Source organism: Anopheles stephensi, chromosome X (genome assembly GCF_013141755.1).
Source record: "Anopheles stephensi strain Indian chromosome X, UCI_ANSTEP_V1.0, whole genome shotgun sequence".
NCBI lineage: Eukaryota > Metazoa > Arthropoda > Insecta > Diptera > Culicidae > Anopheles > Anopheles stephensi.
In genome coordinates this window covers 20132805-20203379 of record NC_050201.1, presented here as the reverse complement: position 1 = coordinate 20203379, position 70575 = coordinate 20132805, and the positions used below count along the sequence as shown (strand labels likewise).

Below are 70575 nucleotides of genomic sequence, written 5' to 3'. Positions count from 1 at the left end.
CAGATTATGCCTCAAGAATATAACTGTGCTTTTTGGATTCTGCATCATTACACTTTTTACTCCAGTACCACACTGGATGAAGATTTCCGTCGAACCACTGCATTAAAACGGCCCCAAATCCGTCTTTCGATGCGTCCGTATGAAGTTCCGTTCGAGCACCTTGTTCATATAATCGCAATACTGGTTCTTTAATAAGCTCTTCTTTCAATCGTTGAAAAGCAGCTAGCTCACGATCATGCATTTGGAACGGTGTGTCTTTTTTCAGTAAGTAAGTCAGCGGTCGAGCTATATGTGAATAGTCCTGGATAAACTTCTGAAAATAGTCGGTTAAACCCAAAAACGCCTGTACGGCTTTAATATTTGTTTTTTTTTACGGGTTTACGAAAGTTTTTAACAGCACAGATTTTTTCGACTCCCGGCGATATCGTCCCATTTTTCACTTGATGGCCGAGGAAGTTAATTGATCGCTGTAAAAAATGACATTTTTTCCACTTCACACACAATCCATTCTCTGCCGCCGTTTTCAACACTAAATCTGTTTTCTCAAAACACTCACTATCCGTTTGATAACGATGTCATCCATGTACAAGTCAAGAATATTAGCGGCTATCAACTCACGGAACACATAACTCACGAAACGGATGAAAACAGTCGGTGAGTTACAAAACCCAAAGGGGGCTCTATTGAACTCGAACAGTCCTCGTTGAGTGACAAAAGCTGTGTATTTTTTCGATTCTTCCTTTATGGGAATATGGAAAAATCCATTCTCTAAATCCATTATTGTAAACCACTTGGCTGTTTGCAACTTCTCAAGCACGAACAATACCTTTTTGAAGCCACTCCTCTACTTGCTCGTTTACTGCTTTTTCTTCGGAATAAGCTAAACGACACGGAGAGTCCCGGAACGGGCGGAGTTGCGCATCGGTTACAACTTCCATTTCTACTGGGCATGGTCGAAGCTGGTCGTCGTCGCGTCGCTGGCATTGTTTCACCAATCTTGTTATTCTATCCTGAAATTTCTCCGGAACCGCCAATTCTGTCGGGTCGATCGATATCTGTCGCATCGATCGATATCTGTCGCACCCAGTGATCTTCGTTTTGCTGCACTGCGCTCTCATCAACGCGTTCCGTCAACTGCACACGACCGTTAGAGATAACATAATTCGCCGTATTCAATACGTCCATACCAATAACAAGCTTCGCATTGATTGCGTATTCCGGCACCACACAGAAATTGCACACTTTTTCTATTTCACCTAATTTTTTCAGCTACTTGTACCTCACCACGTATTGTGTTGCGATGCCCTCCGTATCCTCCCACTACCATTACATTACTATTTATTCTAAATCATTCGCATGTTTCGTGACATTTCATTGTTACGTTGGTACTGGTATTCGTACATAGGAAACCTTAACACAATATTACATAAGCTTAATTGCACGATGGCATTTTGGGAGAGCATTTCATTTACAATGATTGATAATTTCACCGTTGGGAAAATTGAGAAAAAACCCTGGTACTGTTTATACTTAAATTTTACCTTATATAACTATTCTTATCCTACGTAAAAAAAAACAAAAAAGAAAAAAAGTGAAAAAAGAAAACGTAAGCATACAAAGCTTCCTGGAAGTTGTGGAAGTCTATCTATTGCTTAGGATATTGAATTTCGCTATGTATTTAATATTTAAACTTTTAATATATGCCGAAAGGTATGGTATATTAGCTTTCGTATGGATATCTATTGTATTGTGCCACGGTGGGAGATTCAATATTCTTTTTAAGCACTTGTTTTGTAAAACTTGCATTTTTTGTATGTGCGTTTTAGCACATTTGGCCCAGATTGGGCAGGCATAAAGCATAATTGGTCGTATTATAGCTTTAAATAGAAGCAACTGATTTTTTAAGTTTAATTTGCTCTTTCTGTTAATGAAACAGTATAGTGACTTAACGGCTCTTTCACCACTGATTATTTTTCTCTCTATATGTTCTTTAAAAGTTAATCTTTTATCTAAGGTGATGCCTAAATAAGTTACGTTGTTTTTCCATGCAATATTCGAGTTATTTATTTTCACATTGCGGCTGGGTTTTCTTTTGGAACTGGTGCAGCGAGTAAAGTACATAGCCTCAGTTTTATCATCATTAATTTTCAGCTTCCATTTTTTACAATAAGATACATATTTTTTAATACCTTCATTCAATTTATTTATAATAGGCCCCGGGAGTCTAGCGGAGGAGCTTATGGCAAAGTCGTCGGCAAAGGCAAAGTACTTAGTTGACTTTGATTTAGGAATATCTGATGTAAAAATATTAAATAATACTGGAGATAATACGCTCCCCTGGGGTAAGCCAGCTGAGGGAACGTAGGGGTCAGATTTGGCTGTTTTCATGTAAACTTGGCAACTACGGTTTGAAAGAAAAGAATGAATGAGTAATATGTCTTTCGGGTGAAAGTTGAAGCAAATGAGTTTAAATATCAATCCATGATGCCAGACTGTGTCGAAGGCTTTCTCCAGATCCAGCAAAACGAGTCCAGATGATTTTTTCAATCCACGTTGTTCTTTTATGGTATTGGACAGCCTACTAAGTTGATCAGTCGTAGATATTCCTTTTCGAAATCCGAATTGAAATGATGGAATGATTTCATGATTCAAAAGATGTTTGGATAATTGTTTTTCTATCAGCTTTTCAAATATTATTCCCAGACAGCTGAGCAAACTAATTGGCCTGTAATTGGATGGATTTTGTGGGTCTTTGTTTGGTTTTGCAATTGATATTATTTTTGCCTGTTTCCATGACGTTGGAAAATAATGTAACTTGTAACAGCAGTTAACGATGAAAGAGAGGTAAACAATGGCCTTTTTAGATAAGTGTTTTAATGAGCAGTTGTTTATAAGATCGGATCCGGTGGATGTTTTTATCTTTAGTTTTGAAATTATCAACTGGATTTGTTTAGGTTTAGTGAAAAGTAGTCCTTGGGAATTGATATGACCGTTGTGATAATTTAAGAAATTTTGTACTGTTTGACGTACATGATTTTCGATAGAACTGGTATAATTAAGAGTTATTCTGTTTGCTTTCTCAAAGTTATCTTTTAGTGCCTCACATTTGTCTTTGTCAGTTAATAATGGATTATTGTTAACTACAAGAGGAGGACTTGATGTAGCATTTGGTTTCATTATTTTGATAAACTTCCAGATCCTTTTGTTGCTGGAATCGTTGTTCATCTTTTCTAAGTTCTTTGACCAGGCCTGATTTCGAAACCTTTTTATTTCGTTTTTAATTTCATTTAAGCTGAATATTCCTTCTGTCTCTTTGCCAACGCCTTCGGATAACATTCCTGAACTTGATCTTTGTTAGGGTTTCCTGAGGTAGGATAATTTTATAGTTATCAGATGTAGTAAGGGGGATGGATAGGTTATGGGCTTCAATGATTGTTTGGGTGAAATGGTTTATCATTGAGTCAATTTGAGTTACATCATTTATGTTCATCAAATTTAAATTTAGCAATACGGCCAGGCCGTTCTTTATGAATAAAAAAAAAAAAAAAAAAATTAAATTTGTTACATTGATATTGTTATCCATTAAGTTTTTAAATAGAGTCCAGTTTGCTTCTGAGTAATTAGGTACTCCTTGTTTTTGTCGTTTTTGAACATTAGTTGTACATACTTCAAAACATACTGGAACGTGGTCAGAATCAAAGTTTGTGACAGTATTTATACTCGTAATGTCGTGGAGGTTGTTTGATAAAACCAAGTCAAGAGTGGAAGGGGACCGATTTGAGTCGCTTGGATAGTATGTATGGTTATCCGGATGAAATATTGAAAAATTGCCTCTTTGAACAATGTCAAAAAGGGTTTTACCCATCCAATTTGGTCTTGCACAGTTCCATAACTGGTGACGGGAATTAAAGTCACCGCTAATAATAAAACTATCTCGAATATTGCATAGAGCCATAACGTCTTGTTTAAAACTGTTGCAGTCTGTGTTTGTGGCAGGATGGTAAATAGATATGATTTTTAAAGTACCAGTAGATGTTGTTATGGATATTCCTATTGCTTCTATTATTTTCAATTTGGGAAGTGGAATTAACGTATGACATATGTCTTTAGAAATAGCAATTGCTACGCCACCTTTGTTACCGTTTAATCTATCTAGTCTGTATATAGAGAAATCGGGGTGTGAAAAACGGATATGTGGTTTGAGAAATGTTTCGCAAATTGCAGCTACTTTGATATTTTTCGATAACAAATAGTTAAAAAACTCTACGCTTTTCAATGTGATGCCATTGGCATTCCAATATAAAATTTTTAATTTATCCGTGGAGGACATTTTTGAAACAGTATTTTGCTGTGATACGGACAATCACGGATATGAGATCTTTTTTAGACTTACACTTGGACAGGTGATTGAACACATCTTCGATGATTTGTTCTATATCGCTCAGGTCAAAGTCGTTAACGTTCGATTCGCGGTGATGTGATTTCAGCTGACTTGCGTAGGTGTTGGTGTTGGTTGCATCGATGCGTGAGCGGCTTGTTGTAGATAACGCAGGGAAGCTGTCGGGCGTCAATTGGAACTGAGGTGGTAGTGGTGGTGTCTCCTTTTTCGGAGAAGCGAACGATTTACGAACTGGGCAGCCTCGGTAGTTAGCGGTGTGGTGGTCACCGCAATTCGCACAGCGCAGCTTTACCTGCGAGATTTTACCTTCAGGATCTGTAGTGCTCTTACTTAAGGGGCACATGTTAGACGAGTGTGCGTCGGCGCATTTAACGCATACTGGCGTGCGGAAGCAGTTTGCTTCACCGTGTCCGTAGTGTTGGCAGTTTCTGCATTGAATTGGACCAATCTTGTGCGAGTAGTATTCAAATTGTACTCGGTGGTGGTTTACCGCTCGAACTTGTTTAAGTTCACCAATTGTTATCGATCCTTTTGCGAAATGTAATAAATACATTGCTTGGTCGACGTATCTTTTTTTCCGTATCAGTAATTTTTTCACCGATGACGGGTGAATTTTGCAGTATTATTTGCCTCTGCATACTTCGCGGTATCACTATTAAGTCCTGTCCGTTCTTTGAATAATAAAGCGCTCCACCTTTCATAAGATATGTCCCATAAGGCTTATTCACCAATATTTCACTAATAGCTCTTATCATCTCACCATTCTGTTATCTCTTATGCGGTTCTCGTCTGGTTATTTCTTATGCGAGCTGTTATTTCCGACGCGACTACCATCACTTGTAACGGAGACCGACTAAGACAATCCACGTGTCCAAGCCTTATACCCGGTCGATGTTCAACTTAGAAAGTGAAGTCTTGAAGGTACATGACCCAAGATAGTACTTCTTTGGGCACGTCGGTCTTGTTTAACGTTTGTTTGAACGCGATGCAGTCCGTAACTAACTTGTATGAAACACTCAGCAGACATCGGCGGAACTTTTTGGTAGCCAAACACACAGATTATGCCTCAAGAATATAACTGTGCTTTTTGGATTCTGCATCATTACACTTTTCACTCCAGTACCACACTGGATGAAGATTTCCGTCGAACCACTGCATTAAAACGGCCCCAAATCCGTCTTTCGATGCGTCCGTATGAAGTTCCGTTCGAGCACCTTGTTCATATAATCGCAATACTGGTTCTTTAATAAGCTCTTCTTTCAATCGTTGAAAAGCAGCTAGCTCACGATCATGCATTTGGAACGGTGTGTCTTTTTTCAGTAAGTAAGTCAGCGGTCGAGCTATATGTGAATAGTCCTGGATAAACTTCTGAAAATAGTCGGTTAAACCCAAAAACGCCTGTACGGCTTTAATATTTGTTTTTTTTTACGGGTTTACGAAAGTTTTTAACAGCACAGATTTTTTCGACTCCCGGCGATATCGTCCCATTTTTCACTTGATGGCCGAGGAAGTTAATTGATCGCTGTAAAAAATGACATTTTTTCCACTTCACACACAATCCATTCTCTGCCGCCGTTTTCAACACTAAATCTGTTTTCTCAAAACACTCACTATCCGTTTGATAACGATGTCATCCATGTACAAGTCAAGAATATTAGCGGCTATCAACTCACGGAACACATAACTCACGAAACGGATGAAAACAGTCGGTGAGTTACAAAACCCAAAGGGGGCTCTATTGAACTCGAACAGTCCTCGTTGAGTGACAAAAGCTGTGTATTTTTTCGATTCTTCCTTTATGGGAATATGGAAAAATCCATTCTTTAAATCCATTATTGTAAACCACTTGGCTGTTTGCAACTTCTCAAGCACGAACAATACCTTTTTGAAGCCACTCCTCTACTTGCTCGTTTACTGCTTTTTCTTCGGAATAAGCTAAACGACACGGAGAGTCCCGGAACGGGCGGAGTTGCGCATCGGTTACAACTTCCATTTCTACTGGGCATGGTCGAAGCTGGTCGTCGTCGCGTCGCTGGCATTGTTTCACCAATCTTGTTATTCTATCCTGAAATTTCTCCGGAACCGCCAATTCTGTCGGGTCGATCGATATCTGTCGCATCGATCGATATCTGTCGCACCCAGTGATCTTCGTTTTGCTGCACTGCGCTCTCATCAACGCGTTCCGTCAACTGCACACGACCGTTAGAGATAACATAATTCGCCGTATTCAATACGTCCATACCAATAACAAGCTTCGCATTGATTGCGTATTCCGGCACCACACAGAAATTGCACACTTTTTCTATTTCACCTAATTTTTTCAGCTACTTGTACCTCACCACGTATTGTGTTGCGATGCCCTCCGTATCCTCCCACTACCATTACATTACTATTTATTCTAAATCATTCGCATGTTTCGTGACATTTCATTGTTACATTGGTACTGGTATTCGTACATAGGAAACCTTAACACAATATTACATAAGCTTAATTGCACGATGGCATTTTGGGAGAGCATTTCATTTACAATGATTGATAATTTCACCGTTGGGAAAATTGAGAAAAAACCCTGGTACTGTTTATACTTAAATTTTACCTTATATAACTATTCTTATCCTACGTAAAAAAAAACAAAAAAGAAAAAAAGTGAAAAAAGAAAACGTAAGCATACAAAGCTTCCTGGAAGTTGTACTAAGTCTATCTATTGCTTAGGATATTGAATTTCGCTATGTATTTAATATTTAAACTTTTAATATATGCCGAAAGGTATGGTATATTAGCTTTCGTATGGATATCTATTGTATTGTGCCACGGTGGGAGATTCAATATTCTTTTTAAGCACTTGTTTTGTAAAACTTGCATTTTTTGTATGTGCGTTTTAGCACATTTGGCCCAGATTGGGCAGGCATAAAGCATAATTGGTCGTATTATAGCTTTAAATAGAAGCAACTGATTTTTTAAGTTTAATTTGCTCTTTCTGTTAATGAAACAGTATAGTGACTTAACGGCTCTTTCACCACTGATTATTTTTCTCTCTATATGTTCTTTAAAAGTTAATCTTTTATCTAAGGTGATGCCTAAATAAGTTACGTTGTTTTTCCATGCAATATTCGAGTTATTTATTTTCACATTGCGGCTGGGTTTTCTTTTGGAACTGGTGCAGCGAGTAAAGTACATAGCCTCAGTTTTATCATCATTAATTTTCAGCTTCCATTTTTTACAATAAGATACATATTTTTTAATGCCTTCATTCAATTTATTTATAATAGGCCCCGGGAGTCTAGCGGAGGAGCTTATGGCAAAGTCGTCGGCAAAGGCAAAGTACTTAGTTGACTTTGATTTAGGAATATCTGATGTAAAAATATTAAATAATACTGGAGATAATACGCTCCCCTGGGGTAAGCCAGCTGAGGGAACGTAGGGGTCAGATTTGGCTGTTTTCATGTAAACTTGGCAACTACGGTTTGAAAGAAAAGAATGAATGAGTAATATGTCTTTCGGGTGAAAGTTGAAGCAAATGAGTTTAAATATCAATCCATGATGCCAGACTGTGTCGAAGGCTTTCTCCAGATCCAGCAAAACGAGTCCAGATGATTTTTTCAATCCACGTTGTTCTTTTATGGTATTGGACAGCCTACTAAGTTGATCAGTCGTAGATATTCCTTTTCGAAATCCGAATTGAAATGATGGAATGATTTCATGATTCAAAAGATGTTTGGATAATTGTTTTTCTATCAGCTTTTCAAATATTATTCCCAGACAGCTGAGCAAACTAATTGGCCTGTAATTGGATGGATTTTGTGGGTCTTTGTTTGGTTTTGCAATTGATATTATTTTTGCCTGTTTCCATGACGTTGGAAAATAATGTAACTTGTAACAGCAGTTAACGATGAAAGAGAGGTAAACAATGGCCTTTTTAGATAAGTGTTTTAATGAGCAGTTGTTTATAAGATCGGATCCGGTGGATGTTTTTATCTTTAGTTTTGAAATTATCAACTGGATTTGTTTAGGTTTAGTGAAAAGTAGTCCTTGGGAATTGATATGACCGTTGTGATAATTTAAGAAATTTTGTACTGTTTGACGTACATGATTTTCGATAGAACTGGTATAATTAAGAGTTATTCTGTTTGCTTTCTCAAAGTTATCTTTTAGTGCCTCACATTTGTCTTTGTCAGTTAATAATGGATTATTGTTAACTACAAGAGGAGGACTTGATGTAGCATTTGGTTTCATTATTTTGATAAACTTCCAGATCCTTTTGTTGCTGGAATCGTTGTTCATCTTTTCTAAGTTCTTTGACCAGGCCTGATTTCGAAACCTTTTTATTTCGTTTTTAATTTCATTTGCTAATGTAATATAGGTGTACTTGAGCTGAATATTCCTTCTGTCTCTTTGCCAACGCCTTCGGATAACATTCCTGAACTTGATCTTTGTTAGGGTTTCCTGAGGTAGGATAATTTTATAGTTATCAGATGTAGTAAGGGGGATGGATAGGTTATGGGCTTCAATGATTGTTTGGGTGAAATGGTTTATCATTGAGTCAATTTGAGTTACATCATTTATGTTCATCAAATTTAAATTTGTTACATTGATATTGTTATCCATTAAGTTTTTAAATAGAGTCCAGTTTGCTTCTGAGTAATTAGGTACTCCTTGTTTTTGTCGTTTTTGAACATTAGTTGTACATACTTCAAAACATACTGGAACGTGGTCAGAATCAAAGTTTGTGACAGTATTTATACTCGTAATGTCGTGGAGGTTGTTTGATAAAACCAAGTCAAGAGTGGAAGGGGACCGATTTGAGTCGCTTGGATAGTATGTATGGTTATCCGGATGAAATATTGAAAAATTGCCTCTTTGAACAATGTCAAAAAGGGTTTTACCCATCCAATTTGGTCTTGCACAGTTCCATAACTGGTGACGGGAATTAAAGTCACCGCTAATAATAAAACTATCTCGAATATTGCATAGAGCCATAACGTCTTGTTTAAAACTGTTGCAGTCTGTGTTTGTGGCAGGATGGTAAATAGATATGATTTTTAAAGTACCAGTAGATGTTGTTATGGATATTCCTATTGCTTCTATTATTTTCAATTTGGGAAGTGGAATTAACGTATGACATATGTCTTTAGAAATAGCAATTGCTACGCCACCTTTGTTACCGTTTAATCTATCTAGTCTGTATATAGAGAAATCGGGGGCTCTATCGGGGTGATAGAGAAAAACGGATATGTGGTTTGAGAAATGTTTCGCAAATTGCAGCTACTTTGATATTTTTCGATAACAAATAGTTAAAAAACTCTACGCTTTTCAATGTGATGCCATTGGCATTCCAATATAAAATTTTTAATTTATCCGTGGAGGACATTTTTGAAACAGTATTTTGCTGTGATACGGACAATCACGGATATGAGATCTTTTTTAGACTTACACTTGGACAGGTGATTGAACACATCTTCGATGATTTGTTCTATATCGCTCAGGTCAAAGTCGTTAACGTTCGATTCGCGGTGATGTGATTTCAGCTGACTTGCGTAGGTGTTGGTGTTGGTTGCATCGATGCGTGAGCGGCTTGTTGTAGATAACGCAGGGAAGCTGTCGGGCGTCAATTGGAACTGAGGTGGTAGTGGTGGTGTCTCCTTTTTCGGAGAAGCGAACGATTTACGAACTGGGCAGCCTCGGTAGTTAGCGGTGTGGTGGTCACCGCAATTCGCACAGCGCAGCTTTACCTGCGAGATTTTACCTTCAGGATCTGTAGTGCTCTTACTTAAGGGGCACATGTTAGACGAGTGTGCGTCGGCGCATTTAACGCATACTGGCGTGCGGAAGCAGTTTGCTTCACCGTGTCCGTAGTGTTGGCAGTTTCTGCATTGAATTGGACCAATCTTGTGCGAGTAGTATTCAAATTGTACTCGGTGGTGGTTTACCGCTCGAACTTGTTTAAGTTCACCAATTGTTATCGATCCTTTTGCGAAAAGTAATAAATACATTGCTTGGTCGACGTATCTTTTTTTCCGTATCAGTAATTTTTTCACCGATGACGGGTGAATTTTGCAGTATTATTTGCCTCTGCATACTTCGCGGTATCACTATTAAGTCCTGTCCGTTCTTTGAATAATAAAGCGCTCCACCTTTCATAAGATATGTCCCATAAGGCTTATTCACCAATATTTCACTAATAGCTCTTATCATCTCATCATTCTGTTATTTCTTATGCGGTTCTCGTCTGGTTATTTCTTATGCGAGCTGTTATTTCCGACGCGACTACCATCACTTGCAACGGAGACCGACTAAGACAATCCACGTGTCCAAGCCTTATACCCGGTCGATGTTCAACTTAGAAAGTGAAATCTTGAAGGTACATGACCCAAGATAGTACTTCTTTGGGCACGTCGGTCTTGTTTAACGTTTGTTTGAACGCGATGCAGTCCGTAACTAACTTGTATGAAACACTCAGCAGATATCGGCGGAACTTTTTGGTAGCCAAACACACAGATTATGCCTCAAGAATATAACTGTGCTTTTTGGATTCTGCATCATTACACTTTTCACTCCAGTACCACACTGGATGAAGATTTCCGTCGAACCACTGCATTAAAACGGCCCCAAATCCGTCTTTCGATGCGTCCGTATGAAGTTCCGTTCGAGCACCTTGTTCATATAATCGCAATACTGGTTCTTTAATAAGCTCTTCTTTCAATCGTTGAAAAGCAGCTAGCTCACGATCATGCATTTGGAACGGTGTGTCTTTTTTCAGTAAGTAAGTCAGCGGTCGAGCTATATGTGAATAGTCCTGGATAAACTTCTGAAAATAGTCGGTTAAACCCAAAAACGCCTGTACGGCTTTAATATTTGTTTTTTTTACGGGTTTACGAAAGTTTTTAACAGCACAGATTTTTTCGACTCCCGGCGATATCGTCCCATTTTTCACTTGATGGCCGAGGAAGTTAATTGATCGCTGTAAAAAATGACATTTTTTCCACTTCACACACAATCCATTCTCTGCCGCCGTTTTCAACACTAAATCTGTTTTCTCAAAACACTCACTATCCGTTTGATAACGATGTCATCCATGTACAAGTCAAGAATATTAGCGGCTATCAACTCACGGAACACATAACTCACGAAACGGATGAAAACAGTCGGTGAGTTACAAAACCCAAAGGGGGCTCTATTGAACTCGAACAGTCCTCGTTGAGTGACAAAAGCTGTGTATTTTTTCGATTCTTCCTTTATGGGAATATGGAAAAATCCATTCTCTAAATCCATTATAGTAAACCACTTGGCTGTTTGCAACTTCTCAAGAACGAACAATACCTTTTTGAAGCCACTCCTCTACTTGCTCGTTTACTGCTTTTTCTTCGGAAAAAGCTAAACTACACGGAGGGTCCCGGAACGGGCGGAGTTGCGCATCGGTTACAACTTCCATTTCTACTGGGCATGGTCGAAGCTGGTCGTCGTCGCGTCGCTGGCATTGTTTCACCAATCTTGTTATTCTATCCTGAAATTTCTCCGGAACCGCCAATTCTGTCGGGTCGATCGATATCTGTCGCATCGATCGATATCTGTCGCACCCAGTGATCTTCGTTTTGCTGCACTGCGCTCTCATCAACGCGTTCCGTCAACTGCACACGACCGTTAGAGATAACATAATTCGCCGTATTCAATACGTCCATACCAATAACAAGCTTCGCATTGATTGCGTATTCCGGCACCACACAGAAATTGCACACTTTTTCTATTTCACCTAATTTTTTCAGCTACTTGTACCTCACCACGTATTGTGTTGCGATGCCCTCCGTATCCTCCCACTACCATTACATTACTATTTATTCTAAATCATTCGCATGTTTCGTGACATATCATTGTTACGTTGGTACTGGTATTCGTACATAGGAAACCTTAACACAATATTACATAAGCTTAATTGCACGATGGCATTTTGGGAGAGCATTTCATTTACAATGATTGATAATTTCACCGTTGGGAAAATTGAGAAAAACCCTGGTACTGTTTATACTTAAATTTTACCTTATATAATTATTCTTATCCTACGTAAAAAAAAAACAAAAAAGAAAAAAAAGTGAAAAAAGAAAACGTAAGCATACAAAGCTTCCTGGAAGTTGTACTAAGTCTATCTATTGCTTAGGATATTGAATTTCGCTATGTATTTAATATTTAAACTTTTAATATATGCCGAAAGGTATGGTATATTAGCTTTCGTATGGATATCTATTGTATTGTGCCACGGTGGGAGATTCAATATTCTTTTTAAGCACTTGTTTTGTAAAACTTGCATTTTTTGTATGTGCGTTTTAGCACATTTGGCCCAGATTGGGCAGGCATAAAGCATAATTGGTCGTATTATAGCTTTAAATAGAAGCAACTGATTTTTTAAGTTTAATTTGCTCTTTCTGTTAATGAAACAGTATAGTGACTTAACGGCTCTTTCACCACTGATTATTTTTCTCTCTATATGTTCTTTAAAAGTTAATCTTTTATCTAAGGTGATGCCTAAATAAGTTACGTTGTTTTTCCATGCAATATTCGAGTTATTTATTTTCACATTGCGGCTGGGTTTTCTTTTGGAACTGGTGCAGCGAGTAAAGTACATAGCCTCAGTTTTATCATCATTAATTTTCAGCTTCCATTTTTTACAATAAGATACATATTTTTTAATGCCTTCATTCAATTTATTTATAATAGGCCCCGGGAGTCTAGCGGAGGAGCTTATGGCAAAGTCGTCGGCAAAGGCAAAGTACTTAGTTGACTTTGATTTAGGAATATCTGATGTAAAAATATTAAATAATACTGGAGATAATACGCTCCCCTGGGGTAAGCCAGCTGAGGGAACGTAGGGGTCAGATTTGGCTGTTTTCATGTAAACTTGGCAACTACGGTTTGAAAGAAAAGAATGAATGAGTAATATGTCTTTCGGGTGAAAGTTGAAGCAAATGAGTTTAAATATCAATCCATGATGCCAGACTGTGTCGAAGGCTTTCTCCAGATCCAGCAAAACGAGTCCAGATGATTTTTTCAATCCACGTTGTTCTTTTATGGTATTGGACAGCCTACTAAGTTGATCAGTCGTAGATATTCCTTTTCGAAATCCGAATTGAAATGATGGAATGATTTCATGATTCAAAAGATGTTTGGATAATTGTTTTTCTATCAGCTTTTCAAATATTATTCCCAGACAGCTGAGCAAACTAATTGGCCTGTAATTGGATGGATTTTGTGGGTCTTTGTTTGGTTTTGCAATTGATATTATTTTTGCCTGTTTCCATGACGTTGGAAAATAATGTAACTTGTAACAGCAGTTAACGATGAAAGAGAGGTAAACAATGGCCTTTTTAGATAAGTGTTTTAATGAGCAGTTGTTTATAAGATCGGATCCGGTGGATGTTTTTATCTTTAGTTTTGAAATTATCAACTGGATTTGTTTAGGTTTAGTGAAAAGTAGTCCTTGGGAATTGATATGACCGTTGTGATAATTTAAGAAATTTTGTACTGTTTGACGTACATGATTTTCGATAGAACTGGTATAATTAAGAGTTATTCTGTTTGCTTTCTCAAAGTTATCTTTTAGTGCCTCACATTTGTCTTTGTCAGTTAATAATGGATTATTGTTAACTACAAGAGGAGGACTTGATGTAGCATTTGGTTTCATTATTTTGATAAACTTCCAGATCCTTTTGTTGCTGGAATCGTCGTTCTTCTTTTCTAAGTTCTTTGACCAGGCCTGATTTCGAAACCTTTTTATTTCGTTTTTAATTTCATTTGCTAATGTAATATAGGTGTACTTGAGCTGAATATTCCTTCTGTCTCTTTGCCAACGCCTTCGGATAACATTCCTGAACTTGATCTTTGTTAGGGTTTCCTGAGGTAGGATAATTTTATAGTTATCAGATGTAGTAAGGGGGATGGATAGGTTATGGGCTTCAATGATTGTTTGGGTGAAATGGTTTATCATTGAGTCAATTTGAGTGACATCATTTATGTTCATCAAATTTAAATTTAATTTGTTACATTGATATTGTTATCCATTAAGTTTTTAAATAGAGTCCAGTTTGCTTCTGAGTAATTAGGTACTCCTTGTTTTTGTCGTTTTTGAACATTAGTTGTACATACTTCAAAACATACTGGAACGTGGTCAGAATCAAAGTTTGTGACAGTATTTATACTCGTAATGTCGTGGAGGTTGTTTGATAAAACCAAGTCAAGAGTGGAAGGGGACCGATTTGAGTCGCTTGGATAGTATGTATGGTTATCCGGATGAAATATTGAAAAATTGCCTCTTTGAACAATGTCAAAAAGAGTTTTACCCATCCAATTTGGTCTTGCACAGTTCCATAACTGGTGACGGGAATTAAAGTCACCGCTAATAATAAAACTATCTCGAATATTGCATAGAGCCATAACGTCTTGTTTAAAACTGTTGCAGTCTGTGTTTGTGGCAGGATGGTAAATAGATATGATTTTTAAAGTACCAGTAGATGTTGTTATGGATATTCCTATTGCTTCTATTATTTTCAATTTGGGAAGTGGAATTAACGTATGACATATGTCTTTAGAAATAGCAATTGCTACGCCACCTTTGTTACCGTTTAATCTATCTAGTCTGTATATAGAGAAATCGGGGTGTGAAAAACGGATATGTGGTTTGAGAAATGTTTCGCAAATTGCAGCTACTTTGATATTTTTCGATAACAAATAGTTAAAAAACTCTACGCTTTTCAATGTGATGCCATTGGCATTCCAATATAAAATTTTTAATTTATCCGTGGAGGACATTTTTGAAACAGTATTTTGCTGTGATACGGACAATCACGGATATGAGATCTTTTTTAGACTTACACTTGGACAGGTGATTGAACACATCTTCGATGATTTGTTCTATATCGCTCAGGTCAAAGTCGTTAACGTTCGATTCGCGGTGATGTGATTTCAGCTGACTTGCGTAGGTGTTGGTGTTGGTTGCATCGATGCGTGAGCGGCTTGTTGTAGATAACGCAGGGAAGCTGTCGGGCGTCAATTGGAACTGAGGTGGTAGTGGTGGTGTCTCCTTTTTCGGAGAAGCGAACGATTTACGAACTGGGCAGCCTCGGTAGTTAGCGGTGTGGTGGTCACCGCAATTCGCACAGCGCAGCTTTACCTGCGAGATTTTACCTTCAGGATCTGTAGTGCTCTTACTTAAGGGGCACATGTTAGACGAGTGTGCGTCGGCGCATTTAACGCATACTGGCGTGCGGAAGCAGTTTGCTTCACCGTGTCCGTAGTGTTGGCAGTTTCTGCATTGAATTGGACCAATCTTGTGCGAGTAGTATTCAAATTGTACTCGGTGGTGGTTTACCGCTCGAACTTGTTTAAGTTCACCAATTGTTATCGATCCTTTTGCGAAATGTAATAAATACATTGCTTGGTCGACGTATCTTTTTTTCCGTATCAGTAATTTTTTCACCGATGACGGGTGAATTTTGCAGTATTATTTGCCTCTGCATACTTCGCGGTATCACTATTAAGTCCTGTCCGTTCTTTGAATAATAAAGCGCTCCACCTTTCATAAGATATGTCCCATAAGGCTTATTCACCAATATTTCACTAATAGCTCTTATCATCTCACCATTCTGTTATTTCTTATGCGGTTCTCGTCTGGTTATTTCGTATGCGAGCTGTTATTTCCGACGCGACTACCATCACTTGTAACGGAGACCGACTAAGACAATCCACGTGTCCAAGCCTTATACCCGGTCGATGTTCAACTTAGAAAGTGAAATCTTGAAGGTACATGACCCAAGATAGTACTTCTTTGGGCACGTCGGTCTTGTTTAACGTTTGTTTGAACGCGATGCAGTCCGTAACTAACTTGTATGAAACACTCAGCAGATATCGGCGGAACTTTTTGGTAGCCAAACACACAGATTATGCCTCAAGAATATAACTGTGCTTTTTGGATTCTGCATCATTACACTTTTCACTCCAGTACCACACTGGATGAAGATTTCCGTCGAACCACTGCATTAAAACGGCCCCAAATCCGTCTTTCGATGCGTCCGTATGAAGTTCCGTTCGAGCACCTTGTTCATATAATCGCAATACTGGTTCTTTAATAAGCTCTTCTTTCAATCGTTGAAAAGCAGCTAGCTCACGATCATGCATTTGGAACGGTGTGTCTTTTTTCAGTAAGTAAGTCAGCGGTCGAGCTATATGTGAATAGTCCTGGATAAACTTCTGAAAATAGTCGGTTAAACCCAAAAACGCCTGTACGGCTTTAATATTTGTTTTTTTTTTTACGGGATTACGAAAGTTTTTAACAGCACAGATTTTTTCGACTCCCGGCGATATCGTCCCATTTTTCACTTGATGGCCGAGGAAGTTGATTGATCGCTGTAAAAAATGACATTTTTTCCACTTCACACACAATCCATTCTCTGCCGCCGTTTTCAACACTAAATCTGTTTTCTCAAAACACTCACTATCCGTTTGATAACGATGTCATCCATGTACAAGTCAAGAATATTAGCGGCTATCAACTCACGGAACACATAACTCACGAAACGGATGAAAACAGTCGGTGAGTTACAAAACCCAAAGGGGGCTCTATTGAACTCGAACAGTCCTCGTTGAGTGACAAAAGCTGTGTATTTTTTCGATTCTTCCTTTATGGGAATATGGAAAAATCCATTCTCTAAATCCATTATTGTAAACCACTTGGCTGTTTGCAACTTCTCAAGCACGAACAATACCTTTTTGAAGCCACTCCTCTACTTGCTCGTTTACTGCTTTTTCTTCGGAATAAGCTAAACGACACGGAGGGTCCCGGAACGGGCGGAGTTGCGCATCGGTTACAACTTCCATTTCTACTGGGCATGGTCGAAGCTGGTCGTCGTCGCGTCGCTGGCATTGTTTCACCAATCTTGTTATTCTATCCTGAAATTTCTCCGGAACCGCCAATTCTGTCGGGTCGATCGATATCTGTCGCATCGATCGATATCTGTCGCACCCAGTGATCTTCGTTTTGCTGCACTGCGCTCTCATCAACGCGTTCCGTCAACTGCACACGACCGTTAGAGATAACATAATTCGCCGTATTCAATACGTCCATACCAATAACAAGCTTCGCATTGATTGCGTATTCCGGCACCACACAGAAATTGCACACTTTTTCTATTTCACCTAATTTTTTCAGCTACTTGTACCTCACCACGTATTGTGTTGCGATGCCCTCCGTATACTCCCACTACCATTACATTACTATTTATTCTAAATCATTCGCATGTTTCGTGACATTTCATTGTTACATTGGTACTGGTATTCGTACATAAGAAACCTTAACACAATATTACATAAGCTTAATTGCACGATGGCATTTTGGGAGAGCATTTCATTTACAATGATTGATAATTTCACCGTTGGGAAAATTGAGAAAAAACCCTGAAAACTGTTTATACTTAAATTTTACCTTATATAACTATTCTTATCCTACGTAAAAAAAACAAAAAAGAAAAAAAGTGAAAAAAGAAAACGTAAGCATACAAAGCTTCCTGGAAGTTGTGGAAGTCTATCTATTGCTTAGGATATTGAATTTCGCTATGTATTTAATATTTAAACTTTTAATATATGCCGAAAGGTATGGTATATTAGCTTTCGTATGGATATCTATTGTATTGTGCCACGGTGGGAGATTCAATATTCTTTTTAAGCACTTGTTTTGTAAAACTTGCATTTTTTGTATGTGCGTTTTAGCACATTTGGCCCAGATTGGGCAGGCATAAAGCATAATTGGTCGTATTATAGCTTTAAATAGAAGCAACTGATTTTTTAAGTTTAATTTGCTCTTTCTGTTAATGAAACAGTATAGTGACTTAACGGCTCTTTCACCACTGATTATTTTTCTCTCTATATGTTCTTTAAAAGTTAATCTTTTATCTAAGGTGATGCCTAAATAAGTTACGTTGTTTTTCCATGCAATATTCGAGTTATTTATTTTCACATTGCGGCTGGGTTTTCTTTTGGAACTGGTGCAGCGAGTAAAGTACATAGCCTCAGTTTTATCATCATTAATTTTCAGCTTCCATTTTTTACAATAAAATACATATTTTTTAATGCCTTCATTCAATTTATTTATAATAGGCCCCGGGAGTCTAGCGGAGGAGCTTATGGCAAAGTCGTCGGCAAAGGCAAAGTACTTAGTTGACTTTGATTTAGGAATATCTGATGTAAAAATATTAAATAATACTGGAGATAATACGCTCCCCTGGGGTAAGCCAGCTGAGGGAACGTAGGGGTCAGATTTGGCTGTTTTCATGTAAACTTGGCAACTACGGTTTGAAAGAAAAGAATGAATGAGTAATATGTCTTTCGGGTGAAAGTTGAAGCAAATGAGTTTAAATATCAATCCATGATGCCAGACTGTGTCGAAGGCTTTCTCCAGATCCAGCAAAACGAGTCCAGATGATTTTTTCAATCCACGTTGTTCTTTTATGGTATTGGACAGCCTACTAAGTTGATCAGTCGTAGATATTCCTTTTCGAAATCCGAATTGAAATGATGGAATGATTTCATGATTCAAAAGATGTTTGGATAATTGTTTTTCTATCAGCTTTTCAAATATTATTCCCAGACAGCTGAGCAAACTAATTGGCCTGTAATTGGATGGATTTTGTGGGTCTTTGTTTGGTTTTGCAATTGATATTATTTTTGCCTGTTTCCATGACGTTGGAAAATAATGTAACTTGTAACAGCAGTTAAAGATGAAAGAGAGGTAAACAATGGCCTTTTTAGATAAGTGTTTTAATGAGCAGTTGTTAATAAGATCGGATCCGGTGGATGTTTTTATCTTTAGTTTTGAAATTGTCAACTGGATTTGTTTAGGTTTAGTGAAAAGTAGTCCTTGGGAATTGATATGACCGTTGTGATAATTTAAGAAATTTTGTACTGTTTGACGTACATGATTTTCGATAGAACTGGTATAATTAAGAGTTATTCTGTTTGCTTTCTCAAAGTTATCTTTTAGTGCCTCACATTTGTCTTTGTCAGTTAATAATGGATTATTGTTAACTACAAGAGGAGGACTTGATGTAGCATTTGGTTTCATTATTTTGATAAACTTCCAGATCCTTTTGTTGCTGGAATCGTTGTTCTTCTTTTCTAAGTTCTTTGACCAGGCCTGATTTCGAAACCTTTTTATTTCGTTTTTAATTTCATTTGCTAATGTAATATAGGTGTACTTGAGCTGAATATTCCTTCTGTCTCTTTGCCAACGCCTTCGGATAACATTCCTGAACTTGATCTTTGTTAGGGTTTCCTGAGGTAGGATAATTTTATAGTTATCAGATGTAGTAAGGGGGATGGATAGGTTATGGGCTTCAATGATTGTTTGGGTGAAATGGTTTATCATTGAGTCAATTTGAGTTACATCATTTATGTTCATCAAATTTAAATTTGTTACATTGATATTGTTATCCATTAAGTTTTTAAATAGAGTCCAGTTTGCTTCTGAGTAATTAGGTACTCCTTGTTTTTGTCGTTTTTGAACATTAGTTGTACATACTTCAAAACATACTGGAACGTGGTCAGAATCAAAGTTTGTGACAGTATTTATACTCGTAATGTCGTGGAGGTTGTTTGATAAAACCAAGTCAAGAGTGGAAGGGGACCGATTTGAGTCGCTTGGATAGTATGTATGGTTATCCGGATGAAATATTGAAAAATTGCCTCTTTGAACAATGTCAAAAAGAGTTTTACCCATCCAATTTGGTCTTGCACAGTTCCATAACTGGTGACGGGAATTAAAGTCACCGCTAATAATAAAACTATCTCGAATATTGCATAGAGCCATAACGTCTTGTTTAAAACTGTTGCAGTCTGTGTTTGTGGCAGGATGGTAAATAGATATGATTTTTAAAGTACCAGTAGATGTTGTTATGGATATTCCTATTGCTTCTATTATTTTCAATTTGGGAAGTGGAATTAACGTATGACATATGTCTTTAGAAATAGCAATTGCTACGCCACCTTTGTTACCGTTTAATCTATCTAGTCTGTATATAGAGAAATCGGGGTGTGAAAAACGGATATGTGGTTTGAGAAATGTTTCGCAAATTGCAGCTACTTTGATATTTTTCGATAACAAATAGTTAAAAAACTCTACGCTTTTCAATGTGATGCCATTGGCATTCCAATATAAAATTTTTAATTTATCCGTGGAGGACATTTTTGAAACAGTATTTTGCTGTGATACGGACAATCACGGATATGAGATCTTTTTTAGACTTACACTTGGACAGGTGATTGAACACATCTTCGATGATTTGTTCTATATCGCTCAGGTCAAAGTCGTTAACGTTCGATTCGCGGTGATGTGATTTCAGCTGACTTGCGTAGGTGTTGGTGTTGGTTGCATCGATGCGTGAGCGGCTTGTTGTAGATAACGCAGGGAAGCTGTCGGGCGTCAATTGGAACTGAGGTGGTAGTGGTGGTGTCTCCTTTTTCGGAGAAGCGAACGATTTACGAACTGGGCAGCCTCGGTAGTTAGCGGTGTGGTGGTCACCGCAATTCGCACAGCGCAGCTTTACCTGCGAGATTTTACTTTCAGGATCTGTAGTGCTCTTACTTAAGGGGCACATGTTAGACGAGTGTGCGTCGGCGCATTTAACGCATACTGGCGTGCGGAAGCAGTTTGCTTCACCGTGTCCGTAGTGTTGGCAGTTTCTGCATTGAATTGGACCAATCTTGTGCGAGTAGTATTCAAATTGTACTCGGTGGTGGTTTACCGCTCGAACTTGTTTAAGTTCACCAATTGTTATCGATCCTTTTGCGAAAAGTAATAAATACATTGCTTGGTCGACGTATCTTTTTTTCCGTATCAGTAATTTTTTCACCGATGACGGGTGAATTTTGCAGTATTATTTGCCTCTGCATACTTCGCGGTATCACTATTAAGTCCTGTCCGTTCTTTGAATAATAAAGCGCTCCACCTTTCATAAGATATGTCCCATAAGGCTTATTCACCAATATTTCACTTATAGCTCTTATCATCTCATCATTCTGTTATTTCTTATGCGGTTCTCGTCTGGTTATTTCTTATGCGAGCTGTTATTTCCGACGCGACTACCATCACTTGCAACGGAGACCGACTAAGACAATCCACGTGTCCAAGCCTTATACCCGGTCGATGTTCAACTTAGAAAGTGAAATCTTGAAGGTACATGACCCAAGATAGTACTTCTTTGGGCACGTCGGTCTTGTTTAACGTTTGTTTGAACGCGATGCAGTCCGTAACTAACTTGTATGAAACACTCAGCAGACATCGGCGGAACTTTTTGGTAGCCAAACACACAGATTATGCCTCAAGAATATAACTGTGCTTTTTGGATTCTGCATCACTACACTTTTTACTCCAGTACCACACTGGATGAAGATTTCCGTCGAACCACTGCATTAAAACGGCCCCAAATCCGTCTTTCGATGCGTCCGTATGAAGTTCCGTTCGAGCACCTTGTTCATATAATCGCAATACTGGTTCTTTAATAAGCTCTTCTTTCAATCGTTGAAAAGCAGCTAGCTCACGATCATGCATTTGGAACGGTGTGTCTTTTTTCAGTAAGTAAGTCAGCGGTCGAGCTATATGTGAATAGTCCTGGATAAACTTCCGAAAATAGCCGGTTAAACCCAAAAACGCCTGTACGGCTTTAATATTTGCTTTTTTTTTTACGGGATTACGAAAGTTTTTAACAGCACAGATTTTTTCGACTCCCGGCGATATCGTCCCATTTTTCACTTGATGGCCGAGGAAATTAATTGATCGCTGTAAAGAATGACATTTTTTCCACTTCACACACAATCCATTCTCTGCCGCCGTTTTCAACACTAAATCTGTTTTCTCAAAACACTCACTATCCGTTTGATAACGATGTCATCCATGTACAAGTCAAGAATATTAGCGGCTATCAACTCACGGAACACATAACTCACGAAACGGATGAAAACAGTCGGTGAGTTACAAAACCCAAAGGGGGCTCTATTGAACTCGAACAGTCCTCGTTGAGTGACAAAAGCTGTGTATTTTTTCGATTCTTCCTTTATGGGAATATGGAAAAATCCATTCTCTAAATCCATTATAGTAAACCACTTGGCTGTTTGCAACTTCTCAAGAACGAACAATACCTTTTTGAAGCCACTCCTCTACTTGCTCGTTTACTGATTTTTCTTCGGAAAAAGCTAAACTACACGGAGGGTCCCGGAACGGGCGGAGTTGCGCATCGGTTACAACTTCCATTTCTACTGGGCATGGTCGAAGCTGGTCGTCGTCGCGTCGCTGGCATTGTTTCACCAATCTTGTTATTCTATCCTGAAATTTCTCCGGAACCGCCAATTCTGTCGGGTCGATCGATATCTGTCGCATCGATCGATATCTGTCGCACCCAGTGATCTTCGTTTTGCTGCACTGCGCTCTCATCAACGCGTTCCGTCAACTGCACACGACCGTTAGAGATAACATAATTCGCCGTATTCAATACGTCCATACCAATAACAAGCTTCGCATTGATTGCGTATTCCGGCACCACACAGAAATTGCACACTTTTTCTATTTCACCTAATTTTTTCAGCTACTTGTACCTCACCACGTATTGTGTTGCGATGCCCTCCGTATACTCCCACTACCATTACATTACTATTTATTCTAAATCATTCGCATGTTTCGTGACATTTCATTGTTACATTGGTACTGGTATTCGTACATAGGAAACCTTAACACAATATTACATAAGCTTAATTGCACGATGGCATTTTGGGAGAGCATTTCATTTACAATGATTGATAATTTCACCGTTGGGAAAATTGAGAAAAAACCCTGGTACTGTTTATACTTAAATTTTACTTTATATAACTATTCTTATCCTACGTAAAAAAAAACAAAAAAGAAAAAAAGTGAAAAAAGAAAACGTAAGCATACAAAGCTTCCTGGAAGTTGTACTAAGTCTATCTATTGCTTAGGATATTGAATTTCGCTATGTATTTAATATTTAAAGTGTTAATATATTCCGAAAGGTATGGTATATTAGCTTTCGTATGGATATCTATTGTATTGTGCCACGGTGGGAGATTCAATATTCTTTTTAAGCACTTGTTTTGTAAAACTTGCATTTTTTGTATGTGCGTTTTAGCACATTTGGCCCAGATTGGGCAGGCATAAAGCATAATTGGTCGTATTATAGCTTTAAATAGAAGCAACTGATTTTTTAAGTTTAATTTGCTCTTTCTGTTAATGAAACAGTATAGTGACTTAACGGCTCTTTCACCACTGATTATTTTTCTCTCTATATGTTCTTTAAAAGTTAATCTTTTATCTAAGGTGATGCCTAAATAAGTTACGTTGTTTTTCCATGCAATATTCGAGTTATTTATTTTCACATTGCGGCTGGGTTTTCTTTTGGAACTGGTGCAGCGAGTAAAGTACATAGCCTCAGTTTTATCATCATTAATTTTCAGCTTCCATTTTTTACAATAAAATACATATTTTTTAATGCCTTCATTCAATTTATTTATAATAGGCCCCGGGAGTCTAGCGGAGGAGCTTATGGCAAAGTCGTCGGCAAAGGCAAAGTACTTAGTTGACTTTGATTTAGGAATATCTGATGTAAAAATATTAAATAATACTGGAGATAATACGCTCCCCTGGGGTAAGCCAGCTGAGAGAACGTAGGGGTCAGATTTGGCTGTTTTCATGTAAACTTGGCAACTACGGTTTGAAAGAAAAGAATGAATGAGTAATATGTCTTTCGGGTGAAAGTTGAAGCAAATGAGTTTAAATATCAATCCATGATGCCAGACTGTGTCGAAGGCTTTCTCCAGATCCAGCAAAACGAGTCCAGATGATTTTTTCAATCCACGTTGTTCTTTTATGGTATTGGACAGCCTACTAAGTTGATCAGTCGTAGATATTCCTTTTCGAAATCCGAATTGAAATGATGGAATGATTTCATGATTCAAAAGATGTTTGGATAATTGTTTTTCTATCAGCTTTTCAAATATTATTCCCAGACAGCTGAGCAAACTAATTGGCCTGTAATTGGATGGATTTTGTGGGTCTTTGTTTGGTTTTGCAATTGATATTATTTTTGCCTGTTTCCATGACGTTGGAAAATAATGTAACTTGTAACAGCAGTTAACGATGAAAGAGAGGTAAACAATGGCCTTTTTAGATAAGTGTTTTAATGAGCAGTTGTTTATAAGATCGGATCCGGTGGATGTTTTTATCTTTAGTTTTGAAATTATCAACTGGATTTGTTTAGGTTTAGTGAAAAGTAGTCCTTGGGAATTGATATGACCGTTGTGATAATTTAAGAAATTTTGTACTGTTTGACGTACATGATTTTCGATAGAACTGGTATAATTAAGAGTTATTCTGTTTGCTTTCTCAAAGTTATCTTTTAGTGCCTCACATTTGTCTTTGTCAGTTAATAATGGATTATTGTTAACTACAAGAGGAGGACTTGATGTAGCATTTGGTTTCATTATTTTGATAAACTTCCAGATCCTTTTGTTGCTGGAATCGTTGTTCATCTTTTCTAAGTTCTTTGACCAGGCCTGATTTCGAAACCTTTTTATTTCGTTTTTAATTTCATTTAAGCTGAATATTCCTTCTGTCTCTTTGCCAACGCCTTCGGATAACATTCCTGAACTTGATCTTTGTTAGGGTTTCCTGAGGTAGGATAATTTTATAGTTATCAGATGTAGTAAGGGGGATGGATAGGTTATGGGCTTCAATGATTGTTTGGGTGAAATGGTTTATCATTGAGTCAATTTGAGTTACATCATTTATGTTCATCAAATTTAAATTTGTTACATTGATATTGTTATCCATTAAGTTTTTAAATAGAGTCCAGTTTGCTTCTGAGTAATTAGGTACTCCTTGTTTTTGTCGTTTTTGAACATTAGTTGTACATACTTCAAAACATACTGGAACATGGTCAGAATCAAAGTTTGTGACAGTATTTATACTCGTAATGTCGTGGAGGTTGTTTTATAAAACCAAGTCAAGAGTGGAAGGGGACCGATTTGAGTCGCTTGGATAGTATGTATGGTTATCCGGATGAAATATTGAAAAATTGCCTCTTTGAACAATGTCAAAAAGAGTTTTACCCATCCAATTTGGTCTTGCACAGTTCCATAACTGGTGACGGGAATTAAAGTCACCGCTAATAATAAAACTATCTCGAATATTGCATAGAGCCATAACGTCTTGTTTAAAACTGTTGCAGTCTGTGTTTGTGGCAGGATGGTAAATAGATATGATTTTTAAAGTACCAGTAGATGTTGTTATGGGTATTCCTATTGCTTCTATTATTTTCAATTTGGGAAGTGGAATTAACGTATGACATATGTCTTTAGAAATAGCAATTGCTACGCCACCTTTGTTACCGTTTAATCTATCTAGTCTGTATATAGAGAAATCGGGGTATGAAAAACGGATATGTGGTTTGAGAAATGTTTCGCAAATTGCAGCTACTTTGATATTTTTCGATAACAAATAGTTAAAAAACTCTACGCTTTTCAATGTGATGCCATTGGCATTCCAATATAAAATTTTTAATTTATCCGTGGAGGACATTTTTGAAACAGTATTTTGCTGTGATACGGACAATCACGGATATGAGATCTTTTTTAGACTTACACTTGGACAGGTGATTGAACACATCTTCGATGATTTGTTCTATATCGCTCAGGTCAAAGTCGTTAACGTTCGATTCGCGGTGATGTGATTTCAGCTGACTTGCGTAGGTGTTGGTGTTGGTTGCATCGATGCGTGAGCGGCTTGTTGTAGATAACGCAGGGAAGCTGTCGGGCGTCAATTGGAACTGAGGTGGTGGTGGTGGTGTCTTCTTTTTCGGAGAAGCGAACGATTTACGAACTGGGCAGCCTCGGTAGTTAGCGGTGTGGTGGTCACCGCAATTCGCACAGCGCAGCTTTGCCTGCGAGATTTTACCTTCAGGATCTGTAGTGCTCTTACTTAAGGGGCACATGTTAGACGAGTGTGCGTCGGCGCATTTAACGCATACTGGCGTGCGGAAGCAGTTTGCTTCACCGTGTCCGTAGTGTTGGCAGTTTCTGCATTGAATTGGACCAATCTTGTGCGAGTAGTATTCAAATTGTACTCGGTGGTGGTTTACCGCTCGAACTTGTTTAAGTTCACCAATTGTTATCGATCCTTTTGCGAAATGTAATAAATACATTGCTTGGTCGACGTATCTTTTTTTCCGTATCAGTAATTTTTTCACCGATGACGGGTGAATTTTGCACTCAGCTAATGCTGCAGTAACCTCTTCCACTGGTATTTCGGGTAAACCGAAAAGCACCACTTTGGTAGTACGTTCTTCAGGCAGTTGGTGGGTGAAGAAGTTTGCTTTAGAGGTTATAAGTGAGTTGATCACCGCTTTGAAGTCAACAGTATCCTTTACCTTTATAGTTATTCCCCTTGCCGATGTATTGGTGGAATACCGCACAACGCCTGCAGATACGATTTTTTTTGTGAACATCGCCAACTGACGTTCCTGTTACGACTATTGGTGGTATTCGGACCGGTTTTTTCTGCACTTGTGCGTTGTTTACAACAGGTGCTGACGGAGCTTCAACGTCGTCGACGAGAATATCGAAATTATTGCACGTTGGCACTGGTGAACTATTTGTAGGGACTCCGTCATGGCTAATGCGGTGAAAATGGGCCAGAGACACTGTGGAATTGCCTCGCTTAGGTACAATTCTTTTGCTGCGCCCCATATCGATGGGACGAGCACTTAATCTTTTGCGGCCTACTGAAATTTTGTTTTTTTTTTCTTCTCTCTGTATATTACGGATGCCAAAAAAATAACACACGTCGGTACTGCTCGGAGGCTGGGAGAGAACTGATCCTCGCACTACCTGGGTACTTGGTTTAAGTAGATTTTGCAGCCCTTTTATTTCTTGATACAAGTCCTCGATACAAGTGTGAGGTCGCTACCGGTGTCAACCATTGCGTTGATTTGATGTTCACAAATTACCACCGTGATTGTCGCATACAATTTACAAATATTATTCACTTTTTGTTCATTTTGTGGGAAATCTTTGGCACGATGCCCGTAATATTGACAATTATAACACCGGTATCTATTCCGTTGGACTGGATGTACTTTATGTTGTACAGCTTCGAATTCTTTGCGTTGCGGATGAGGCTGTCTGTACTGCGCGTCCAATTGTGTTTTCGTACTTCTTTAGTTGGATTTTCAGTTCGTGCTCACACGTAACATGCACACTTTGTTACGCGGATCATCTTCGATACCTAGAACAATATATTCGCAGGTAGACTTCTCGTCCACACTTCCTTTGCAAGCAATTGCTTGCATTGAATAAATGAATTCGAGGAATGTTTCGGTGGGCCGTTTCTTTCTTGTGCGCATTGCCTCATGCACTTCTACACTACTGATCGCCTGTGTGAATTCAGCTAGCAACGCGGATTTCAATAACTTCCAACAGTTCATGTTCCCGGAGTTATTCACAAACATCTTTGCTGGCCCACGCAAAAGGCGCTTAGCGAACACCAGTTGCTGTACATCATTCCATCCAAACAGAACACTATTTTCCTCGAACTCTGCTACAAAACGTTGTACATCCAAACCCGCTCCGTCTCCGGTGAATGTTGGCAAGGCATCTTTTATGTCGTTGAAGCTCATAACTGAAGGGGCTACGGAGTCACTAGCCTGTGCATCAACATAAACGTCCGTGGTATCCAAAGGGTTTATACTAGCCAAAGCTTCTCTTGACAGCCGGTTGGCAACAATTCGGGCGGCCATTTCTTCTTTAGTACCAGTTACAGGTAGCTCTTTTTCTTGGCACAATTTCGCTAGCCCTAATCTAGTGTAGGATTCCACCAATTCCGTATTTTTTTCTGCGTCTTCCATTTTCACTGTTTTTTTTTTGGGCACAACCACACTTTGCTTAAAAGCCTTTTTTATGGAAAAAAAACTTCACTTCAATCCTAGCACAAACGCGCTAGCCAAAAGAACGCGCAACACAGCTCACGCTCTTCTGCAACAATACCAATAAAGAAAACGCGCCTCGCTTCTTTCTCTTCACACGCTGTTCGAATTATCGCTGACCACAAAATTCACGGTAACCCAACCATTGCGTTGATAGTTACCGACCTATCTCCTTAGTATGCTGTATTAGTAAGGTTCTGGAACGATTAGTAAACCGACGTTTAGTTCAAGAGCTGGAGGAGAGAAATCTTCTTAGTACCCAACAACACGCATACAGAGGGGGTCGTGATACGGAATCATATTTTGCCTGTTTTGAGAATGTTTTGACAGAGGCCAGAAAAAAGAAACATCATACTGATTGTGCAGTTGTTGATCTATCTAAAGCCTTTGTTCGTACCTGGCGCCCGGGCTTACTTGAGCCACTGAATAAATGGGGTATAGGAGGACGTCTGATCAAATTCATTCAAGATTTTCTCACTGATCGTACGTTTCAAGTTCAAATAGATGCTAGTACATCACAACAACAAAATCTAGAAAACGGGGTCCCACAAGGAGCAATCCTATCACCTATCCTCTTTCTTATTAGCTTGGAATCCTTACTTTCATATATTCCTACTAACATTCAATCCTTTATCTACGCGGATCATATAACCCTAGTTTCATCGGACATTTCGGAAAAAAAGAACAGAATTAAATTAGAATTTGCCTTAAAAAAATTTATAACTGGTGTTGCAAAAATGGTCATAATCTATCCACTGCAAAAAGTAGAATTTTACACATTTGTAATAACTCACACAACAGAACACTTAAACCTATAAAAATTAATTCAAACATTATTCCCAATGTAAGATCAACCAAAATTCTTGGAATCGTAATAGACTCTCGTTTAAACTTTCGCCAGCACTACCTGCACATAAAAAAAAGTATCAAAGGAAGGCTACTCCTTTTGCAGCTATTGGGTTGCGGAAGAATGCGATCGTCTAGAAAAACTCTTATCTATATCTTCAACAGTTGGTTCGTACCTAAGTTACTATATGGTATTGAATTTATCACCATGGGCAACAATAACTTTGGTTGCAAACTGACTCCTTTTCACCAATCCGCTTTAAAAAAAAGTAACAGGGGCTTATATAACCAGGCCAAATAATGCTGTTTTATGTGAGAGTGGTCAACTACCTTTGGAATGCGTTATAGCATTGAAAATGACCAATGCAGCTGGCAGACTTCTTGAAAAAGGACTGCAAGCAGAGTCTTTTCTTGAAAGATCCAACGATATGTTTAAACAGCTGACAAGTCAAAACATAACAAAAATCGCCCAGCTCATCAAAAACTCCGAAAGATCTTGGTTTAGTAACAGTCCGCATGTCGACTGGACTTTACACAGACTGCTTGGAGCGGGAGGTAACAGACAAAAAGCAATGCAACACTTCCGAAAGCTCATAACTGAGGAATATAAGATCTTTCACAAGATTTATACAGATGGTTCAGTCGACGACAGCTCTGCAGGCTGTGGAATATTCTCCGCAAATACCAGCAACAGCACAAAGCTCCGTGAAAATACATCTATATTCTCAGCGGAAGCTATAGCCATCACCATTGCATCAGAGGAAGGCACAGTCACCGACAGACCTAACGTTATTTTCACAGATAGCGCTAGCGTTCTGAAGGCTTTGGAGAAAGGCAGTATACGGAACCCTCACTTGCAGGCGATTGATTCGGTTTCGGAAAACCTATCGATCGTCTATTGTTGGATACCGGGACACTGTGGAATAAAAGGTAACGAGACAGCAGGCCAACTTGCTAATGAAGGTAGACGTATTAAGGAACTTGTCGAAGTACCCATCTCCAGAGCCGATGCATAGGTTTGGTGGTCAAGGTTATTGGAAAAACTTTGGAAAAACAAGTGGAACACCTCACCACTCACGAACCTCAAAATCGTCAAACAATCTACAGCACCGTGGACCGATCCATCGGAACCAAAATGATCAAAGGGTGATCACGAGACTACGAATTGGCCACACGAGTTTGACTCACACGCACAGACTGAAAAAAGAGTCTCCTTTAATCTGCTCGTTTTGTGGAGCGGAATTAACAGAACATCTTCTTATCGACTGTTACGGATAACATGACATGATAACATGAATAAACATGACATTGGACATCATATCGAGGTGGTACTGTCAAATAATCAGAATGACATAGAACAGCTGCTGAGGTTTCCAAAAGAAACTGAACTTTACAGTGAATTATAAATTGTAACATACCATGGTTTATTTTTTTCCTATGATTATTATTATTATTAATTTTTTTTCATCTAACTTTTGAAAATATACTTTTATTATACTTTTTTCTTCATCCTTTCTAGGTGCTCGTAATTGTTTGTAGTATTAAAAAATATTATAATATTAAGAGAGGCGAATGAAAAAAGCCTTGTAAATAAAACATACAACAACAACACAGTTCACGGTAATTTCTGAACACACCGAGTCACACAAGCACCGTTTTCGAAGCTAGCGATCCCACTTCTGACACCAACTGTAAGATTATTGCAACTGACTTCATTTCTTTCATCGTACTTATAGCCCCACTCGGGCACACATCATGACCCACGCAGGGGTGAACAATTTATTTCATCTTACATTGTATAAATAATTAATACATAAATAATTATAGTAAAAAGCCAGAAAAAGATACACTTTTGCGTAACTCACTTCTAAAAATGAGTGCCCATGAGTGGGGGGGGCATCTATTCAGACTTTCGCCGAAAAATTCCCCTTGGAGAGTCTGAATAATTTCGTTGACTTCTCAATCGTACTCGAGAACAATTATTTCTATCTGCCTTTTGCAATAATCCGTCAGGACGCTTTCCGAGCGAAACACATCCTCTCACTACGGAAGCAGGAGGCAGGCTGAGATATAAATGTTATCAAAGGAAAAAATGAAATAGATTTTAATTGTTATTAAAAATATTCTTTTTCAACGAAAAGGCGGACAACATAATTATTTTGACATTCTATGAATTCTAAGTGTGTAAGACTTCCCTATTAAAAATATTAACAAATAAAAATGCAAAACTTACCCAGCTGGGCGGTCATTGACGTTTAAACTTGCCGGTTGCTGTGGCCATGCCCCAAAAACACTTTGCTGACAGTATTGAAGGACGGCAACAACTAAGGCACGTTCCAGGAGACGGAGTTTCGGGACACTAACATTAACACAACACACAGTGTCACAAGTCATTTACATCAAAAACACAAGCCAGATGCCGGAGACGCAAGACACGAGCTGTATCCATAACAAGCGGGATCAAAATCATCATATCAGTTCTCCGTTCAACATCATCATATCAGCCTGACAATACGGCATCAGTCCGTCATCATTAATTAATAAAATCATCATATCAGTTTGGGCATCCAGTGAAGGTGATGATGGTACAGAGGATAGGACATATTACGTTTATTACAAGGCGTTAGGTGTTGTTTAATATTTTATTTTAAGGTTTGTTTCTTTCACGAAGTGAAAGTTGTCGAGTGTCTTTGTTTTACGTTTCCCTTCACAATGGACTTCGTGTTTTTATGTTGTATTATTTTCTATCCGTCTGTCTTTAAAGTGATAATCAAATAACGTCAACTTAAACTACTGTAAAATACTGCATGTTTAAACAATGGTAGATTTTTTTGTTGTAGGACTATTACTGTTACATCACACTAACTAGTTCACTAACATCTAAAAATCTAAATCTTTGATTTTTTTATCTAACTACTGAAGAGCTGTAGTTCCTGTATTAGGCAGAAAAAAGCACAATATTGCACTTCCTGGGTATGGAGTAGAGTAGGGTAAGTGGCAATAAATATGGCGCGACGGTAAGGTTATTCTCACATACTTACCGAAGAGCATAATCGAAAACAGCACTATCGGGACGAAGCAGTTTAAGTCAACGAGAAACCCGAACATAAGGTTTCCAAGCAACGCTCCACAGCGACCAAAGGTGAGTGAAAATGCAGCCGCCATTACTCTGCAATGTGGAACAATTTCGGTTTATATTTTACAAAAAATTAGGCTAGTAACATCTTGGAACCCAGCCTAACGTGCAGCACATTGCTATAAACGTATCCCTACTCACCGTAGATTGGTTGGAAATAGATCCACCATAACGCAGTAAACGGTGCTGATCCCCATTGAAGTAAGTGCTTCGAAAATGCAGGAAAGAATGAGATTTTGCGTCGAGTTACCTACGTACGCGAGGCCAACAGTAACGAGACCGGCCACCGTCAGACTGAATACTGCATTGGAAAAAGCGCAAACAAGTGAGACCATTTGACCTCGACAAAAGGCTACCGGACAACCGACGATTCGTATGCCGTATATACTCACTGAGAAAGAATTTTGCCCCAAGCCGATGGACACACAACGGTAACCATAAGCTGGTCGGGATGCAGGCAATCCCCAGCAAGAGCGTATGCCAGTACACTTTCGTGTCAATCACCGTACCACAAAAGTCGTCCACGAGTGTATCGTTAACGTTCTGAAGCACGATCGATGACACGTCACACACCGATACGGCTGAGTTCGGGTATCGCTTCTCATACTCCTCAAAACGCCCAAATAGCTCCGGAAACCAGATCATCAACGTGTAGTAGCTAGTGGTGATACCAAACTGGATCACACAGGCAAGTGCCGTGTTGCGTCGAAACTCGGCACTGCAGAGGGCTTTCGTTTGTTCCCAAATTTCTGGCAGCAGGATCTTCATGTGTTTCGGATCGTGTATGTTGAACGTGCGTATTGAGCGATTGTGCGTTTCCATGATTGTGTTGCTGCGGTCCGATTCCTTTAGTCGCCTAATCTGGAAATAAAATGTGAATGGCATAGCGGTTGAGAGTTACTCATCCTTTTGTTTGGTTTTTCAGATTCCAATGTTAACACCTACCGGACACTCGTTGCGATCGTAACCGGTGTTGATGTGATAGATGTCCTTCAGTATCTCTAATGCAAGTGCCGGTTCACCACATTCGATCAGAAACTTGGGACTCTCGGGAAAGTACAACAACCATATCCCTAGTAGAAGACTACACAAAAGAAAAAAAAAACAAAGTAATACATGATTGTGAGTGTAAAAAGACCCTCAGGACGATATTAACCTTGGAATGGCACAGAGTGCTACGAACAAGTTCCAGCTACCAAAAATGACACTCCCATCAGGTGTTCCGAAATGTAGTGGTAGCGGTATGACAATCCAAGCAATACACGGCAACACAACAATGCCCAGCGTCCAGAAAAGCTCCATCCAGCAGAGAATTTTTTCACGATATGCGGTAGGCTGAAACTCGCCCAGGTAAGGAAAGCAAATACCCATTGCTCCTGTAATGCTGGAAATAAAGTACAAAAATTGATATTCGGGTGAACGCTTTACTGCTCTGGCAGGTGGCAGACTTACGCAAACCCGTTTATAAACCGCAGAAACATAAATATGGGGAAAATTTGCGCTGCGGTAGATAATAACCCAACGATACCATCCAGTAGTAGCGCGGCAATCAGCACGATCCGTCGACCCTTGGTATCAGCCAGGCAACCCCAAAAGTAAGAACCTACGACCATACCTGCAGAGGTGGCGAAATGGCAAAATGTGACGAATCAACAGAATATAAATCGGTCTGCAAATCTGGCCTGAACTTACCAAGCATTGGGGCCGCCGTTAACCATCCTTTATCTTCGGATGTCATACGAAAGTCGCAGGTAGCGGACGGCAACACAAACGACATCACGGTAATGCCGATTGCCGTGTTGGCGTATATTAACCCGCATAGTGCTAGCAGTCGATAGTGAAACCAGCCAAACCCGGTTAGCGTAAGCGCCTGCTCGTAATCAATGTCAAAGCTACTGTTAATGTCGGACATTGCTGAATCGTCCTCTACATTATCAGCAATACTTTCCGTCGGAATAAGACGAACGAAAGAACGAAGACAGAACACAGTACAGTACTTGTTACCTAGCTCGTTGCTTTTTGCACAAGTACACCTTCACGTGGGTGAGCCAAGATGTATCGTAGATACCTAACTGAACGCAAAGGAGAGTAACAAAAAACGGTATGAAAAATGTTGAAGACATACATAATAAAACTAAGCCAAGTGCAACACAATGTTTTCCTGCAATGAATTTGTCACCACTCTTACCAAGGATAGGTTAGTCACAGGGATAGTGGTGAGTGATATCGGATGAAACTTACGCAAAGTTATTTAAAAAAAATGAATGATCCACCATTAGATTCTGCTCAGATAAGGGACATACACCAGCGAAGCACGATTGACCTTGATTGGTGCCGCAAACATGTTCGAACACTCCATTGAACAATCCCTTTCTGACATACACCTGGCAATGGCGAGGCAAGTGTCGATAGATCCGATGCTCCGGTGGTGATACCAAACGAGCGGGTCCGTCCCGGTGTAATATGAGTTTACCATCGGACAACAATAACACCTTGAAGGACTGTATGCAACTCATCACGACGCTAAGTTCGGCTCTGGTCGTTTCCACAAAGTATTCGATACTGAACCGAAGATGGGTGTCCCGATTGGTAGACTTCGTCGTTTTATGTTGGTGCTGTTCTGATTTCTGAAGGATTCTGAGAAACGATGAGTGTTTTCAGCTTCAATAACGAAGTTGTAATGGAACTACCACCAACAGTGTACCACCTATACCGGCAAACTATCCTGAACCTGAACTGAATCCTTATGTAACAATTTTACAATTGCCTACTCCAGCGGTTATTGATGTTTAGTAACGATTGATACTGCAGGAGAAGAGTCTTTGACTTATCAGATTTGAAACGAAACAGTCAATTCAAATTGTGAAGAAGAAAAGTGTGTCGGAATCGACCGCCGACCGGGGTGAACATGGCCTTTATCATGTTAGTTCCAATATTCTCCATCCTGAAGAATACGTTACCTCACCAAGGAGGAACGGATTGGTGTGTAGTAAGCGTGATTTGTTCAATATTTCTAAATGCTTTCGGTACTGTTACTTTTTTCATCTTCTTGGATAACGTGTATATGAGACCCAAACAGTTCTCCTCATCACTTTTCTCAATACTAGATCCAGTTCTACATTCTGTCGTCTACTGGTTCGACTTCAGCTACATGTGTTACGTTATCTGCAAAGCGAAGAGATTTTTAATTTATAGCCCAAATTATATGGCCGCAGTCACCACTGCAACCATTAGTGTGATCATTTCCGTTACCACTACTAGTTTCAGTACAGGCGCAACATGATTGCACAATCAGCTTCTGCTTGACCGTTATTACAACTGGATTTCCATAGCAGTAGTAGTACGCTAACCATTCATCCGAGTTCCATTCAAAGTTGTTCAAAGACCAAAACTTAAGGGAAAGACACCGCTTTGTTGCAATCAGAATGATTCTACCAGCTAATGACGATACACATAGCAAAAACCTATTACGTACGATTGCACTAGACAAGAGGTTATGTAAAGCTTCATTCGCGAGATCGCCGCACACGTGGGTTGTGGGGTACACTTGCTCACACAGTTCCATTTATTCACCTGTTAGAAAAACGTGCAATGCAACCCGATTGATTGAAGGTGCTGATTTGATCGATGTTTTGGTTTCGTTTGTTAATGCACAACAGTGTTAAACTTCTACATTCACTTCGTTTAATGTTGCTCAGCATCACCGTGTTCTATCCCTTACCACAGGTGCTATCATTCGATGTCCACCTTTAGAGTGAGCAGTCCGTACACGAGCACAAGGACACTCAACCGCACGATAAGTTTTACACCCACCACACGTCCTACAGCGTTCGCGGTATGTGCCACCAGCACAATATTTCCGGAGGCTCACCTAAACTCAGCCGTATAGCCAGGGAGGCTCTTCAGTATCCCTACAACAGTCACTGCCGCACGGTGGTTCGCTCTAGTGTGGCTGTCTCAATCCAATTCTCTATTTGTGTTGTCCTACTTAGTCCCGCTCGTACGCACTCACTAAACCGCCGAAAGCACTACCACCGGTGCGCGGGCATACATGGATGTGTAATGGACAGGGCTAGTGTGCAGTGAACGAAACAGGCCACAGACAACTGTCTTACAGGAGGCGGCACATAAAGGTGTACCACCGGGACACTTGGTCAGGCCAACGGCTAACCTGCACCCAAGAATAGGTACGAGACGAGCAATTCGAGCCAATGCGCACTTAACACTATCAAAGTTTTGAAATAATGAGCTGTAAAAATAAATGCTTTCCACGCGACTATAGAGTAGTGAAGAGGGAAGAGTGCACAAGACGTTGGGAAGCTTGCAGCGACGCGGTGCAAAGAAAGTGTCGAGATCAATGGCGACCAAACCCAAGTGCAGTCCGTCGACTGGTGGGTGCTTTTCAGTAAAGCTAGCCGTGCCAAACCTGGGGAACACTGGGATCAGATCAGGTCCCCAGTTTCTATCTCTGTGTAAAAGCGTTTGGCAAACGTGGAACTAATAGTGGGTTGCAACAAACACAATGCGAACATATGCATGCAAGGAGCAGCGACCGTCTTCCACTGTGACGGTAAGGTAGCAATCCGTCAGAGGCGTCGCATCAACCGACAGATCAAGATCACGATCATCCGTTGCTAATTTCCCATGCTCGGTACCTCTTCTTCTTGCTGCCTTTCTCTGACTTTCTTCAATCAACTGTTTTTTTTTTTCCTCTTCCCAGCATCGGCATCCGGCACCTCGGTGGTTAGAGAGATGGTGGACGAGATGCGCTCTAAGGTCGAATTTTTTGTCAGTGTAATTTGTGTTGCCGTGCACAAGTGCAAGTGCAAGTGTTTTTCCGCCAACTGCACGCCACCGAACTGGGTGTTGTTTTGATATTATTAGAACAGCGGGTTTTGTTGCTTTCGGTTGCAATGCGGTTGTTACAAACGCTTGCTGCCTAATTATTTACAAATTTATGTCTTTTGTCGATGGTGTTGTTGTTATTTTTTCTCCTGTATTATGATAGTAAGATGAGAGCGCGTCGTAAAAGTGTCTCATTTGTAAGTAATAGCCAGTGTTTAACTGAGCCCAATGTAATAAACTTATTACACCTTGGTAATTAATTACCGCTTGGTTTTTATAATATTTTTTATGATTTGATATTTTTATGATTTTTAATATACTCTTAGATCTACAAAAATCAACTACTAAAACCATATACCAATTCATGTTTAACTCACTTGCTCCTCCTTCTATGATTATGAAAAACCCTTCCGAAAATTGGACAAACAATGGATTTCGGATCGGACAATGAATGGATCGAGCAGACAAAGTAGAGTGCTGGATGATTACTGATTCTACTATTCATGGAGAAACACATGAAGAACACGCTCGAAGAACGGACGGTATGTTATGTCTACTTTTGCTGACACTTATACACGATACAGACCATCGCTAAAATCACGAATTTGGATTACGAAACTACACGGATCATCCGAGCTCACCCGGGATGAGGTGTGCTTGGAGAAGAAAATATCTCCAAAACCGACGTGAATTGCAACTTAGTGTGTAACTCTATATTGTAACCTAATTTCACGCAATACGGTCGGACCGTGCATGATTAATAAAAAAAAAAATAAGTTTTTTTTATTATACCTACTAGAAATATTGAAAGCAGCAGTTTGAAAATCAGACATATAAGTAGACTTATCCTATTGCCCGTGGTTCTTCTCATCTAGCAGCCCTCATCTAGGCGACAAGGGGTTATCAACGCATTTTCGGTCGAGCGGCTAGCGGAAAAGGCACGGCCTATAGGCTGTTGCTACAACAGATTATGACGAGTCCTAGCTCTTACTCCGACAACGGATTGAGAGGATCAATTTCACCACTAAGATTTTGTAATTTGCAAAAAAATTAAAGAAATTTGCTATTATCATCAACTACCATGATAAACCGATCTTCACACGGCAGGACCGCGATTTAAATCCCATCCAGACCGCCTCCCCGTACGCAGGGCTAACTAATTTTCTAATGGTTAAACCAAGTCACAGAAAACCAGAAATGGCAGCCCGAGTCCTTTCAAGGTTGTAGTGCCAAGGAAAAAAAAATCATGATAAACATAGTTAAGCTTATGTCTAGGCCTATATCAGGGCGTTACGGCTTCATCCATTTTAGTACAAAACGAGCCATAACCTTTTTGACTACTTTAGACTTTTGGCTGCCTAAAAAATTAACTCACTTGAAAAATATTAACATATTGGCCTGCCTTGTATTGGAGCATAGTGAGGACTTGGCACATTTTCATAGAAAACTTTGTACATAGACGATCAGTACCCAGAGGAAAAAGTTGAACATTTTGCAGGGTCACGCCACAAGCTTTGACGTATTCACGTTCCATGTTCTACTTCGTGTCGTAGGTATCGTTTTAAGCAATAATGGAGAATGTCATGAATCGTTTGCCGCACGATCCAGTAGGCAGGTGGATGCATCCAACAATACATGTTTTAAGTTTTTGGAGTTTTTATTTATTAAGTCATGCATAACATATCAATTCACTAAAAACATATAACCCCTTAGTCGATAGAATGAGTGTTCATGAGTGGGAGGAGTCATAATTTAGCTAATATGTGAATAAAGTAACAAAATAAGTATGAAAAGAACTTTTAAAGTCCTCCAATAAATAATAATGGCCAAACTTCAGAACAAATTACAAGATGAAGGTACATTAAAAACTTCATGGCTAACACTAACACCAAGGGCTTGCACCAGAGAGATGAGGTTGTATGTCTTCGTTTCCCCCAAGTTGGAGACTGCGATCAGAGGTAATAGAAACTTTGGCGATCATCTTTTATAAAACAATCCAGATCCTGGAATTTGTTGATCATATATAGATAATTGGTTGTAGGCTAACAACTTTGGTGCACTTACTAGCGACCTACTAGAGATTGACATAGGGGTGATGTACGGACCTGTCATGGCGAACGAACCTGAGACTATATAGAACAGTATAGATACGCCTCTGAGACATGGGCTCTGTTACTAATAACCCAGGAGGGTGCTGAGAAAGACTTGGGCCTCCTTATGTGTGGAAGGATAATGGAGGGCACTTAATCGAGCATAAATATGGGTACTAAACTTTATGAGCTGGATAATGTCGATGGCGCTATTGAGGCCTATGTTGGAGTGTGCAACCCCTGCACAGAGACATACAGTGACATACACTTCTTGAGTTTGTTCCTTGGGAACAGTTTTTTCTTCTTTTGTGTTCCCTGCCTATCTGTTGTTTATTGAATAAAGAATACTCCGGTTCTTCTGCTAACGAACGACGGTCGTGCCTCTGATTTTTTTCTCTTGCTTTTTCGATGCAACATGAATATTCATGGCCCAGGATCATTAGGATATTATACGGGAAGTGGAAAAATACTGTAAAGTTGTTATTGAGTTCAGTTGTGTATCAAAGATGGATTTGGAGAAAAGTGAACGTCATTTTCTCCCGCTGTTCGATGGGTCAAACTATGCCGCATGGAAGTTTCGGATGACGATACTCCTGGAGGAGCATGAGCTCTTGTAAAGTGTCACTTTTCTTCACACTTTTTTTCGTTTATTTATAGAGGCTTTAGGCCTTTGAGACCTCATTCGCCTCTTTCCTGCCTATTGTTACATATCAGTGGTAAAAACTATTGTGAGTATGGCTTAGCTATTGCTTAACTATTATGCTTCGTGTAATATGAAAACTATTGTGCTATGAATTTATAGTTCTCGGTACAGGTTGCTGATGTGTAAAAATCGGATGAGGCGGTTCTGCTATAGTTTGTCGGGAGTTGTGTGACCAATGAAGTCGGATGGCTATTGCTTCGGCTGAAAAGATAGATGTGTGGTTAGGGAGCTTGATGGCGCAGTTGTCGAAGCTGAAATGGATATGTGTCTACACTGATGCGGGTGAATTGACGGCGTTAAAAGACGAAGCGGGAGATAATGAGGCAATCGCCAACGAGAAGAAGAAAAATCGTGAAGCACGTGCCAAAAAGGACAGGCGTTGCAAATCGTTAATTGTATCGCGAATACACGATTCTCAATTAGAATACATACAAGACAAACATTCATCGCAGGATGTTTGGGAAGCACTAAAACGCGTGTTTGAGCGGCGCAGTATTGCAGGTGCAAGCAGGATGTACCTGAAGCGGCAAATGCTATCTCTTCGTTTTGATGGTGGGACGCTACAAGAACATTTCCTTAAGTTCGATAGATTAGTGCGGAAATAGCGAGCTACCGGCGCTGTGTTGGAAGAACTCCAGTGATGTGTCATTTGTTGGTTACACTGGGATCATCATTTTCGACCGTTGTAACTGCAATAGAGATCTTAACGTGGAATTTCTTAAGTGTCGTTTGCTGGATGAGGAGACGAAGAGAAAAGGTGTAGATTTGTGCGTGCCGAAAAGTGAAGCTGCGTTTTCGAGTACAAAGCAACGTGCGAAGCCTAAATTTAAGGTTAGGTGTTATGGCTGGAAAGTGGTAGGACATAAGTTGTCTGAGTGCCTGAATAAGAAGACAAGTGACACATATACATCGAAGGCTCATATGAGTGAGGCAAGCGCTGTTGGCTTTGTAAGTGTGAGAACAGGAGATTTGAGGAAAATGGAGTGATTTATAGATTCTGGTTGTTCGGAACATTTGGTTAACGACAAAACACTTTTTGAAGAATTTACACCATTGAATCAACCTGTTGAAATTGCCATTGCAAAGGGTGACGTCACGGTTCGTGAGGATCTTTCGGGAGCGATCAGAGTGGTAAGCATCGTTCAAAGAAGAAAAGTCGAGTGCGTAGTGAGAAATGTTTTATATGTGCCAGATTTGAGATGTAACTTGTTCTCGGTAATGCGTGTCGATGAAGCTGTAATGGCCGTAGTTTATAAAAACGGGACAGTTGAAATTCATCGTGAATCAGAAATTGTTGCGCGTGGTAAACGTATCGGAAGGTTATACCAACTGGATTTTTGCTATCGACGAGGCAATGCGAATTCTATTTTGACGACGGGTCGTATGTCAAAGGAGTTATAATTGTGGCATAAACGCTTAGGGCATCTGAACTTGCGCGGTATCGAGTAGCTGGTTCGTGGTGAAATGGTCACTGGACTAAAAGTGACATGTACGGACAAACTAAGTGTTGTTTGCGAATCTTGCTTGGTCGGGAAGCATACACGGAATACGTTTCCGTCTCGTAATGAGAAAGATCGTCTCGAGTATTAGAACTTATACATTTGGATGTGTGTGGTCCTGTTATTCCCGTTGGTGTGAATGGTGTGAAATACTTCGTGACTTTTGTGGACGGTTGAAGCCATTTTTGTATGGTATTCACTATTTGTTAAAAGAGTGAAGTGTTTGACCGTTTCCGCGAGTCAGTGCAAAATTTGGTAAAAGAATTAGTCATTTGCGATGTGACAATGACGGCGAATACCGCAGCAAGGTGTTTGATAATTTCCTGAAGCAAAAGGACTAAATGTGGAGTGACGGTTCCACACACTCCTCAGCAGAATGGGGAGAGTGAACGGATGAATCGCACGCTGGTTGATAAGGCTAGGACCATGATACAGGATTCAGGTATCGACAAGCGATTCTGACTCCATACGAACCCTGGGAAGGCAGAAAACCAGGTGTAGGAAAACTTAGAGTGTTCGGATGCAGTGTTTTTGTGCACATTCCGACGGAACTACGTTCTAAGCTGGATGTAAAGGCTTGGAAAGGAGTTTTCGTTGGTTATGCCATCAATGTTTATCGAGTTTGGAATCCGATACAGCGGGAAATAGTTCATGTGTGTGACGTGTGTTTTTGGAGGATTCGTAGACCAGCGTGAGTGCAGTTGACGATTTGTCGGTAAATGATTTCATTTCAACAAAGGTGGCTGGCGCTGGTTCAGCTCAGTGTGAATTGGAGAGTAAAATGAGTGATACCGAAAGAGTCAATGAAATTTAGTAGCTAGAAGAATTAATTAACTATATGGTTTAGATTACAATGAAACATAATCGCCGGTTGGTAGAATGGGCATACGAGACGAACGAGAAGAAAATGATAATATATCAAATGGATGTTCGAACTACTTTTCTGAATAGCTAACGTCAACGTCCGAGATCATTTTTATGGTGCAGCCTGAGGGGTTTGAGAGAGGTTCTGGTGTGATCTGGTGGTGTGATCTGGTGTGTCGCTTGCGAAAATCTCTATACGGTCTTAAGCAGGTTTGAAAGCTCGATACATTTATTAGTGGACGTTTGTGTTTACGGCGAAGCTCAAACAATCAGAGTCTTTACACACGCGCAACAAGGAGCAAAATTGTTATCATCGTTTTGTACGTGTGATATGATCTTGTTATTGCTGGTTCAATGTAGGAAGTGGTAGAGAACGTGAAGAAATGTTTTTCAGACGAGTTCGAGATGATTGATATTGGCGATATCAAGTGTTTTCTTGGGATGAACGTAAGTTACAACAACGAACAAGGGGTGATGCAGATTCACCAGCGGCATTATCTTCAAGTTGTCTTGAGACGGTTCAAGATGGAGACATGCAAGCCCTGTTCGACGCCTATAGAGAATCCGTCATTAATCGATTAAATGATCATTACTGCTTTCGATTTAATGATCAGGTGGTGGACTACTTTGCTACGGGTAAAACCAAGTCACAGAAAGCCAGAAATGGCAGGCCGAGACCTCTCGAGGTTGTCTATTGCCAAGGAAGAAGAAGAAGAAGGTCCTGACAATGGCAGAGCCGTGATTCGATTGTCATCCGTTTCTCATTTGCAAGAAACCAACTAAATGGTATTTCTAAGTACAGTAAGCCAATATATGACCTATCAGGTCGTTAAATCAAGAAGAAGAATATCAGATTTACTAGTGTAATGGACAACCAAAATCAACCACTGGATTATCTGTGTCAAATAAAAAAGAGAAATAATGTTTTTACAAAAACTTATAAAAAGCTACTTAAATCTGAAAAAACGCGTTCTGTTATGCTACATTCCGATCGCATTACTCTTGCGAAACTATAGGGCAGACACTTTTTTAAAACAATGCAGAGCGTGATGAGTTACGAGGCCACGCAGAAAAGTGTATGAAAGACACGTTTCATGGTAAAAATATACACACAACTTCTTAACCCACCGGATCCACATGGTTCATGATGAGATGCTTCCGGAAGAACGAATTATTAAAAAGACGACGCGAAAGATTTTTTAGTAAGCACGTTTCTACTACAGTTTAAAGAGCTCAATAGTTCCCCAGCTATCTGGGTATGGTTTTTATCCTCCACGTTCAAGTACAAGGTGCATTCAGCGGTATGACTGTACATCTAGGCTTCAAAAACCTATAGTTGCAGATCGTTAAAACCCCTTCTCCACTAATGGTCATGGTAAACAATGTCAGTAGTATCAATAATGCGGCGGCTGGTACGTGTTGACACAGCGTAGAGGATTCTATTAAAACGGTTGGCTTGTGGCCGCGGAGTTGTTTCAGTCCCCTTCGTTACGGCAACCTCGGATAGAGAACTGCTGCTGCCAGGCTTGTTGCACTGCAGTCTTGTTTTCCAGGCACCGTACGTTGCTGTTCCGTTCTTCCAATGTTTCCCCTGCTATATCAGCAGCCACTGTTTTCTTTTTGTGTGCTGGCATTACAACGGAAGGAAAAGCTTGGACACATTGGTATCACTAAGCTGCACAAACAACATTTGCAGCCTCACACGTCCTCATGCTGCAAAATGCCCTTAAAACCAGTACATCCGGCGGCACGATGCGTGTAACATGTTCGCATTCCGCTCATTCGCTGGCAAGCCGCCGAACCGAACGGAAGCGTTTGCGGATTTTGACCTTGCGAGACGGGTGTGGGTGTGTGTGCGAAAGTGTGAGTGCAAGCATTTGTGTGAGTGGGTGAGCGTTTGTGTGTTTGCATTCTTAGTGCAACGTGAATAGATCACTGTTTACTCTTTACCCGCTAGATCAGTGGTTTAAGATAAGAAGGCGAAGAATTGGAAAACCAAACGTGCAAAGTAACTAACCCAAGCGGGAAGTTCAATATCACTAGGTGCGCAACTAGCTACAGTAGATGTGAGACATGTGTTTTCTATGTGCGTCATTTTCGGCCATCGGGATGATGTGCTACGTGCTACAGTTCCTAGCAGTGGTAGCAGTAATAAAGGCAACGCTGCCTCCCGGAGATTCTACACCTCTATCAACCACAGACTCGCCTTTACTCAGCAGTATTCTAGTGCCACCAACATCATCTTCGCCCCTACCTCAGCTTACATTTCTGACGATTAACAACTGTGAAGGACAAACCGTACAGCATCTGAATTATGTGGAACGATCCGCAATTCCGCTCGATTGTCGATGTCCTCCCGGGTATGTTGCTGTACGTACGTACGGGCAGACCAACCGAATATTATGTGTCGGTGTTCGGGCGGCAAAACCTTGGCAAGATGGATGCGTTCAATCCGGAACCGCCACAGACATTTACGATCTGGATCCGGACGAGCTTGGTGTGGTGCGGGAAGTTTTACTACGTATGAACGTGTCCGAGTGCTGGATATCTGCCCGGCGACTTCTCAAATATGGTGCACTGGTACGCCGGCTCCCGGGATCGCAATGGAATGCGCCAATTAAGCTGTCAACACGATACAGCGTTCCAATGTCGGGCACCAACTACAGCAAGGATCTGGACTGTGCAACAGTACGCATCGATCAACATTCCACACAGCTGTCCTACCAAAATTGCTCGATCACTCTGCCGCAGTTGTGTTTGTACCGGGAAACCAATCTGCTCCAGTTACACTGTGACAAGGACGAGTTTACCACGCGGTATGCAAGCTACCAGCAATTCTGTTTCAGCATTAGAAAAAGCAACTGGAATAGTATCGAAATGATAAAACTGCAAACTCAGTTTAGGTTGGAGGTAAACGTGAATGGCATTTTTTCGATCGATAGCAACCGAAAGGGACAGTTGCTGGTTGAAATGTACGACACTTCTAAGGATTGTAGCGAGAGCTCTAACGTGGTCTACGCTGATCAAAAGGAGAGCGTGCATCATGCACACAAGCGAGATTTGGAAGATTCAAGCGTTGTTCAAGCGATTCTTAATAAGAACCTGATACCGATAATATCTTCCAATCGGCAAAACTTTGCCTGTATCGCACAACAGCGACGTCAGATTGTGGGTGACAGTTTAGTCACTGCCGATGGTACAGGCCCCAGTATGTATCTGTACTTCGACAAGGCACGCCGTAAGCTCTTCCTTACCGTGTACGGTGACCGTTGGTTTTGGCGGGAGAACAACTCCAGCGCTGGGTTCGTATGCTTCACCAACACCAACGACGAACAGCTTCACCGCCCGAAAACTTCTAAGTTGCATGCATCTCGCATCAAATGGGGTGAACCTGCACGCAACGGTTGGTCGGATGCGAACCGGACGATATACAAGGTGGAGCTGAAAGATGATGGGCCACCACGGCCGTACTGGTGCGAAGCACACTTGGTACCAGACTTTGCCCTCATTCAGACAGACACCGTGCTGGCCCAACGGAAAGCAAACTGTAAACGATACTTCGCTGCTACAATTGAACTGCTGATGAATCGGTCCAGTATCCGTGGTCCGGAATCACTACGACTCAAGGATTATGACAGCAGGGTTAGAGAGTACATTAAAACCCGCCGGAAGCAGCAGCCCGACCTAAAGCACATCTTCGATGAAATCAAAACGTATGAAGTAAAGCGGGTGGAAGATTTCTGGACTTCGGCTAACAATGAGTGGTACATGGTGCGGTTATTGTTGCACATCGTCACCAAGTGTGGCAAAAAGTGGGACAAACCGGAGCACGATGAAAGCAATGAAATCGGTAAGACGTCGTTTATTGGTATCTTTGCCGGAGAATTCGGTTTCTATTGATTAGCAGTATTTGCCGGCTTTCAAACACATCGTTGACTTATCCCATCAAGGGCTATAATATCCTGCTAAGAAACATTCCTACAACTTTTTCCTCTAGAGATATTTGCTCACACCTATTTCATACTCTTTTACACTCGCTTTTTATCCCGCTCTCCTACGTCTTTTCTCAACTTTGTTTAATCATACAGCTACTTCCGCCATGATACGACGATATCAACCGAGAAACTTTTGATCCGCTACACCATTGCTAGCGAGAAAATTGTCGAGCCACTTCTCTATAACTGGCAAGTTTTCGTCACTCCATTTCGTTTCCTCCTTGATGTTCTTCAGCGACTTCTCAATGATGTGTTCCGCTGTACCGAACTCACCTTGATGCTGCACGTACAGTTGCGATACCATATCGTAGCCTTCCTGCGTGGTAAATAAACCAGTAGCGGAATTGATCATATTATCCCACAGTGATTCCCGATTCTTGAATCTGGTTTTGAAAGAGAACGAAAGGGGAAAATACGATTTAGTGTATTTGCGTGGCGTGAAGAGCAGCCGTGTCTTTTTGCCTGCCCTACCGTAATTTGATTGCATCCCAGTTATTCTTGAGGAAGTTGAAAAGCGTCGTGTAGCCACTTGATCCACCGGAAAGCATCTTGAAGATAAGACTGATATCGTTGTCGGTAAAGTTACCATTATCCTCCAGCACCATGATGTTCAGCAGACGATCTATCTTAAACGGTTGGCTTGGGCAGCCGGCGAGCGTTTTCAGCAGATAGGTGCGTTCACTCTTAACGCGTGACTCGGGGAAATTGATGACTCGCTGCAGTCCAAACTCCCACTCCTCCCGCGTACCCCACTTGAACACTGGGCAGATATACTGATTGGCAACTCTGCAATAAAGCCGAAATGAACCATGGAAGTTAGAACATTCTGTTCCGAACGAATCATCATGTCTGCTGACGTGTACTGACGGATTGCCTGCGTCCGGGTCCGGGCTGTCCATCCACTTGTTGAACGCACGTTGCGCTTCCTCGATGCACGGTTTGTAACCGGCGCGGCAGAGGAAATTTTTTGCCAGCGAGCGTAAGTTTGCCTTCCACATTTCCTCGTTCTCTTGCTGATTGATGACCAGCTCTTCGTACAACGGTGTCAGCAGGGTACGGACATACATTTCGAACTTTTTGTGCACCGCAGACATATCGATATGGCGGCCAATGTGATCGATTAGTGTAAACACCGGATTCCATACCAAATGGTTTCGTTCGTACTTCATGAAGAGTGTCATATTGAAGGCAGTGCCAAAGCTAAGCTCACCGGCATACGCAAGGTTCCATGCGTCGTGAAGCAGTTTTGCACTGTAGTTTGGAAGAAAAACATTAGATCACATTAGAAATCGTACAAAACAATTTTTTTGTTGTTGTCGCTCGCTCTCTACAGCAACGTACATGCAATAATGCAGCATGCACATAGGCAAAATGAACATGCTCTTTGCCGTATCGCAGCGAATCCTGCTATTCCTACCGCGTGTAGACGGGAATCTTGGTTCTGCCCTCTTCTTTCTGCAGGAAAGATGCAAGCAGGTTCCAGTTACGCTCATCGTAGTTCACCGGGAACGGCCCTATCTCTTCCGGATTGACAATGATGAACTCGTCTGGTTTCGGTAGTTCCTCCAGTTTTATTTCCCGCACCTGCTTCATCCATTTCACCGCGCTGATGTTGCCAAAGTTCAACCGGTCCTGTGTAACAACCACGAGCGGGATCCACCAAAGCATTTTATCCTTATCTAGCACATCGTGCGGACGCTCACGCAGATACAACTTTTGCATTACGGTGGCCGTACGGTCGTCATACGAGCGTATCACCTTCACCATCGGGATTCGATCTTTGGTGATCCACGAGTTGACGACATCGTTCACGGTGGCCGATTCGCACAGCCGTTGATCGAGATGGGCCTGTTTGGTGAGCGCTTCCCACACGTCATCGCCGTAGAACGTTTTGTACTCGCGATGTTGGATGAACTTCTGCATACCACGGCGGAACGTAGCCGCACCGAGCGTGTAGTTCAGCATACGCAACACTAGTTCGGTTTTGCTGCACGTCGTCTCGTGCTTCTGGCCCGTGATACGTGAATGCGGGTAGCGTTTGCTAAACTCGTAGTAGATGGAGTATAGAATGGTCATCGGGTACTTACCTTCGAACTCATCGCCTCCATCAATTTTAATCGCAGTGTCGGCAGAAAGGAATCCTGCGATGGCTTTGTTCACATGTGCATCGCTCCACCAGTGCTATTAAGAAATGACATATGCAACATAGGACCACGTTAGATCGAATATTTCCACTCTTTAAATTTTTATCATGTCCATTTACCGGAGTAATCCATGAGCCGAGCCATTGATAGACCAGTTCTTGGGCAAGGTTATAGTAGCCTCTCATCAGTTCACTTTCCCTGCAAAAAAAATGGCGATAATTACTCATGAAAAAATGTATTATGCTTACAAAGTGCAGTTGCATCATCACCTACTTGAACACAATCAAACCCCAGTTATCGGCCGGCTTCACGTACGAGAATCCAGGCAGTGCCACCACGTCCAGTTTTTCGAGCGGCAAATCCACGCCCCAATAGTCTTTCAACTTTTTCAAAGCAAGCTTCACACGCTGCTCTACATCGGCTACATTTTTTTGGAAGTCACGCCGTGCCCAAATACGAATCGCAGGTTTTTTGAGTTCGTCATCCTTTTCGTCAGACATAGACGGGACTTGTTGAAGGTCGGACATGAGAAATCCAAACGTAAATGTCGACATCGGTGGTGTGCGCTTGAACACATCGATCACGTATTTCGAATCGTTGGGTGTTAGCTGTTCCGTGCGCTCTAGCTCAGTGTTGAATAGGACATGATGCGTTCGCGGACGTACAATACTCACGTTAAACGGTACCTTATACGCTGGCTCGTCAAAGCAAGGAAATACACGACGTGCATGGTGAGGCCGGAAGTACGTACTGACGTACGAGTGCTCTTCCGCTTCGATCACACCCTCGGCATCTGTATCCGTGCCGCCAGCGTTCGCTTGCTGTTTGTACTTCCCTTCGAAAATACCTTCCACATTCTCCCAAATGTTACCGTTGAACTTGAGGCGTACTTCGTACGATACACCGACCGTCAACGAATTGTGAAAATAAATTTCTAGCAATGGTTTTTTCGGAACGCGACCCACGCGACGTATAGCGATCTTACTCTCGTCGCTCATCTTTACCACCTCCAGATCTAGTTCATCTACGGTAAGATCGTGGTGAGCATGAAGTGTGATTTGATTGGTAGACTTAGCGCACATCATTGTAATGTTTACGCGTCCTGCAAAGGAAGACTTTTCGAGTATCGGGTGCAGGTACAGGCTGTACCCGGATGGGACTAGCTCGTTTGGCAACTTCGTATCGGATATGAGTGGGTTTGTGAAGGACAGGTCGATGCTTCTACGTATCCGATATTCCTTCCAGGTGTAACCGTACGGCAGCAGCATTAGCGACAGTACCACTATTAGTAGGGAAAGCGGATGCCGTCCCATCTTGCACTGGTTTTGTTGTACACTCTAGGGATAGCTGCGAAAAGAAATGATAATGTCAAAAACTTCGATTAGAATATGTTAAGATGTAACTTCGGCAACATCCTTTTATCTCGTTACAGAACTACCTTTGAAATATTTGGACTACTATCGAACGCACAAAAAGCTAACTACCGCACTCGAGTCGCTGAACGATGACAAATTTCGGTTCCTCGGGATAAATAGTACGGAGTACTGTTTACCCGACAGTCTCAAGCTGCAACCAGGGAAAAACGTATGGTGGCCCGCACGGTTAGGTGAAACGGTTGCACCAAGAAATCTCTGTCTAGTACAGCACAGTGGACTCCCGCTCACTAGACGCTGCCTGGGTGATTACCTTTACGGATGTACTTGGGACTGGAATCCCGGCAGTGATCACTGCTCCAACAAAAAACGACCCACAACTAATCTCCTATACCGATACAGTGTTAGTCAGCTGAATCAAAGTGTGCTGAGCGATGTACTCAACAACGCAGTAGATGTACTAGCTACCCCGGAGGACGTTATTCCTGCTGATCTTTTCTACATCTCAAAGACGCTCGAAAACATTCCCACACTTCTGCTTGACCCGAGCGGATTGGTTGACGAGGAACGACACGAAGAATTCGGTAGACAGTACTTTTGCAACATTAGCAAAATCATGAGCCGGATGATGTATTTAAACGAATCGACCGTTTTGCTGTCCCAGAGGGCACTGAATACTACCAATATTATGTTGGACGCTACGGAAACAATCGTGAATCAGTTGGCCCTAGTGAACGATACGTTGGAACTACTGCAGGGAGGACAGTACAATTGTCAGGAGCACCCCGGTACGACACAGCAACAGGTTCGACAAAATGATGGCACGGTACTGTTTCGTACCTCAAGGTTGATAGTGTTGATAGCAGATCCTACTGTGGCAAACGTGACAGGGTTAGCATTGTTCCGTAACCGAACACCCCGTTCAGAGTCTGACGATCTTTCGGATGTTGGGGAAAATCCGGAGCAAGAAGACTTTAGTGATTGCAGCCTGCGGTGAGTTTCATCCTTACTTTACTTCCCTTGAACATTTATCATTCATCTCATTACTGTTCTCGAATATTTATACTAGGTACTTGTACATGAACCAATCGATAGAATCACTGCTACAGGAAGGTGATCTGGAAATAGGATCCTTTATTCCGCAGCACGTGATCGAGAGTCTGGACGAGCTTAATGTCGCATTCGCAACGCCTGATGAAGAGGAAGATTCCGATACTGCTGAAGCTAGCACTGCACCAGCGAGTGAGACAGTCGAGGACTCTCTGCCAGTCTCGAAATCGTTGCGCATTATTATCACCATCTACTACAACGATCACGCATTTCGTGAAACGAAAAACGGTACGATAGCACGCCCTAACTCGAAAATCATCAGCGTCAACCTGCCTGGGTACGGGTCCCGAATGCCGGGCGAAATTCCGATCTACACTCGTGAACGTACCCGCGATCTTCCCGGACGTTGCGGTTACTGGTCGTTCGAGTCAGACAACACGACCGAGTTTGGGCACTGGTCGTACGACGAGTGCCGGTTGTTAAACGTTTCCGGCCCACTTGCACTGTGCGGTTGCTTTCACCTCACATCCTTCTCGCGACTCACGAAAGATATACAGATGGTGGAAACTGTAGGCGTTTCGCAGAAGTTTATCGCGGACAAGGGTACACTGGCGTTGGACATCATCACCGCGATCGGCTGCTCAATGTCACTGCTTGGTGTGGTTGGAATATTTGCCACCGCTATTCTTTTCCCAAGCTGGCGAGCAAAGGCGAGCAGCAAAATTCTGCTCCAACTGTCTTGTGCGATCGCCGTCGAGATGATTATTATTTTTCTCGAAGGTCCCGATATTGATCAGAATCGGATCAGTCAGATCGAATGTGCACTGCTTGGTGCCATCTTTCACTACATCATTCTTGTGACGTTTATGTGGATGCTCATCACTGCCTATCTACAGTTTATGCGGTATGTCAAAGTGCTAGGTCGCTTACGGCCGACTCATTTCATTCTGAAGGCAACGGTTTGCTGCTGGGGTGGACCTCTGCTGATTGTCACATTGTTTCTCAGCGTGAATTATACGCTGTATCTCAAGCGCGACAACCTGTCGGACATCTGTTACCCACACGGAAGTGCGCTCTGGTACGGGTTGTTGCTACCGATCGGGTTGATTATCTTAGTAAATCTCATCAGCTTTGTGATAGTGATGTACCATATCTTCACCATTCCAAGCAACCTGACGAAAACGGCTGACCATGCGATGACGCTGGCACAACTTCGTCTGTCCGTGTTTTTGTTCTTTTTGCTTGGGCTACCGTGGATATTCGGTATGCTGACCACAGGGACGGAGGACAAGCTGTTCGCCTACCTGTTTTGTCTAACCGCACCGGTTCAGGGTTTTGTGCTGTTTGTGTATTTCGTGCTAATGGATCCGACTGCCCGTCGGTTCTGGTGCCGAAAATTTCAGCGCTTCCCGTGCATTGCACGCGCTGCCAAACAGATGGATGGTGAACAGATGACATCACCAAACACATCGTTCAATACGTATCTTTAAGCTAATAATACTTCTGCAGCAATCAAACCAATGTGTGTATGTGCCTTTTTTTGCCCATTTTTTGATAGTTGTTTAACACAGTATGAGCTACGCTTTCTACTGCTGCATTCCTGCGGTTTTCATTTAGTAAGTCACTTCACATGGTCCCATATTTATTAAAGCACTCCTTACCCTAACCGAGTAGCACCTGAACTAATCATCTAATTCCGACACTGAATGAAGTCACTAATGTAAGAGTCTTACCTTTTATTTTTTGGCACAGTTGTCAGTCACCGGTCACAACTTTTCGGTGACAGATTGGCATCAAAACCACTAACAACCAAAAATAAAAACAAAAAATTACAAAAACTATGTGCTTCGTTGCACAGGACACAGTTTGCTCTAGCGTTTTTGTGCGTCCTCCAGTCTTAAGATCAACCGAGAGACTAAAAGTCGCCACAGGTCGGTCACGCTTGGTGCCTTAAGACCACACGGGACCCTGCCCATTCCATTCCCTCCCCATTGTTATACACTCCAGCAATAGGTAGTAGAGCAGAGGAGCAAGATCCGCATTGCCTATTAACGTGCTTAGGGAGCGCAAAAGTAAAATACCATTATCCAATCAAGCCACAAAACAGCCAACCACTTGAAGGATTCCGAAATGGATTGCTCGCATTATTCAATTTACCGGTAGCTGTTGTAGGCATTGTGTGGCGTTGTGCGTCTCGGTTTGGCACTGTTTCCCCGCGCATCATTCGCGGGTCTCGGCACTCGGCCACTCGGAAGAAGTGTGTTGATGTGTTCATTAACTCACTCTTCCACACTGCCGGAATCCCGTAAGCCCTAAGGTATGAGTTTCTAGCTGTCACCCTCTGTCCTTTCCCTGTTTTCGGGATTGATTTGTCCTGTTGAAGGAATTTACTCGCAAACAAACGCATTTATTATATGGATCATTTGGAACGGATGTACGCAAGCTGGAAAATCAACGTACGTCTCAGTACTTTGGACCGCAACCACCAGCGTATGTTGAGTAAAATCGATCACGAGTGATAAAAAACACATTCATATACAGTCATACATACCACCTAATGGATTGATTAGACACACTGACCCTGAGACATACGCACGCAACATTGCGACAGATAAACTAAATACGATACCAAATTGTCACCCTTTTTTTCTCTATCGCAACCTAGTATTTCCATTAGTGAAGCAAACAAAGCTCCAGAAGCCAAGAAGCTGTATGTTTAGTTTAATGTCGGTGACGCTTTTGTTGACGTATAGCAAACATTGCAATGTTGTACAGAAAAAAACAAAAAAACCTTCAATTAGTATCAAGCTGCTGCACGAGTCAATAAATTAGTGGATAGGCAGTTATATGCAAAGTGCACAGCAACAGTATGGCACGGGCAAAAAAATGGAACACCCTATTCCTTCATTTGTCAATATTTAATCCAAACAAACAAACAGGTGCAAATGAGGTGTGAATGTTGAGTGATTATTTCGAGACGGAATGTCAATACGTTCCATTATTTTGTTAGTCACGAGATACCGATTGAGAGAGGTTGGACGTAGAGAAAGAGCAAGGGAGAGAGAAAGATAGAGGTAGCGAGAGAGAGAGAAGGGATGTGCGGTTTGATATTATGTATATGAATGTATAAATAGTTGTATGAAATTATTTGCATTTTATGAGCTAGTCTTTAATAATTATATCTCCGATAGTTACCGCGTCATGCAAAATCAATTGCAATTAATTTACTCGTAATAGTATACAGCATATGAATAAACTACGTCTTCTACATGAGTATGGGAAGATCTATACATTAAAAATTTCGAATTCAAATCAAAGTTTTGTAAGATTTCATATAATAATATTGATCCCACAATCTGCCATAAAATCACCTTCAAAATCTGAAATTACAATAAACGAACACCTTATATACGTTTGGCGTTCTGGCTTATAAAACTTGAAATAATGGTTGCTATAATGCTATTAGTTGAGGCGGTCCAGTGGCCGAGGTAATAACGGCGCTGGTCTTCAGACGGCAGGACCGGTGTTCAACTCCCATCCATACCGTATCCCCGTACGTGGGGCTAATTGCTTTACTGCTGGTAAAACTAGGTCACAGAAACAAGGATACTCTCGAGGTTGTAGTGCCAAGAAAGAAGAAGAGGAATTATAACACCATGTCCGAAAAACTTTCGCATAAAACCTGCTCAAATGTTCAAGAGGTTGACACAATGTGATGATTTAAACTAACGACCAATTTTCATTTATTTATTTTTTTATTATTTTATTATTTTTTATTTTATAAAGAACGGCCTGGCCGTATTGCTAACAGTATTGGATTAAACACTCGGCAAAAGTTCCACAACTGAATGCAAATTTTTACAGCCATCTCGCCAATTCCCCGCTTACAGTTTGCAAATTCCATCGCATGAATGCAACTTTCCTTAACGGGATTGCAACATTTCTCTATCTAGTTGCAATATTCTATTGTGTGATAAAAAAGTTCCATTATATGGTTCAAAATTCTGTAAGGTAAAATTTAAACTTACTGGTGCTTAGAATAGATTTATGAATATAGAAATGTTCCAAATTTACAATCATAAATAAAATGGTAATCGGCGTGCATAAACGAAAGAGATAGATGGAGAGAGAGAGAGAGAGAGAGAGAAAGAGAGGGAAAAATCAACGTAACAAAACTAACACCCTCTGGTTGATCCACAAATCTCTACACGCTAACGTTTACCGAACCCTGTCACAAAACATTCGATACTGTTCGATACTACTGATATGGTTTCAGGCTCAGGTGCGAAAGAAACCAATAGCACCAATTAATTATAATACTAAATAAGCCAGCAGCCACATGACGTATGACGCATGAGCGAGGCATGGTCCAGTTGAGATTTTAATCTACACACCTCTCGCGATTTCTACACCCGTGCCTATAAGACCGTTACAATTTAACTGGAGGGTGTACATTGCACCATCTAATAAACATAACGTAGAGCTATAGGGAAATATTTGGTTACAAACCTTCAAACGTCAAACTTTTTCTTAACGCAAAGTTTTCGGCATGCTAAACAACTCCTAGTCAGACTCACTCTACAAACAGCGAAAAACTTTGCAGCTAGTTTGCGGGAGTCGTAAACATAAAAGTAAAATTCTGTACAAATAACGATAAGTGAACCGACGCTGTTGTTCCTATGTACATCACTACGAACCTACTTCATAGCTACTCATATTGTTGGATCTTGTTTGTGATGCATATGATACATTTCATGCAGCGCTCAAGCTCACCGGAACTAAAAACAAAATCACACAAAAATCTAAACGTTGTAGCACCAACGTGCTTTGGCCGGAAACAATAAACAATCAGAATCGATCAGATCTCCGGTTCGTGTGGGACACTCCCCATATAGATGAGGCGCTATAAAGTGTCATCCGGTGTAGGTTTTTTTTTTAAATAAGAGCCTAAACATCAATAAGTGGTGAAGATGTCGAGATTCAGCTACTGATAAAACGCAGAACAAACGACTACACCCGATCTAGTCTTCCTCCGGCAGTGACGTTGCGTGTCGGCCTCGGTCATCTACCGGACCACCACACACCACAGCCGCCTCGTTTCTCGTTGAATTCGAGATCAACAGATTTGGCGTCGCATAAACTTTAGGGTCTGTCGCACAAGTGTAATGATATTTGCATTGTGATAAGCCACTGCAGCTCTTGCTTCTATAAGGTCCAATCCTATTGCCCGCCGCATGTGCGTTGGGCGGGAGGTAGGCAGGAAGATAAAGAACAATACTTCATTGTAGTGCTCTGGCCTACCCTGCAAACACCTGCCCCGCATCCCGGTACGCGACGGGCACGCAGAGCAAGGTGGTCATCTGAGCCGTAACGAAGAGACAACATACAGCGTGCCAACCCAATCCAGCGCGCACCAACAAACAGGAGCAAGCAGGAACGGCAATACCATTGAACGCCGATGGCAAAACACACAAGAAATGAAGCGAAACGAAGCGTGGCAAGCGGTTGGATTGTCATCTATCTAGAATGAAGTGATCTCGGTCTGGTGGCTAGTCTCTGTGTGTCGACTGGCCCGGTATACTGCTGCTGCTGTTGCTGCTACCTCGAGAGCTAACGTGCACACCCAATAAGTTTTGGAGTTTAGTAACGCTTTAGGACGTCGCGCGACTGCGCACTTGTGTCCCAGGGTTCCAACCGGATTCATACATATGGTGAGTGCTTGTTGTTGTAAGGTTTACGGAGAGGTCTTTCGTGTAGGTACTCATCAGTGTAAACAAAAGATATGGTACAGAATGGTGGAGATGAATGGTGATGGGGACGGAGCTAGATGCCGAGGTAGATTAGAATCGTTAACAAACAAAGAAAAGCTGTTCCCCAAAGTTTATGAGAATTATAATAACGATTTTGACAAATGATGTTGCTGGCATGATACACTTTGGAGAAGAATATTATACCCCGGTGCTGTTAAACTCCTCTCTTAAGATGTTGTAAAACGCGTTAAAGCAAAACTGATGAATCTAAATTAGCCCACATATTTCACATATTTTGTACATTTATTTTCTCTCTCTCCCTCTCTTTTTCTTGTCCATGCTTTTTTTTCTAGCACCCATTCCAGTTGCACACGATCAAAGCTAAATCTCTCTATCGACAAATTCCAGTTGTTGTTGTTGACGTTGCTCGACCTAACAAGTTTCGTGCTGGCCAAATACCGTGCAAAGCAGAAATAGAATAACTGCCATGAACCTTAACGAGTGGGATCGCAAGAAGATCTTCCGTCATGCGAACCACCAACCCCCGGCAACGCAACACCTGTACAGCCCGTACGGTCAACCGCACCATCACCATCATCAGGGTGACGCGTCCGAGTATGCATTCACCGCTGGGTCACCGGTCGAAGACGGCAACATCGAGTATGAGCGTAAAGGGGGCTGTTTCGTGTCGATCTGCCGTGGCATCAGCATTGCCGTGCTGATATTCGTTTTCATCTTCTTCATGGCGTTTACGATATTTTTCAGCACAAAGTATGCATACGAGGTAAGGTTAGACTTGTTCGAGAACCGGGTCGAGCGAAGATGTTTTGGGTGGTGAGTGGGATGTGGTTTTAAAATTGTTTGCTTTCTTGGTTATCTTTGACAGCACAAACCTAATCTGACGCTGGAAGACTTCCTAAATCACCGTGCGTATTTAATCGACAAGCGGGCCCGAATTCCGAAGCACGTTATACCGAAGCATTACCGACTCTTCATACATCCCGTGTTCAATGAAACGGACCACCCGTTCAGCTATACCGGCATCGTGTGGGTGACAGTAACGTCCAAAAAACCCAACAACAAGCGGATCGAGCTGAATGTGAAGAATCTCAAGATACGGCTCGAGAACGTGACCGTACTGAAGAGTATCCGGCTTACGAACAACGACTTTGATGAGGATCTTGATTGGGACCTGAGCGAGGAAGATTTGTACTCGCTGCCGAGATTGAATAAACGTCGAAAACGACGCCAAGCTGGGGAAGAGGATGCACAGGGACCTGTTACGCTGTTGCCTACTGGGCGTCCTGGTCCAGCGGACGCACCGGAAGAGTACGAAGGAGAGGAGAGGGAAGATGAATCGGAGGGCACTAGTCGTAAAGTGACGGCTACCGATCAGCCAGCGCCGAATAGTAGCAGCAGCGTGGAGAACGCTACCATTATCGATAAATCCAAATTCTACCATCACCCAGTGTTTCCGGTGGATGATTTCGTCACAATCAAAATACTGGACATCGAGTTCGACGAGTCAAACGAAAAGATGATCATCTTCCTCGGTACGGAGATGAAAAAGGACATCTACTACATTGTGAAGGTGAACTTTTTCGGTAACATGACCAACGATAAGGGGCTGTACTATACGCATTACGAAGATGATGTACCCACACACAGGTAGGTAAGGTTAGCGAGACTAGAGCAATAGACGTACAGCGTGATGTTAATGGCCTGTACTGGATACAGACACTTTGCAGCAACCGTACTGGAACCGAACAATGCGCGCCGGCTCTACCCTTGCATGGATGATCACAACTTCCGATCACCGTTTGAGCTGAACATAGCGCGCAAAAGCAACATGAACACCGCCTCCAGTATGAACCTGGAAATGTCCGAGCCAATGGAGACGGGTGACATTGTGGTGGATACGTACAATACGACCGATATGGTACGGGCATCAGAGATTGGTTTCGTCGTAACGGACATGGTACCGGAGCAGTATCGCATCACGAGCCGTGTAAGTTTGCTCGCCTTCACCAGGACTCGGTACGACGAGAATATCAAAAACGCAACGAGCGTGTTTTCGCGTGTGCTGCAAATCTACGAACAGTACCTGGGTGTACCGTTTCCGTACGAGGTGATCCGTTATGTGACAATACCGAACATTGACCATACAACGTATGAGATTAAGGAGGGTATGGTATTGTCGAGCGAGAAGCGACTAATCAAGACGTCCGACTATTTTCCACCGTTGGATAAGAGCATCAGCAGAGAGGTGGCGAACGAGCTGGCGAAGTTGTTTATCCACAAGTTGGCAGACTACAAGAACAAGGAAACGTACTGGCTACATGAATCGATACCGCTGTATCTGGAGGCGCTGGCACTGCGAAATGTGCGTAGGAGTGGGTTAAATGGTTTATCCGTACTCTTGGAATTAATCCGTAGCACTTTCTTTCCCCAGATGACTACCACGAACTCGACGACCCTGGACGACTTCCTGCTGGAGGGACGATTGCGTTCGATGCGCGAGGAGATGAACACCAAAACGTCGGCCCTTAACATCTTCACCAATCACTGGGAGGAGGACACCCACTTCGAGCTGGTCAAGTACAAAGGCTTGAGTGTGTTACGCATGATGAACTACACCCTCGGACAGCGCACGTTCGATCACTTCATACGAGAGTACTTTCGCTACAGGATGGAAAGCGAGTCGATCGATGTGATAGACATCCTGAACAATGGTGGTGAGGGTGTAAGCCGTACAGACAGTATATTCCACAGCTTCCTCTATAGCTGGAGCAGCCTGGAGAAATATCCAATCATCAACATTAAGCGGAACAATGGAACAGGCTTCTTCGAACTTCGCCAGATAGCGCTACCGTTCGAGGAAGAACCGGCGGAACAGCTGTGGACCGTACCGGTGACGTTTATAAACGACACCAACCAGCGATTGTTTGTGGAGAAGGTACGCTGGCTGACGGACGGTGAAAACTTGCTTACGGTCAAGTCGGACTGCAAAGCACCGAACAGCAGCACCTGGATTATTGTGAACCCGAGCGGTATAGGTAAAGTTGCTAATTAAAAACGGAGCACGTCGTGTGCCTTGCCCCGGCTGCAGGTGTTAAACAACGTTCGTTCTGGCTCGTTGCAGGTTATTATCGAGTTAATTATGAACCATCTCATTGGGTAAAGCTGGCCCACGTGCTAAATGGTAACTTCCACTATCTGCCGTACACAACGCTTGCGATCATAGTGGACGATGCGCTAAATCTAGCCCGGTTAGGTTTGCTGAACTACTCGATTGCGTTTAATGTGGTGTCGTTCCTGAAGCAAAACAACGAACACTATCAACCGTGGAAGCTCGCGCTTAGCAATCTAGAGTTTGTGTACCATGCTACGGAGGATCTGCCCAGCTTCCAACATGTTGAGGTAGGAATAGGTGAGTGTCGACTGGACCAAGGTTAATTTACCTGTCTCGCGGTCTACGTTTTCTTGTAGCACTTCTTGGAGTATCTCATACTGGATAAATATGAGGAGATTCAACACAGTAACGACACGACTTACTACAATCCCTTGATCAAGGAACTGATCGTGCAATGGGCCTGCAAGCTCGGTGTTACCTCCTGCATCGAACAGCACAAAGCTCTGTTTAAGGCGATTTTCTACTATCAAACGGTGTCACCATTCAAACAGCGCGAAGAACGACTTTTCCGCATTCTTTGCACCACCATCAAGTACAGTGGGCTGGCGGAGTGGAAGAAGGTTGAGCAGCAGTACCTCGAAACTACCGACATCAACTATCAGCGCATTCTTATCAAAAGCCTCGGTTGTACCAGAGAGATCAGTATGATCAAGCGTTACCTGGGCCTGCTGAAGCATCCACATTTTAGCATGTACAGTAAAGAAATTCTAACCTCCGTCAGCGAGAATAAGGTCGCACTGAAGTACACGCTCGACTTTCTCTTCAACGAGTGGATCGATGTGCGGAAGTATCTGACGCTGTACGACATATCGATCATGCTACGCAGCATCTCGAACATGAACGAGTTTAAGATGTACGAGCAGATCTTCTTCCGCTACTCGTACACGTTCCAGACGATGGACAAGGAAATTCTCAAACGAATGCGGGACATCATCATTAAGCTGATGGTGTGGCGGAACGAGATTGCACCCGTTATCAAGTTCGAGCCGTTCGATTTTAGCAAGGATGTGGGAAACCGGGACGCGATGTACCTGTAAGAAATGGTATTACCACGGCCGCCGCCATCGGATCTGTAATTGTGCCTATTCCGTTCGCTGCTGAACATCATTTGTGTATTACTAATTGTGTTATTGTGAAACTTTGAGCAAACTAAGTAGGAGGAAAAATGGTCTGCTAATAAAGTGTATAGATAAAATGATTAGACAAAAGCAGCGGATCGCAACACTTACCCAAAATATGAATCCAATTGAATATAGAGCCCGTTTCACATGCATGTCTTTCGGCAAACATAAACGATCGATGTCAAATCATGCATGTGTTTTATTCTGCATTCCTATTGCCTGCTTCAATGCGTTCACTTCGTTACGTAAGCCTTGTACTTGGCCTCATTATCTTTGAAATATTTGACTGCAAAGTCACATTCCAGCTTTACCGTAAGCTTTTGCGCTATAGCATATTGAAAAGCCGACTGTAGTGGGGCGGAGAAAGATGCGAGAATATGAGATACGAACATTGAAACAAGCATGTGTTACATGTGGACAAACGTGCTTGCCGGTAGCTTACCTCCACTAGCTTTTTACCTAATCCCTTGCCTTTGCCAGCGTCGGGAACGTAGGTATGCTCGAACTTGATCAGGTTATAATGGCGATCTTCCGAGTACTGCAGATACGCTTCATTACTCTTCCCCAGTTCAATAACAAATTTCTTTCGTTTAGAATCATTTTTCACCGTTGTCGCTGTACAGTACACGCGGCCTGCACTTACTCGCGATGCGATGAGCCTCGCAGAAAGAAGGCACGACATAATAAAGGAAATTATGCCTATTATTTCACACCGAGACTGAATACAGATCACTTCAATACGCTGCTCAAAACAAAGGAATTTTACAGCAAAAACCAACACAAATATCAAAGTCTATATAGGAAAGAGGTCGAATCCAAGGTATGTAGATAAAGAAGGTAGAGTTGTTTAGAGCAAATTGACATTTCTCGACTTGACATAACAGTTCCATGGTGATCGAGGGGAAGGGTCAAAGTCTACCCAGGCTCCAAATGACAGATGAAAAGACGTCTTTTCGTGGTCTTTTCACCCACGAAAAGACCACGAAAAGACGTCTTAATAACACCTCATCGGACCAACTGTCATGGCGTGGTAATGTATACATCTTGGTCTTAATGTATACAACTTGGTTGGTAAAGAAAATAAAAACGTGCCGTTTTCAAGCAAGTAAAAACGAAAAAAAATCTTGTTTTTTTCTTGTAGCTGTCATTTATTTAAAATTCATACTTATTCATTCATATGCCATAGCTGTGTGTAGTACCCCCCCTTTACCGGTGGCTTTCGTATCTTTTTCTGTGTTATCAATTATATAGGGTTATAAGTTGATTTGAACTTGTACTTACCGAGTTGCTTGTTCTCCATCTGATCCGTGTGAGCTATTGCGGTTGTGTTGTGTCGAGACGTAAACATCCAATAAGAGAAGCAACCAAGCAACATGGAAAAGTATGTATTTTTAAATTACACGTAACAAAGGATTCGATGTATAATATATTTATCTCTTTGTTCGTGTTTTAACGATGTGGCGAATCATTTAGCACACCACGCAAGATTGTGGTGCTCAATATGAGAGACGGAAAATATGTTTTTCCGAGAAGCCGCAGCCTACAGGTATAAAAAATATTGGTTCATAAAACTTTAGAGCAGTATTGAGAGTAATATGTATTGTTTTTCATCGTTGTGTTACAGCTTCCTCATTACAACCAACACTACATCCAGATTTTATAAAAACACTACCGACGGCAAAAAATACATCCAAGAACATCCAACCTGCAACAAACATCGTTCACCGCAATGTTCCCGCATCCATTTAGGATTCCATTTTTTCCGCATCCAACAAACCCAACATTTCCAAACCCATAAGCAGCAATAGTCCCATAAATCTAGAGACAACAAAATCTTCTATAGATGCAGGATTGCGCGATCTTTTAGTTTCAATTGGACAGAAAATAAATGACATGACAAAAAAAAATTACAAATTTGGACCAGAAACTTAATGAAATAGAAACTAACCACGCCAACAGGGTTCGAGTTGTTGAGAAAAATCAAGCAATTATTAAAACTAAGCTGGACTTGATCTTAGATAAAATCTCTCCTCGTCCAGGATTGGTAACAAATAGTTCATTCAACTGGGAACCGATCGCATCCAAAGAAATGTTGGATGCAGTGGATCAGCAGCTTAATGATCAACAGTATAAAAAAGAATTTGAAGAATATCTGGAATGCCAGCTGCCAACAGATAGCTCGGAAGAAAGGCTTCATTCGGCGATGGACATCATATTTGCCAGACAGTTTGTTATAGAGATGAGCTGGACGGGAATTGGACATCCGAACCAAAAAATTCCGTTGTTTGGATATAAAAATATTCTTGCTTTATTTAAGCACATTGGAACCTTTCACTGAGTAACTCCAACTCCTCAAAAAATTAAAACATTCTTCCAAAATAAATTGAAGCATGCCCGCCAAAGCCTGAACCTAGAAGGTAAGATTAAATCCACGCACCACAGACATCAACATTCTCATTATTAGTGTTTTTTTGTTTTGTTATAAAGTTCCTTCACTAACTAAGTGTCCTTATTTTTTTAAATACATGTAATATGATGTAATATGTATGTTAATAATAAAAACTCATGAAAAATGTATAATGTATAATATGTAAATTTTTGAAATGTTATAATCCATAAATTATAGTGATTAAAAAGAACGATACAGAAAGAAAATCATATTAATTATTTATTATCTAAGAAATGCAAATATTAGCCTACGAGGGTATGAATTAATGGAACATATTGATACTCATTTTCTTTGGAAAGGGGAACAGCTACCAATTTACATCGTATATCCCCAATATTAACAACAACTTACAACTTTTATTAGCTTTTATTATTTTATTTTATTTTATTTTAACAACTTTTATTAGCTACGCACCTTAGTTCGTTGAGCAGACATCGTTTTATCCCGTTATACCAATACTGACTTCCGTTTATCGTTACAACTTCATTTGAGTCATTTCGATGAGTCTTCAGCAAAGTTCTAGCATCTTTTGGAAGATGATTTCCATAACTTGACTTATAGAATTATACGATTGATTGGTGGATATTGCCCATCGACGTAATTCGGCTTCTACATCATACCCTTCTGTGCGTTCTGTATCCATTCTTTCATCGTCAGAGCTTTCAACTAAATAGTCCGTAACAAACTCATCACATTCAGGTTCGCTTGTCGTTTCACCGGCTTCTTCTGCCATCACATTGGAAGATCCTTCTGAATGATAATCCATAGGTGCATCGCCTGCGCCTTGGTTGCTTCCAATAACTGGAAAACAAAACATATGCCATGTTATAAAAGAAACTAACAATGATATTTGCCCGTCTTATACCGTATGAACTTCCTCCTGAAACTAGCTCTTCGTCATTCTGCTCTAGCAAAGCTGCTCGGCGCTCTGTAGCATCGCGATAACGATACGAATATGAATTATATTTTACTCGTTTATTGAATTGGTCACTCATTTTTACAAGATTGGTGATATTAGAAGGCACTGAGCAAAAACGTAATTAAGAAGCACTCGGAAAATTTTTGTTTATACGGATAGAAGTTTTCTTTTTGTAGCGCGTCGGCCAGTCTGACAGGCAAAACAACAACAATCGCTGATCAGGGAACCAATATCAACAATATCATTTCTCTCGATTTTTTGATTAAAATTGAAAATTAATGAAAAATCTTTTAAAACCAAATAAAATGTACATGTTAAATAAAGACATGAGTTTTCTATATGTTTTTTTATGATTTTACTATTTATTATTAGGTAAAAAGCCGTATAAAGTTCATGAACTCGCTGACTTAGTATTGTAAACAGAGGGATTTGGTCTTTTCATATGTTCCTTGCAGCCTGGGAGGACAGAGGTCGACGCATCCCATACAAACTGACAGAAAGCTGTGGGAACGTTCTGGAAGTCTAGGTAGGAAATGTTTACTGTTTTTTTTAGCTGATGCTGCTGTTGGTACCGGATCCTTGAGCACCTCCAGCTGCTAGTGTGTGAAATTTTGATGATCCTTGAAGTCTTGTTAAGACTTTTTGAGGTAAAATTTATCGTTTTACACCGTGAAAACATCCGGGGAACCTTATTGTGCGATGCAGCTGCTTCTGTTGTTTGTAAACAGTTTTCGATCTAAACGTCAAAAATCGGGTGCAAAATGCCGGACATGACATTTGCTAAGATTCGACCTCTGTCCTATATAGACTTTGGGAAGGGTATTGAGACAAGGTGTATGTATTTAGAAGGTGGATTTTTATCGATTTGACAGGGCGACATTTTAGTCGAGTTATGTCAGAGTTTGTTTACAAAAACATATGGTATGGGGCTACCAACATGAACAAACAGCCTCGATTCTCAGTCCTTTGAGCAATTTCGCTAATTTATGGGTCATCTTCGCATATTAAGTGTTGTCCCACAGACGATTGACGATATTTGGTTGCATTTTTCGTCAAAAAATCGCAAGCGATACCAACACCGGCGCCTCCTCCGACGCTGCCGTCACTCTTCTCAATACCCTTCCCCTTGATCACCACGGAACTGTTATGTCAGGTCGAGAAATGTCAATTTGCTCTAAACAACTCTACCTTCTATATCTACATACCTTGGTATTGAGAAGAGTGATGGCAGCGTCGGAGGAGGCGCCGGTGGTGGTATCGCTTGCGATTTTTTGACGAAAAATGCAACCAAATATCGTCAATCGTCTGTGGAACAACATTTAATATGCGAAGATGACCCATAAATTAGTGAAATTGCTCAAGGGATTGAGAATCGAGGCTATTTGTTCATGTTTGTTGCCCCATACCGTATGTTTTTGTAAACAAACTCTGACATAACTCGACTAAAATGTCGCCCTGTCAAATCGATAAAAATCCACCTTCTAAATACATACACCTTGGTGTTGATTTCGATATGTCAAATTCGATTGTCAAAATGCTGTCAAACTGTTTGGGACGATAACAACCAAATGTGAACACACTAAAACAAGCCTGAAAGCGATTTTGCCGCTCTTATTTCATTTAAAAGTAAAACGTTCCTTTCGTTCCTACTGAAAAGTGTTTTTCTTCAATAAACGCAACAACAGCAAATAACCATAAAAATGAATCCCATGACGTGAGTAGCTCTCTGTTCATGCTTCATCTTTATCTTTTGGCGGTTTCTCACTCTCTTTTGCACACATCCGCATTGCAGAAATATGAAAAATGTGCTCCAGCTGAGCAAACAGGATCTGAAACATATAGGCAAAAGTTCTTGGCACGATCAGTACAAAAACAGTGCTTGGATATTTGTCGGCGGGCTGCTCTACGACCTTACCGAAGGTGACATACTGTGCGTGTTTTCCCAGTTCGGTGAGATCGTGAACGTGAACCTGGTCCGGGACAAGGCAACCGGGAAATCGAAAGGGTTTGCGTTCATCTGCTACGAAGACCAGCGGTCTACCGTACTGGCGGTGGACAACCTGAACGGTATCAAGCTGGTAGGCAAAACGATACGCGTTGACCATGTGGAAGATTATCGGCCACCCAAGGAAACAGAAAAAACCGATACGGAAACGCGACAGCTGTACATGGAAGGGTGTGCGCCGGAAGTGATGATGAGACGGGAGAAGGAAATGAAAACTCGTTCAGCCACTCCGGAACAGAAGCCTGAACGGTCACGGCATACGGATGTGAAGATTAAGCGTGAACGACAGGATCCATCTATAAACAAGGAAAGACGATAGAACACTTCGGATACCATTGGAAGGTAATTGTCTTCTTGTAGATGGTTGAATTATTTTCATCCAAAACAATAATCACAGCTTTTCATTCCGGTATACAGCTTTTTGGCGTTTGATGATTATATGCCGCATCTCCGTGCCAATAGTATCGAGACCTAAGGTAACCAACGGTTTATATAAATGATGTTGCTTAATGGTCCTTGACTTGGTAAGAAAACAGAATTAAACAAAGAGTGAGATTAAAATGTAATAAACACAAAGACTTATAGTTCAATATAAATATAAATTTTCCTAAATTAGCCTTCGAAAGATTCCGAAAGCGGACAGTTTCGTTTTTATTATTATTATTTTATTCATTAGAGACGATCGTATTGCTATTTTCTTTAAAATGTAGTTCGTAATAATTAATTCATAAAATCAAATTAACATTGGTTAAGAGACTAAGCCCATCATGCTCAGCTCAGTCATGTTCAGCTCAGTCATGTTTGTAGCTAAGGTCTTAGTCGTGAAAAGACAAACTATCCTGAGTATCTTCGGATGCTATCATACCTAGTGTTCCAAAACCCCCCCTAGGGTTCCCACACAACCGTTCAGTCCACGTACCGTTGAACCCGCGAATGGTCGGAGCTAGGGGCTCATTGTTGTGTTCGGTTTTACAATCGAGTTGACTACTACTTCTCCTTCCTCACTTCTCCTCCTCTGACGTGTTTGTCATGCTAATCGGTCATCAAAACTGTATCCATACCGCACCGAACTTCTCACATATGGTATTCATTCATACATTCTTTCATTCAAAAAGGTAACTAAACAAGTCTTGAAAAACCATTGAACATGATCAATCATTTTTATTATTTTATTTATTATTTAGTGATGACGGACTGATGCCGTATTGTCACCACCGCATGTGGTGACTGTGAATTAACAAACACACAAAGCAATTAACAAAATTAACTAGGCATTTCCTCCTAGTTGTTTGCCATATCCCGGGCATGCTCGGTTGTGCAGTGAAGATGGGTGGTTGTTGTCCATTTTTATTGTTTGTGTGTTGTGTGTGTTGCAGGTTTATTGGTCCGGTTCTATTGTTGTGGCTATGGCTTTGATGGGGGTTGGTCTATTCCGGTTGTCTATTGTAGAATCGGGAATGGTCTGAACAAGCACAGTTATTTGGACAGTACAAACATGAATTTTTCTTCATGCAATGTTCTCCAAGTAGCCCAGCAATGACACAGCCCGTGATCGACCAAGTCAACATCGAACTCAAAAGCGATCGGCGGATTCCATCTCGTAACAGCAGGAGTGACTCCACTGTTTACGAGGCTGTACCCGCCGACCACTCCCGAGCCCAACGCCAACCCAGGCGTTCCCGCTGTACCAAAGCTGGACTGACCTGCAGCACACTACAGCAGACAAAAAAACAAGCCTGCCTCCTTTTTACTGCAGTATGAAAATTGCCCTCGGATTCAATTGCTCTGTCAACGCATCACCCGGTGCAGAACATACAAAATTTACAACAAAGACAACACACGTATAACAAAAGGAATGGCGGATATGTATTAGAAGGATAATAGGGATGCGGAATCAAAGGATAAGACCGTTGTCTCTGGCGAATCGGAAGATGAGCCTCATGTATGCGAGGTCTCTAGTCGCCAACATTTCCCTTATTTCTATACCCGGTCGTCTGCCGATGCTCTCGACTGCGCTTAACAAGGAGGGTCTTGCAGTTTCAAACTCCACGCAGGACCACAGAAGGTGATCCACATCGTGAAATCCGTCACCGCAGCCACACACATTCGTCTGAGCCAGAGTTACACGCTGAAGATGAGCATTCAACGCGAAATGATTCGACATAAGTCGAGACATCATGCGTATGAATGCCCGGTCCACAGAGAGCCCACCGAACCAGGGCCGCAGGGACACTTGCGGAGAGATCGAGAAAAGGAATCGCCCGAGATAATCCGCTTCCCACATGCTCTGCCAGCGAGACAGGAAAAGTGGCTGTGGTAGGCGAAGAAACTCTCGGGCCGAGATCGGCAGAAAGTCGGCCATCTCGTTGCCGGGAATTCCACAATGAAAAGGTACCCAAATTAGCGAAATCCTGAACGCCTTGTCAAACATGGTGCCAAGCCATTCTATGATTTTGATGGTAAGGAAATCCTGACTCTCAACAGCCATCGGGGATCTTAGTGCTGTTATATACTGAACTATTGCTAGCAATAGTAGCCTTAGTAGTAGTAAGCGTTCCACTTCTATCACACATACATTCTAGGTAGAATTAGTATAAAAGCCCTCGTCTAACTAATTGCACTAAACACACCGTTACTAACCGCATATCATAACAAGTGCTTCAATAGCGCTAAGGCTATCTGTAAAGATGAAGTACTGATCCGAAGGTCTCGCTGCTATCATCAATAGTGCGTACAAGATTGCGGCTAGTTCTGCGGTGTAAACACTACACGGATACAGCAATTTGAAAAATACTTCGGCGGACTCATTTAAAACACCGAAGCCAATACCCTCCTTAGAGGACGAGCCATCAGTGTAATACTGGCTTATTTGGTCTAAATGGCCATACTTATCCCTGAAAATGCCCGGAACTACCATCGGACGAAGATCATTCGGTATGGTCTTAATTTCCTCGTGCAACGAGGAATCTGTTGTTAAAAGGGAACTGTAGGTCTCAGGAAGGGCAGCACGGTTTAATGCCTGAGCAGCGCTAGGATGCACTTGTAGGGCAACAAAATCTTCATAGATCTTCAAGATTTTGCTCCTAGAACCTGTCTCTAGAAGCACTTTAAAATTTTCTTCGATCAAGGGATTTGGTACTGAAGAACGGACAAGAAGGCGAAGCGACAGCATTTCAAAACGTAGTTTCAGCGGCATCACTCCGGTCATCATTTCTAGGGACATGTAATGTCTTGATTTCATGCTCCCTAGTGTGAGTCTTAGACAACGATACTGTAGCCTCTCTAGTTTGAGGATATGCGTGTTGGATGTCCAATGGAAGCATATGCTGCCATATTCCAACACTGATAGAACCGTTGTTTTATACAGTCGCAGGACGTCTGTTGGATGTGCGCCCCACCAGAATCCTGTGATTGTCCTTAGAAAGTTGATTCTTTTACTGCATTTTTGCACCAGATAGGTGATGTGTGTACTCCAGTTTAGCCTTGAATTGAACCAAACACCAAGGTAACGAAAATTGTCGGTAGTTGATATCTTTTCACCGTACAAAAAGACATCAATTTTCGGGTCAAATAGACTTTTCTCGCTGTTTTTTGTCGTGTCGCTAAAAGGCGAAAGGACTACCATCACAGTTTTCGTTGCAGAGAACTTGATACCAAGGTTTTCAAACCACTCGGCAAGGTTGTCCAAAGTGGTTTGTAAAGCTAGTTGTATTTTGACGGCATCCCTGCTTGCAAATGATATGACGCCGTCGTCAACCAATTGTCTAATGCTGCAGTTCGGAGCTAGACAAGAATCTATTTCACTGACATAGAAGTTATATAGCAGGGGGCTCAAGCAGGACCCTTGTGCTAGTCCATGGAAACTGGTCCGCTTTAGCTGAACATGACCATTGTTGAAATACATAGCTTTTTCTGACAAAATTATTTAACTTTGGACCCAGCCCCACATTTTCTAATTTTTGACTCAGCTTGTATGGTGAAACTGAGTCAAATGCCCCCTGTATATCCAGGAAAATAGATCCCATGTTCTGCTTGCGTGCACGAGCAAGCTCAGATTTTGTAACCAGAAGGGCTAAGCAGTCATTACTACCCCTGGCTTTACGAAAACCAAACTGGGTATTTGAGAGAAGGTGGTTTGATTCCAACCATTCTTCTAACCGGAAAAGAATCATCCTTT

The 70575-nt window shown here is 41.3% G+C and overlaps 6 protein-coding genes and 1 long non-coding RNA gene across 20 annotated transcripts; 4 read left to right on the top strand and 3 right to left on the bottom strand.

Annotated features, from left to right (window-relative positions):
* Window positions 1–31850: 31850 nt before the first annotated feature.
* LOC118513588 (synaptic vesicle glycoprotein 2C-like) lies at window positions 31851–36396 on the bottom strand. 12 transcript variants are annotated; one of them, XM_036059660.1, is made up of 9 exons: window positions 36270–36396; window positions 34091–34470; window positions 33851–34013; window positions 33555–33782; window positions 33344–33482; window positions 32791–33259; window positions 32540–32699; window positions 32304–32431; window positions 31851–32231 (listed from the first exon to the last, which is right to left on the bottom strand). In XM_036059660.1, the coding sequence occupies exons 2-9, from the start codon at window positions 34308–34310 to the stop codon at window positions 32176–32178; spliced, it is 1563 nt and encodes a 520-aa protein (XP_035915553.1). In that variant the 5' UTR covers window positions 34311–34470; window positions 36270–36396; the 3' UTR covers window positions 31851–32175. The 12 variants fall into 12 exon arrangements, with proteins under 12 accessions (XP_035915553.1, XP_035915528.1, XP_035915467.1 ...); XM_036059635.1 differs by having other exon boundaries at window positions 36120–36373; XM_036059574.1 differs by having other exon boundaries at window positions 34640–36356.
* A 4420-nt stretch (window positions 36397–40816) lies between these two features.
* On the top strand, window positions 40817–54353 carry LOC118513273. The gene is made up of 3 exons (XM_036058842.1): window positions 40817–46249; window positions 49971–50904; window positions 50981–54353. The coding sequence occupies exons 1-3, from the start codon at window positions 44473–44475 to the stop codon at window positions 52449–52451; spliced, it is 4182 nt and encodes a 1393-aa protein (XP_035914735.1). The 5' UTR covers window positions 40817–44472; the 3' UTR covers window positions 52452–54353.
* On the bottom strand, window positions 46233–61819 carry LOC118513372 (aminopeptidase N). 2 transcript variants are annotated; one of them, XM_036059007.1, is made up of 8 exons: window positions 61468–61819; window positions 61134–61372; window positions 48812–49885; window positions 48658–48736; window positions 47812–48575; window positions 47262–47645; window positions 46866–47180; window positions 46233–46777 (listed from the first exon to the last, which is right to left on the bottom strand). In XM_036059007.1, the coding sequence occupies exons 3-8, from the start codon at window positions 49849–49851 to the stop codon at window positions 46513–46515; spliced, it is 2847 nt and encodes a 948-aa protein (XP_035914900.1). In that variant the 5' UTR covers window positions 49852–49885; window positions 61134–61372; window positions 61468–61819; the 3' UTR covers window positions 46233–46512. The 2 variants fall into 2 exon arrangements, with proteins under 2 accessions (XP_035914900.1, XP_035914910.1); XM_036059017.1 differs by lacking the exons at window positions 61134–61372; window positions 61468–61819 and adding an exon at window positions 52695–52873.
* On the top strand, window positions 54510–61139 carry LOC118513317 (aminopeptidase N-like). Its single transcript, XM_036058923.1, has 7 exons — window positions 54510–56672; window positions 57065–57495; window positions 57598–58379; window positions 58449–59094; window positions 59164–59767; window positions 59854–60131; window positions 60201–61139. Exons 2-7 carry the CDS (start codon window positions 57199–57201, stop codon window positions 60939–60941), a joined length of 3348 nt encoding a protein of 1115 aa, XP_035914816.1. The 5' UTR covers window positions 54510–56672; window positions 57065–57198; the 3' UTR covers window positions 60942–61139.
* Window positions 61820–62169: 350 nt separating the features above from the next.
* On the top strand, window positions 62170–62922 carry LOC118514398. The gene is made up of 3 exons (XR_004906610.1): window positions 62170–62406; window positions 62499–62571; window positions 62650–62922. It is a non-coding gene; the product is annotated as an uncharacterized LOC118514398 (long non-coding RNA).
* A 749-nt stretch (window positions 62923–63671) lies between these two features.
* Window positions 63672–64620, bottom strand: LOC118514118. Its single transcript, XM_036060697.1, has 2 exons — window positions 64340–64620; window positions 63672–64275 (listed from the first exon to the last, which is right to left on the bottom strand). The coding sequence occupies exons 1-2, from the start codon at window positions 64467–64469 to the stop codon at window positions 63983–63985; spliced, it is 423 nt and encodes a 140-aa protein (XP_035916590.1). The 5' UTR covers window positions 64470–64620; the 3' UTR covers window positions 63672–63982.
* A 1295-nt stretch (window positions 64621–65915) lies between these two features.
* LOC118514089 (RNA-binding motif protein, X-linked 2) lies at window positions 65916–67023 on the top strand. Of its 2 annotated transcripts, none has more exons than XM_036060634.1 (3): window positions 65916–66107; window positions 66186–66740; window positions 66796–67023. In XM_036060634.1, exons 1-2 carry the CDS (start codon window positions 66094–66096, stop codon window positions 66715–66717), a joined length of 546 nt encoding a protein of 181 aa, XP_035916527.1. In that variant the 5' UTR covers window positions 65916–66093; the 3' UTR covers window positions 66718–66740; window positions 66796–67023. The 2 variants fall into 2 exon arrangements, with proteins under 2 accessions (XP_035916527.1, XP_035916518.1); XM_036060625.1 differs by having other exon boundaries at window positions 65918–66107; window positions 66816–67010.
* Window positions 67024–70575: the final 3552 nt, after the last annotated feature.

What these genes read in the sequence shown, in the direction of transcription:
- LOC118513588 (XM_036059660.1), bottom strand. Translation starts at nt 34,310, where the DNA reads ATGTCCGACATTAACAGTAGCTTTGACATTGATTACGAGCAGGCGCTT. An exon ending in TGGGGCAAAATTCTTTCTCA is followed by an intron (nt 32,700 to 32,790) that starts GTGAGTATATAC and finishes TTTCCAATGCAG; the next exon opens with TATTCAGTCTGACGGTGGCC. An exon ending in CTATTTCCAACCAATCTACG is followed by an intron (nt 32,432 to 32,539) that starts GTGAGTAGGGAT and finishes TCCACATTGCAG; the next exon opens with AGTAATGGCGGCTGCATTTT.
- LOC118513273 (XM_036058842.1), top strand. Translation starts at nt 44,473, where the DNA reads ATGTGTTTTCTATGTGCGTCATTTTCGGCCATCGGGATGATGTGCTAC. An exon ending in CGATGAAAGCAATGAAATCG is followed by an intron (nt 46,250 to 49,970) that starts GTAAGACGTCGT and finishes ATCTCGTTACAG; the next exon opens with AACTACCTTTGAAATATTTG. An exon ending in TTTAGTGATTGCAGCCTGCG is followed by an intron (nt 50,905 to 50,980) that starts GTGAGTTTCATC and finishes TATTTATACTAG; the next exon opens with GTACTTGTACATGAACCAAT.
- LOC118513372 (XM_036059007.1), bottom strand. Translation starts at nt 49,851, where the DNA reads ATGGGACGGCATCCGCTTTCCCTACTAATAGTGGTACTGTCGCTAATG. An exon ending in TCGGCTCATGGATTACTCCG is followed by an intron (nt 48,576 to 48,657) that starts GTAAATGGACAT and finishes ATTTCTTAATAG; the next exon opens with CACTGGTGGAGCGATGCACA. An exon ending in TGGGATGCAATCAAATTACG is followed by an intron (nt 46,778 to 46,865) that starts GTAGGGCAGGCA and finishes TTTCAAAACCAG; the next exon opens with ATTCAAGAATCGGGAATCAC.
- LOC118513317 (XM_036058923.1), top strand. Translation starts at nt 57,199, where the DNA reads ATGAACCTTAACGAGTGGGATCGCAAGAAGATCTTCCGTCATGCGAAC. An exon ending in AGGCGCTGGCACTGCGAAAT is followed by an intron (nt 59,095 to 59,163) that starts GTGCGTAGGAGT and finishes TTCTTTCCCCAG; the next exon opens with ATGACTACCACGAACTCGAC. An exon ending in TGTGAACCCGAGCGGTATAG is followed by an intron (nt 59,768 to 59,853) that starts GTAAAGTTGCTA and finishes GGCTCGTTGCAG; the next exon opens with GTTATTATCGAGTTAATTAT.
- LOC118514118 (XM_036060697.1), bottom strand. Translation starts at nt 64,469, where the DNA reads ATGAGTGACCAATTCAATAAACGAGTAAAATATAATTCATATTCGTAT. An exon ending in TTCAGGAGGAAGTTCATACG is followed by an intron (nt 64,276 to 64,339) that starts GTATAAGACGGG and finishes TTTGTTTTCCAG; the next exon opens with TTATTGGAAGCAACCAAGGC.